This window comes from Panulirus ornatus, chromosome 52 (genome assembly GCF_036320965.1).
Source record: "Panulirus ornatus isolate Po-2019 chromosome 52, ASM3632096v1, whole genome shotgun sequence".
Taxonomy (NCBI): domain Eukaryota; kingdom Metazoa; phylum Arthropoda; class Malacostraca; order Decapoda; family Palinuridae; genus Panulirus; species Panulirus ornatus.
The window spans coordinates 21814555-21886643 of record NC_092275.1 but is presented as its reverse complement, the minus strand read 5'-3'; the positions used below and the strand labels follow the sequence as shown (position 1 = coordinate 21886643).

Below are 72089 nucleotides of genomic sequence, written 5' to 3'. Positions count from 1 at the left end.
TGAACAGGGAAATGATGGTTTCCCTTTGGAACGGAAAAATGCGAAAATTCATTCCTTATTGACCATTGACAATGATAGAGCCTCACAACGCGAGTTTAAAGTCACATTTGGTGAGGTTGTTGTCACTAAATACAATTTTTTCAAAGAATTTCTCACTCCAGAAGGAGTCCACAATTCCCTACTACTGGAAGCAGCGCGACCTTCGTTCGCAGAAACCTCTGGAAAGGTGTTCTTGGGAGACTTCGCATTTGGGGCGTAACCTCCCGCAGGCGGAGTCTAGGAATACCCATGGACGATCCTAGCGAGCGAGATCGGCGAGGTACTATACAGTAGCCAGCACCCTGCGACCGGTGGGTCGGACGCAGGTCCGGTAGCTGCCCGAGGCCCCGGACTGCGCTCCACAAATCACCAAGATTTATGACACTTATCACAACACGCGGCCTGGCAGCGCGGAGCGCCCGCACCGCCCACTGACACATTCGCTCACTCCTCCTCCTCCTCCTCTGGCCTGGCCTCCCTCACCCTCTCACATGCCAACTACTGTGCAGATATATCGCTTCATCCTTACACATGTACGACGTTTTCCTCACATCGCAAGTACTCATCCACACCGCCATAACTCCCGCATATCGCCACCACATTCTCACCTCCATACATTGCGCCTTTTGACTTCTCTATTACAGACTACCATATCTATCACAGTGCCACATCAACATATAACCACTTTCCCCATTCACCAACACTGCTCACTCGTACTGCCATGTCTCCAACACACTACTGTCTCTGTCATCCACCAGCAACTCTCCTTCCTATTACCATATCTCCAAACACTGCTATCTCTGCCATACGCCTTCAGCTCTTACTCATACTACCATAGCTCCTACATACCACTGCCTCTCCTCTACATAACCCTCGCATGTCCTTCACAGTTGCACAAGCAACCCATCATATATAGTTCTATGGAAACTTAAGCACTTGCTTGATGCTGTACACGTCCAAGCTGCTTAGCTGTGCCACCATACTAATGACTTTGAAAAGGCCAAGTGGTTTGTTGCTATTTGTGTGTCCATGAAGGACCGTCTTGAGATTTCGTCCAAAGTGTCCAAACCATCTCCTCCCCCTACTCACTGACTAGCTATATAGGTAATGTACGAGTTTATGCAGCAGTATTAACTAAATATTGTCTCGTTTTACTTGATAATCTGTAAAGTATGGGCAAACTATTTTCATCTTATTTTGTCTTAAAAAGAGCAAATAAGAGCAACGTCTCGGACATGATCCCTCGACTTAATACGGAGGATTAAAGTGTAACTTATACAAAACAATTAATGGCCAACCTTCCTATATCCTCTTTTTCACATTCAAATATGTTTTCGTATGATTTGGTTGCAGTGCTCTTATAGATATTGCACTTCTCATGTGTCTTGATGAGCAGGTCAAAGGTACGGGACATTACAGTTGAACAAAATTTCCAGTAATAGGAAACAGTCTTTTTTTTTATTTTCTTTCACATTTTTCCTGTATCAAGGTCATTTGTTGTGATGTTTCCTTCCGTTGGTCACGCAACATGTTACATTGTTGTTATTTCTACTAAAATCGCCGAAACAAACTCATATCCTGATTCAAAATCAGTGTGATAGTTCAGCCATTAAGTACAAAAGATACGAACTCTAACAGCACTTCTACAGGGAAGCATTCTACACTTACATACAGACACAAGTTAACACAGACTTGACCCACATGCAATTACTATCAAGAGGTTGAACTCAAACCAACACAAAGTAGGTTAAGGCAAGTATAGATGAAAGCTGCCTAGGCCAATTGACATACGATTATTCCATAGAACATCATGTGACAGTAAAAAGATTGTTTGGCTCGATATCATCCAGTACAAATTTCACCACGAGTAATTCTAATCACCTTATTCTCTGTAAGGATACTGCTCGTTTGCCAGATTTAAGACACGAAGGCCTTTTCGAAACAGTCCAGTTTATTTTGTGGACGCACTTTAATCACAAGGCTATTTCGTGTAAAACATGCCTGCCAGAAAAACAAGTTAGGTTGTATATTCTTTCGTATCATATCGTGGCATATGAAAATTTGATATGGTTAAACATCAATGCAGTATATTTACGTATAAGTATTTCTAAACGCAAAAGTTCATGAATGTAAGATTAATCAAATAACTGATCTTTTCTTTATTTCTGACGCCGTTAATAGATAATAGATACGTATCAGGAGAGAAATTCTGGTCCCACCTACCATGGGTTGTACTCAGAGCCACTCTCTTCGTCTGAGAACGATAAAACCGAACGTAAACTTTACCACCCAATATTAGAGTTAAGGTTACGCGGGTTAATGTGCCTGTAACATAGGGGAAGGGGAATATTTCAGCGAGCGAGGGGAGAGGGTTGGGAACCAGGCCTCTGCAGGGGTGTCGTACCGGAGTTCCATTTCGTAAACATTGTGGGAACAGAAGGCGGGACGCGTTCACACCTCCGTCGGGGAGAAGGTTTACGTTCAATGGGGGGGAAGGGGGAGTTCAAACGGCTGCATGGTGGGGAGAAGCGGTGTAAATGGGGAGACTGTAGGGGGGGGGGGATGGTATGTTAACGTATGAAAGACCTGGAGGTAGTACATACTCCAATAAAAGGAAAGCGATATAAATGTGAAAGTTTCATTTTTTGATGGTTTCCGACAAGGTACGAACTGTTGTATATCCCACTCAGCCATGTCGTGCTCGTGTGTGTGTGTGTGTGTGTGTGTGTGTGTGTGTGTGTGTATATATATGTGTGTATATATATATATATATATATATATATATATATATATATATATATATATATATATATATATATATATATATATATTTTGCTTTGTCGCTGTCTCCCGCGTTTGCGAGGTAGCGCAAGGAAACAGACGAAAGAAATGGCCCAACCCACCCCCATACACATATATATACATACGTCCACACACGCAAATATACATACCTACACAGCCTTCCATGGTTTACCCCAGACGCTTCACATGCCCTGATTCAATCCACTGACAGCACGTCAACCCCGATATACCACATCGCTCCAATTCACTCTATATATATATATATATATATATATATATATATATATATATATATATATATATATATATATACACACACACACACACACAAGAATAACAGATTGAAAAGAGAACTTTATGATTAGGAACGAAGCTGTCCATCTTAGATACTCCTCTATTATCATCCACTAATTATCCTCTAATTACCGGATGTGTATCATACGTGGTCACACATAGCTTGGTGATTTCAACGCTGATGCTCTTGGGGTAAACGAAAGAAAAAATTCTACAGCTTCGCTCTGCGGGGAAAGAAAGTAGCAGTATCATAGCGACCAATCCTCGTATAGATGATCTCCACACGGAAACTATGGGAAGCAGTTGCCAATCTCGTGCCACGGGACGAGGTCTTTGTGGGGTGGGACTTGTGCTTACAGCTTACGAGAGCAGTGGCCGATGTGATGCCTATAGAACGGACATAGGGAGAGGAGAGAGAGAGAGAGAGAGAGAGAGAGAGAGAGAGAGAGAGAGAGAGAGAGAGAGAGAGAGAGAGAGAGAGCACTGTAGTAGCAGATTCGATTTGCTCATTGAATCTCCTCCATAAAGCCAGAGATACAGCGTGAATCCATACACACACACACCCCAGTCTGCCGAGGGGATATAAATAGTGCCCCAAGGACAAGCTCCCCCCCCCCCCCCCCCACACACACACACACACACACACACACAAAAAAAAAAAATAAAAAAAAAATCACCCACATGCATAAAAGAAATAATGCACCATACACCTATACAAACTTCCTTTATTCCATTTCAAACTAGCCTTTCCCCTGTCCTACCTCTTCATCCCTTTTTCTAACCACTCTATTGAAGATAAAAAGAGCAGGCGGAGAGAGATTAACGACATGTAATGGTTGGGAGAGCCAGTCAGGTGGATCACTCTATATGTCACTTGGACGAGCGGTACACCATTGAAACTCCCGTCCATACAGTTTCAAAAGCTCTCTAACTCGGTGTGCTAAGAAATGGAAAAGTATCAAATAGCAAAGCAACTTTTGCTTCTCTTATGATAAGCAAAATCGATATAGCCGAGATGAAGACAACTACAGCAGCTAATTAAAAGACTTACGAAATTATGTAGTCTATCTCTCTCGTACAGTATAATCCAAAATCCAAACCACTGAAAGGCATTTGATTTTGATTTTTTCCACAAGAGCGGCGGGCGTATTGTGGTAAGACTCTCTTACCCACCCTCTCTAATCCGGCGCGCAAGATAGGGTGGCGCGTGCAAAAGGCCCAGCGACTGTGGCTTCAATCTGATGATCTGTAATGTGGCGAGAGCCCATCGTGACCGGGCGAGACGCTGTCGCTGAGGGCAGCTACAGCCTGGGTGTGTGTGTGGGAGGTGCAACAGTCTGTAGCCGGCCTCAACAACAAGGTCTCGCCTGGTCACGATGGACTCTCAACACATTATAAATTGTCTCGTGTCTTGCTTGGTGTGCAGTTTGCCATTCTTTTTTTAAATGCTCTCGCGCAGTCCGTTCTTAAGTGGCATTTTAAAAGTACTTGTCACGCCTCTGTTTAAGACGAAGGTTTTGGGGAAAGAAATGTCCATAGAATCGAAACGCTTGTTCTCGTAGAGTTAGAGGTTTATGAAAGTATAATCTTGGTCGAAAATTAAGAATTTTAAAAAGAAACTGTCGACGTGTATATGATTCATACTGTTGGACCCGAGTGGTAGTATCTCTATATGCACACAAGTATAATGAGAATGAGAACTATATGAACCTGTCTCTTAGAAAATATGATATAAAGCCTCTGGCAAGATATCCCGCGATAATTCATTTCCGAGAATCTAATGATAAGAGAAATATGTGGAGTCTTTAGAGTGTGGTTAAGTCTACCAGCGGGTGGTGATGGTGGTAGCGCCTCTTCCCTCACCGGTTGGTGACATGGTAGACCAAAGAGAGGGAGGAGGTTTGGACCAACCTCTCGCCAACACTGTGGAGCGTTGCAGAGCCAAGTGCTCTGTCCAGCACTCGTTGGTGATTCCATAGATCGTCCAAGTCAGTGAGCTATGCACCGAGGTATACGATATGATACTGGCCTTAAAGCTGTGAAATCCATGAATCTGAGTTGGTCTCCTCCTATGTGTCTACATTATAATACCAAAACGTTTCAGAACGTTTAAAACCGACGGTAACGTTAATTCCAACAACGTTGCATACGCATATGTTCAATAACTTTTTTGCCCCATCCTCACACGAGGATATTGCCATATTTGCCTTATTCAGCGTCTGTCGATTTGATGTAGCAACCGGCGTCTGGCGACTTCTGGTAAGTGTGTTTACATTTTGTCGACACGTCAGCTGGGGTTCCACGTAGTTTTGTGGAAGGCTTCATTTTCTTAATATTTTTCGTACTATCAAACTAACGTCGAATACGACGTTTTTGCATAATTTTCTGTTTGCGTCGTAGGCTTGAGTCGTGAACGAAGTTGCAAATCTAGAAAAATAGGGAGGGATAAGTCGTATGAACTTTGGAGGATGCGAAAATCCTGCTTTTATAGGGAATTTTTCTCATCTCGTACTAAGAACTGGACAGCAGCATCACTGTGTCCAGATCATCCTATGGCTGCGATGATCTCTTATGGAATGACTTGAAAAAAGGACGTACATAAAAGCAGCAGAGATTTGGAGAAAAGCTGCGCACATTTTCAAAATCATGTAGGTATCTAACGAATGCGATTTCAGTCTTAGGATAGAAAGGGTGGTTGTACTAATCATTCAAGTGCTCATTGATGTTTTCACATAGCAACCAATCACCAGCATATACAATGTCACGAAAAAGATGTTAGCTCGAATCCGAATGCATTTCTACATACGTGGCAACCTAAACCCTTGCGTAACATTTTTTTGACATTTACTACATTGTCCCCACATCGACTTGTTCATGTGATAGCTTCTGCTTTTTCTAAACGAGATATTATCTTTTGTACACCACAAAACATACTCTGTACCATATCTTAGTTCATATCTTAATATCCATTCGGCATTGGGCTTGTGGATTTTACGTACCATCCCTCTCCTGTATATTGACAACGCAGCTTTATGTAAGAACGGTCTATCGTCGTAATCCAAGCATTATTTTGCACGTGGACTCGCAGTACACCACAGTTTTAAGTTATCATATTGACGTCAAGATTTCTTGGTCTTGTTCCTGAGTTTGCTTCTATCAAAGGAAACTGAACAGGCAAGAAAGAAATTATCATTAGTATTACTGTCTTATTATCATTATCATTATCATTAACCTTATTGCTATCATTACTTATTGCTTAAATTCGTATGCTTTTTGTCTACATTTATACAGTTTAATAGTTTTTGATTTCACTACCCGCGAGTGCAAGAATATAAGTTCAATAAGCAAAAATTCTACGTTATTTGCAAATGGGTCAGTTTACTCAAAATATGTACGTACTTTATTCTGGAGTTAAGTGGAACAGTATTGGAATCTCAGAGGCGGTATGTATCGCAAGGTGTCGATGGCTTAAACTGCAGGAGTCCTCAAAGGTCTCCTAGGAACTGATTTTGAGCTTAACTGCGGGAGGAGGGAGATAATCGTCTGCTCCTATCTATCCTGTGGATGGTGTCGCAAAATAGGATACAGAGTGCACAAACGGTGTAGAGACCGGGCCTCAATATCATACAAGTGTACAGTGTAGAGGAAATGGTCAACAAGAAATGGTCAACAAGAAATGGTCAACAAGAAATGATCAACAAATTACGTAAAGAGCTGCACAGCGAGTGAACCCTCTACAAAGGCTGATAGGGCAAGGTACATAACTATCATGGGAAGGAGAGAGTGGAAGTGCATGGCTTCATGTGCAGCGAGTTGTTAGGTGGGTTGCGAAATTTTCTGTCGTGTAAAGGGGTCGCTGTATGCGTGCGTCTATAAGCTATCACCCAAGTGTAGTCGAAAACGTTTGAGGTTATTGCTGTAATTCCCCGTACATTTCTACCCATCCTGTGGGCTTTGGCACTAAAGATCCATCCGTTAAATACGAAATGTCCAGCTCGTAGATTTGAAAGGGTCTTAAAACGATTTCTGACTGCAAGACATTGACCACAGGCATAGAGAGACATGTATAACGTTTAAACATACGGAAGCTTTGATTACACTAACGGGTGTCGAAGGAGATGAAGAGTCTCGGAATAAAGTGTAGCATTTCACAGCCCTGTGCGGAAGAACCGAACGGAATCAAATGTCAGCACCTCTCCATGTTCACGGTTCGTCAGTATGACAATGGCCCATTTCAAACAGATACCTGGTGAATCTAATGACAAATAACCATACTGCTGCAATCATGTTTCCGGACTTCCTCATCCCATCCTTTATAATCATGCGATAAAGTGCTATACATAGCGATATGTATACAAGACGTCGTGTTGATGACTTGTAACCTCTACACACTATAGATATATTGCTTTGAAAGGTCTGTCCTTTTCACTTTAAATATGATGTTTCGGCAATTAGAAATGGCGTGCGCGTGCACACACACACACACACACACACACACACACACACACACACACATTTCAGTCTAGTGTGTGTGCGTGTGTACACAAGAGTAAACACATCGTGCACATATACAAGGTCGAGGATGGAGACGGGGCTTAAAACTGTCTTCCCGTCATCACACACATATTGGCAAATTCAATTTTTGTTGTGAAAGCGGCGATTGCATCGTTCGCACCCTCCCATCTTGTAATCAGTGGCACAGATAAAGATGCCGATTACTCGAAATGTCCAGTAAGTGACCGAATTACTTACTCCCTCCAGTGATTGAATTACATTCAAAGTTACATACGTGGGGAAATAGCACAAAGAGAGGTGAGGGAGTGGTATATAATGAGGGATGGAGTGCTGGTAGGAAATGAGGTATGGGGGTTCTGGTAGAATGCACTAGTCGAGGTGGGATACTGGTAGATGTTAGGATGTTGGTAGTAATACGATTGGTAGATATGAAACTTATGAGGCTAGCGTAACTTACGTTCACTGAAGAATGAGGCGCTGCTAGAAAGCCGTAGGTAACGTGGTGCTTTAGAAGGTGAAAGCTGCTGTGATGGCGGGTGGTGGTGGTAGGTAAGGAATGAGGTGCCACTAGGATGGTATGGGGTGAGGTGAGGTGGCGGGGAGGTGCTGACGAGGAGGAGGAGGAAACAAACAGCTTCCTGTAAGGCGACACTCACATTATACGTCGACCCTCGTCGCCTGCCAGGGGTCCCAACCCAACAACCCAGCCCAACCCAACCCAGCTAGCTGCCTCCATCCCCACGTCTGTTCCCGATCTAGCCATAGCTACAACCCTTGATAACGAGAAGCTAACGAAAGTTTGTACCTGCAGTACACGACATCGTTATCCCGGATGATATGTCTCTAGATCCCTCCTCCCAGCTGTTCTCCTTGTCATAACAGTCTCGTGAATGGCTTCCTGGAGGTCAGGTCAGGTCACAGGGCGTGGAATTCTCCCCCCGAGCTAGTTTGTCAACACCTCCATAATGCTCGCCTGAGTTCCCAGGGGTTGTGTTGCCGGTCCGGGGGAAGAAAATGGGAGAAGGAAATGTAAGGTAGTTAACAGGGTGGCATCAAGAAAATAGGGCGAAATTTCGATCCTAATTGCTATCTCAGTTGGAGCGCTTTATTTGGAATTTCTTTTTCAACCACAAAACTTATTTTTTCCAACTCCGAAAATATTTCTTATGCGTACAATATCCTACATAATACGTCAGTGACGAGAGAATTTTTTTTGAGGCATGTTTGAAAGGATTATCGAAATCAGATTCAAATTCAAAAATCAAACTTCACTTATAATTCTAAGCAATTAGTGTTACTAATGGCTGGCCTGTTAATCTTAATGCCAGAAAACTAGTATTCAATTAACTACAGTGCTATTCCAACACAGTATGGGTCTCCGTGCAGTTTACATATATCACATATGTAATATGACATATTACATATATTTCCATATGTTCCTAAAAGTGTTTGTAGGGAAAGCTTTACCTGTGATAGTGTGGGTGAAGGGCATTTACCTCGGGTTAGGTGATAGATTGATGATTAAGTGGCTCGATGATTATCGTACACCCGAAAGATCGTTAAGCCGTCCATGCAATTTCACCCGAGAGCAAAAGTTGCACATTTTACAACGTACCTTAACTACCTATGTACCGATTATTGTACGAGAATTGGTATATACAAATCTATCTTCGATGGCTATGATTATAACCTAAGTGAATCAACAGAACCCCCTCATCAGTACAGTATTTCAGAAACACAAGATACGACAGACTCCCTTCATTACAGAACCCACGTTTTCTATAAATTCATAACCATCACTTTTGAATATCCAAATAAAGGAAGATGTCCAATTTGAATATCACAAATGGAACGTCATAATAAAAAAAGAATCCATCGTCTTGTCACAGTGTTGCAATGTAAATCAATTGAAAGAAACTAACTTCACTACATTCCCTGCAAGGTAAACATCAGTAGAACTATCATTGCTCACTGAATTTTGGTAGAGTTTAGCAGAACACGAGTAAAACGGAACGGAACCACGAAAATTAACTCTTCAGCTGTACTAACCAACATTATCATTCAGTACAGTCGCCACGATACTCTCCTGTTATTGTGTTGATTATATGATCTTCATATTCATTTGGCGTTAGAATACCTGTGACCAGCGATGTTACGTTTCCAGCATCGGTAAATAACGTTTATGGCTCGAAATAGCGTCACGATAATTTGGAAACATTCTCAGACAGATGTGAATATTTTAGAATACTCTGTACAATTTGTCCTAATACCGATACATTTTTTAATCCATCTTTAGAAAACCACTCGAACATAAACAGTCTTAGTTTGTGTCACGCAAAGTTGAACAAGCTTACTCAGAATTGGCAAGTCTTTTTTTTTTTTCAAATGGTTTGTAATGTTGCTTCTTAGGCTCCCATATACCTAGAGATTTTTAGGAAATCGACAGAAGAAGCTACCCGAGTTAAAGGACCCAATGACGCCGACGTAGACCATAAAACTATAACCCTTCTTCACATCCATCGCCTTTGTCATTGACAGGTGTCGACTGCTGAAAGAAGCCAAATAGGAATGTCAACAGTGGAACTCTGGGGGTTTGAGGTCGCAATGTCGTTTTTTTTGACGGTCTTCGAGTATAGGTTCAAGACTTGTTTTACCACCAAATATGCCACGCAACACGTAGCTATCAAAGCGTCATCAAATAATGGCGCCTGTGATTACCATTGATATTCTATCACAAACGGAATCATGAAAAATACTCAAGTTTACGATAGACTGCCTGTTTTACAGGGGATCATGGTTCGAGGTACAGGTGTAAACGTAGTAATAATAAGGTTTATTCATGCCTGTTTACCTTCTCCCGTGTTGGAGTCAGAAACAGACAACTAGGTCTTGAAGGAAAATCCTCGCTTGGTTCTTTCTTCTTCTGGAAAGCAATAATACAAAAGAGGAGGATGTCTTCCCCCCTCCCTCTCCTTCGGCTCGCCCTCTATTAATCGCCTTTTACGTTACGTAAGAACTGCTCGGGTAGTAATTTTCCTCCCCTCCCCCTGGAAACATAAGAATCGATAATGATATACTATAAAACAATAGCAATTATAATCATGAAATGATAACGATGAAAATCGCCATAAAATACAGAAATTATCGTTTATTGAATAAAGTACAGCGAAGGACTAACAATACACGACTCAAGCAAATATATGAAGACTTGAAACAGGGTATTGTGCAGTAGTAACGAGGGAGGATGTTTAACAGACGATCCTTACACAAACACAGTGATGATGTTTGATGTGACGTCTACTACTTAATGAATAATGCTCACTCATCGAGTAGTGTTCATACCGACCAGGGTTGCACCTGTGCTCGCAGTGGTCACTGCGGTGTCTGTAGGTTCGATGTAATTGTGGTACCGGTATGGAACTCAAATTCGGTGGCAGGATATAACGGTGGTGGGAACGGTGGAGTAGCCGAGCTGATGGACGAGGCTTAAAGGGTGATGGTTGGAGGAAGTCGGGTGGGTCAGTGTGACGAGTTAGTTGGTGGTTCATGAGGAAAGCAAGTGCGATAGTTGTTCCTTTTCTATTGTTGCTCAGGCATGCCTAAGGATGGTAGGGCACGGAGAAGTTCGGGAAGAATGAAAGTTTGTGTCGCGTTTAGGCTGTACAGAGTCCAAGTGTTTTCACTCGACGAACCACGGTTGGAATCAATTTATATACAAACCGGAGGAAGGATGAAAGGGGGAGCGAACTGTAAGGTGTTTGTTTGCCCGCGCCGGGGATCGAACTCTGGACAGCGGATTAATATTCAGAAACCTCTACATCCCCGAGGCACCTGATATATACATAATGCACACGCGTGCACACACACACACACACACATATACATATATATTAGCTTTGTCGACACTCATTTGATGATTACACTCAATTTTAAGACCTGTTCCAGGGAATATATCAAGAAAAAAAGGCGAATCAAACACCATTTAATTTGCACACTCAATCTTATTGTATAAAAACCAAGCCAAAACAAAATCACTAAAATTACATCAAATACAACTACATTATCTATTCCTTCACAACTAATCGCTACTTGAGAATAGACAATTGTATAACTTCCTTATAGAATAACTCCACTAATTTATTCACTTAGTGACCTTAATGATAATTTTCTTCCGATGAGTTTGTCCTGGGGAAATCGATAGTGATAACCCACGTTTGACCTCCGACGCTCTTCAAGTAGTGTGAGAGAAGACAGACTTGACGTCTAATGTGTATCGCTTTAGCTACAGCCAAATATGCGTATCATCTGGACCTATATTCTCCAGTTGACTGGGATATGTTGAGGGCTTCATACTGCGCCATCGAACTGAGCTAAAACTAATTAGGACAGTGGATATTGAGATGGTCTAGTGGGATAAAATATCAGGATAAAGTGTACATCAGGATAAAGTGTTTTGGGATAGTGTATATTAGGATATATCGATGTGTGGGTAAGTTCTCAGGGTATAGACTATATCAAGGTGACTAAAATGTATCAGGATATTGTGTAATATACTATTACGCACCGTCTTATAGCATAAGATATGCTGAGGTATCATGGGATATACAAAGTGGGTGGAGGAATACGTCAAGGTTTGTAAAACGTCCGAATATTATGGAATATGAAAGGATAATCGAAAAATATTACAGTGTACCGTAGGATGTGTCAAGGGACCATAGTCGTATGGCAGTGGACTACATGATATATCAATGTATTGTGAAGTGTGTCCGGGTATTGAAGGGTGTGTTAAGTTATCGCTTAGCGAGTGAAGCAGAATTAAACTATAGATCACCAACCGTGGCTTTTTGGACGCCATTCACCGTAATTTTTGACATATCTCCAGAAAAGTGAGGAAATCTCGAAAATTTGTTAAGATTGTTAGACTATAAAACATTCGATATCAAATATGTATAATGAATTATACTCCGACTTTTTTTGTGGCAAATGGAGTGCACAAATCAGCCATATTAAACCGACTGGAGGTCATTACTGGAAATCTTATACTGTGATAATGACTTTGTAAAAAAAGAGGCAACGTTGTTGTGGAGCATGACTTACTCTACATCAGTATTCTGAGAGACTGCAGGTGTGGGAAGGGGTAGTTTGTAGAGAAGGCGATGGCACAGTAGAATAAACCATTCTATAATTTGGCGAGGGCTATGACGAATTAGGGTATATTATGTCCGAGCTATGGAGGATACGTTGGAATCACGTGTCGCTAGCGATACACATCGTCAGTACTGGTATACTAAGATAAGATAAGGTCGCCCACACGACCTTACAGGAACTCTTCTCACCTTGTCTATGTCAAGATTGTTGTTGTGTTTAAGGCACTCTTTAAGCAAAAAAAAAAAAATTATCCGTTACGAAACGTTGAGAATCATGATAGCTAATCGTAATATACCGTCTCTTAGTCTACAGTCGTATAAATAAATAGGAGATTAGTTAATTATTCTAAAAAAAATGATAGTTTTACGATAGGGAAGGAAAAAAAAATAATAGCGATGAAGCAAAGCTGGCGTGCATTACTAGCAAGTCTCGCCCTCCGTCAGATACGGGCTGGTGTCTCCTAGTTCGTGGTGGAGGCTCGAGTACGGCCCGCCGTCTTCCAGGGGACCAGGGAGAGGACTGGTTGTTAAGGTAGACGGTGTGGTGGGTGCCGCAAGGGCGTGGTGAAGTCCTGGGTAAGGGTCTTCCAACTGGCCACTTTGGAGATCGTTGGAGGAGAGGGGCGGTGGGGTGGCAGGCGTGTCTAATACCCCGTGGTGTGTGAGGACAGGGTCTCGGGGCGTCCTCTCCCTGCTGTTAGTGTTACTGCTGCTGTTACTACTACTACTGCTGCTGCTGCTGCCGTTATCACTGCAGGTGGTGCTGTTGGGCTTGTTACTGCTGTTCATCGTCTCAGGACTACTGCCGATGCCACCCGAGCCTCTTAGGCTTCTGCTAAGCTGCTGCTGCTGTTGCTGTTGAGGAACTTGGAACATAGGTTTCGTCTCTTCAGATTGAGGCTTTTGGAGATCCAGCTGAGCTTTGCCTTTCTCCTCGTGTTGCTGCTGCTGTTTCTCAAGCTGCTGCTGTTGCTCTAGCTGCTGCTGCTGCTGCTGTTGGCGTTTCATGGCCAGCTGTCCACTCTTCGTTCGCTTCCACTTCATCCGTCTGTTTTGGAACCACACCTTCACCTAAAGGTAGAAATGACATGTATGTCGCAGAGTCTATAAGCCACCATTGTTTTTTCAAAACGAGAATTTTGAATGGTGATGAATCAGATAATATGTCCAAATGGAAAGAACTGATATATTTCTAAACTATATAAGATTTGTGATAGATCTAGTCAAATTCCTCATTAATTTCAACGTTTAGTGTAGGTGTGTACTACGTCCATAATCAATATCTACTGTGAAAAATAATGTAGCAAGTCATCTCCTTCCTGAAGTAAAATAAGATTAAAAAGAATATCACTTACCCTCATTTCATGAATTCTAAATGATTATACACAGTGCTCTCGAATGTTTAAAAACAAAATCCACCCGCTTTTCATCTGTCATGACAAAGTATAAAGGAAATGACTTAGCCCTTGTAGCACCTATACAAAGGAACTCACTTGTCTCTCGGTGAGGTCGAGCGAGACGGCGATCTCGTATCGTCGAAGTCTGGTGAGGTAGTTGGAATGCTGGAACTCCGCCTCCAACTCGCGGATCTGATGTTTGGTGAAGGCGGTCCTCTCCTTCCTTGGTTTGCCCAGTAGGTCCGCCTTCAGCGCCTCTTCTGTAGAAGAGAAAACGGTTAAGACGAAGCTGAAAAATCGACTGAGGGTGGTCTTATATGCGCGCATGCTTGCACAATATATCTTAAATCTAAATCAAGTAAACCCAAAAGAAATGGAAATGTAAGACTCATCAAGCTTTCCTTTATTTCTCAAGACAGCATCATGGCAACTCCTCCATGGCACTGTTGTGGTTATTTTAGTAAAATGCGGCAAGGCTATACAATAGAAAATGAGTGACAGTAATGTCTTCCTTCCTTCTTCGGCGCTGTAAATTCAAATTCAATTACCGTATACGTAATCAGGTTAGATAACTTTTACGAATATCCTTATATTCTTTTTTGTTAGCTTAGACGGCACGGGCAACTGAGACCCTAATCATGAACGCTATACACATTACATTATATATATATATATATATATATTTTTTTTTTTCAAACTATTCGCCATTTCCCGCGTTAGCGAGGTCGCGTTAAGAACAGAGGACTGGGTCTTTGAGGGAATATCCTCACCTGGCCCCCTTCTCTGTTCCTTCTTTTGGAAAATTGAAAAAAAATAATGGGAGGGGAGGATTTCCAGCCACCCGCTCCCTCCCCTTTTAGTCGCCTTCTACGACACGCAGGGAATACGTGGGAAGTATATATATATATATATATATATATATATATATATATATATATATATATATATATATTCTTTTTTTTTTTTATACTTTGTCGCTGTCTCCCGCGTTTGCGAGGTAGCGCAAGGAAACAGACGAAAGAAATGGCCCAACCCCCCCCCCCCCATACACATGTATATACATACGTCCACACACGCAAATATACATACCTACACAGCTTTCCATGGTTTACCCCAGACGCTTCACATGCCTTGATTCAATCCACTGACAGCACGTCAACCCCGGTATACCACATCGCTCCAATTCACTCTATTCCTTGCCCTCCTTTCACCCTCCTGCATGTTCAGGCCCCGATCACACAAAATCTTTTTCACTCCATCTTTCCACCTCCAATTTGGTCTCCCTCTTCTCCTTGCTCCCTCCACCTCCGACACATATATCCTCTTGGTCAATCTTTCCTCACTCATCCTCTCCATGTGCCCAAACCACTTCAAAACACCCTCTTCTGCTCTCTCAACCACGCTCTTTTTATTTCCACACATCTCTCTTACCCTTACGTTACTCACTCGATCAAACCACCTCACACCACACATTATCCTCAAACATCTCATTTCCAGCACATCCATCCTCCTGCGCACAACTCTATCCATAGCCCACGCCTCGCAACCATACAACATTGTTGGAACCACTATTCCTTCAAACATACCCATTTTTGCTTTCCGAGATAATGTTCTCGACTTCCACACATTCTTCAAGGCTCCCAGAATTTTCGCCCCCTCCCCCACCCTATGATCCACTTCCGCTTCCATGGTTCCATCCGCTGCCAGATCCACTCCCAGATATCTAAAACACTTCACTTCCTCCAGTTTTTCTCCATTCAAACTCACCTCCCAATTGACTTGACCCTCAACCCTACTGTACCTAATAACCTTGCTCTTATTCACATTCACTCTTAACTTTCTTCTTCCACACACTTTACCAAACTCAGTCACCAGCTTCTGCAGTTTCTCACATGAATCAGCCACCAGCGCTGTATCATCAGCGAACAACAACTGACTCACTTCCCAAGCTCTCTCATCCCCAACAGACTTCATACTTGCCCCTCTTTCCAAAACTCTTGCATTTACCTCCCTAACAACCCTATCCATAAACAAATTAAACAACCATGGAGACATCACACACCCCTGCCGCAAACCTACATTCACTGAGAACCAATCACTTTCCTCTCTTCCTACACGTACACATGCCTTACATCCTCGATAAAAACTTTTCACTGCTTCTAACAACTTTCCTCCCACACCATATATATATATATATATATATATATATATATATATATATATATATATATATATATATATATATAACCTAACCGGAGCTAGGTATCCATGTTATTGATCAACCCTCAAGGGTAAATGAGCAGGTGGGTGAATTGTGGACCTTCTGCCCCAACCAAGAATCGAACCAATCCGCTAACCCTAGGCGATCCGTGAATGCGTCACGGTCAAGAACGCTAACAGCTACACAGCGGAGGTCCATAAAGATATTTTTTGTGGTTTTCATTTTCAAAGCCGTCAGTTAAACCCAGCTATATCAATCATTCTAAAGTAAAGACAGAATCCATAAACATTCAAGTTGTCCCTTCCTTATTCTTAGATCACACGCTCTCTCTCTCTCTCTCTCTCTCTCTCTCTCTCTGGGCGGTCAAGGTAGCCGAGTACATACTATAACGCGCCGGGGGCAATGTAAAGTTGCCACGCGCGAAGCTCAGGACGAGGAGCATTTTAAGTGCCGCTTTAACTCGCTTGTCTGCGACACGACGTATTGTCTCATACCCAAGGAAGATTTTTTGTGGAAACAGCTGGAAAAGTACGAATGGTACGCGAGAATGGATTCGAATGAGGGAGGAAAATGAATAAGTAGAGAGTACTTAGTATCAAGATTTTTTTTTTTTTTTTTTTTTTTGCAAGCCAAGATCAACGAATGATTGAAATAGAACGACTCAGAAATCGGGGCCAGAGAGAGGAGTAGTGGTCTCATGTGGGCAATGGCGGCGGTGTGGACGGGGTGAGGGAGGCTGGCTAGGAACTGCATCTCATTAATGCCGTGTAAGGAACACCACCGAGCCTTGGCTTAGCCGGGATTACTACGCACTTCCCACCACCACACACCCGCACGGTGATGCTCTTGTGTCGCGACGCATCAACAATAACACTACCTGTCTGCTGATTGCTCCGGCGCATTAGACGCCTCTAAGGATACAGATGTGCACTGCATCGTCCCTGATCCTCTCCAGTAACGTCCAGTTATTTTGAAGGTTTTGACTATCATAAAAGCTACAACGTCCAGTTATTTTGGAGGTTTTGTTTATCATAAAAGCTACAACGTCCAGTTATTTTGGAGGTTTTGAATATCATAAAAGCTACAGATATCTTCATTATGGAGGTTTTGATGATTACAAAGAATGTAGATATCTTCATTATCAATCTATAGTCGGTACTCCAGGTATTTTGGAGGTTTTGATTATCACAGAAGCTACAGATATCTTCATTATGGAGGTTTTGATTACATATGATATAGATATCTTTATTGTCAATTCATAGACGTCAAGACACTTTACCTGATGATTACGCTATGTTAAGGATATGGTATTCTTTGTATTATAGCCTCTAACAGGTACCCAGTTTATCGGCTGGTTTGTTGTGGAGGATGAACAGCTAGATTGACTGCCGTAACAAAGATTCGAACTCATGCCATGCCGAAAAGAGTTGCACAAATGTTTCAAAGGGAGAGTCAAATTTGTCGAATTGTGGCGGCGTCTTGCATCCGTAGTAAGTTTAACAGTTTGGGCAAGACAACAGATTTGAGTGTGATAAATGAGCAACCTATATACTTTTTGCTTCACATATATACATTATGCATGCGCCTTATCATGCCCATACACATTTTTACAAGCGCCTTAACCCCTGCCTCAAATATGCCCGTTTTCATACACGATCCATACATGTGCCCTAAACACTAGTCCAACCCACTCAAATACAATCCACGTGTACCAAACTGGCCACATATACATACATCATAAATACGAACAAAGTCCCATACTTCCTTTCTTCATGCAGACATGTATTATACACGAGATCCTCGGTCTTACATATATACATTTACAATTCATTCCCTGATGCCAGACATGTGTCTTCTCATCCCCACATATCCGCATCCCTTATGCCATATTCTCCACACACCTACATCCTGTTACACACACACACACACACACACACACACACACCCTCTCCGACCAAAGCCGACAGCTCACACGGCAGTTTGGCAATAAACCACTGAAACAAGCTCGTTACCGAAACACACCCCAGCTCCCCCAAGACGCCCCATTCCCGCGGACCGCCGTACCTCAACCACAATCGACATGCACCAATCAGAGCTCACAGAAGTATATCAAAATGGTCCTATACCATCCATTGCGACGGGCTTTAACAATCCATGAACAAGTACATAAGCAAGTAAGTAAACAGCTTAGTTATCTCAGTTAAGCTATGCAGTCTGTCAACTGTTGTATTATTTTAACTCAATCAACATTTATCTATTCATCTGTTAATGTTCAACGAATCATCACCGAGTGGATATAATGTATAAACCATAGTGTATAACCTTTAAAACTTCCTGTATATCTGCAGGGATATATTCAGCCTCACCTTGACCTTAAGCTCTTTACCTTCAATTTAAGCTCTTGTGATCAGTTAACTAGTTACTGTCATGACTTCCCAGGTCTGTAATATCTTTATTAAATGATTTATTTCAAGCCAAATGCCTGCTTAGGTTCAATACCCCGTTCATCATTATACATATGGCCTTCCCCTTGTGTGCCCAAACCAGACGTTTGCACATGCACTTGTGTGCACTCCTCCACCACACACATGCAACATCCAAGTCCTCAAAAACATTACTCATTCGCCTCCCCCTGGGCAATCACACAAACACACACACACACACACACCATCAGCGCCTTCAGCCCAACATAGACATCTCACATGTGCCTCTACCCTTTCCAACCTTCTGTCTAGCACACACACACATACATTCCCAAATGCACAAAGCCTGGACCACACACACGCAATCCCAGCGGCCGCACACACACACACACACACACACACACACACACACCACGGAACACAGAAGGCCATGTCCCCGGGGTGTGTGTGTGGGGGGGAGGGGGTGACACAGTCGTGTAGAGTGTACGAGTTTGTGAGATGGAAGATCGTGGGGCTATCATCAGTAACGAACTGAGACAATGAAAAAAAAAGAAAAGCTGCCGTCTTAAAACAGGCAGAGTGTTAGGATTCGATGCAAAGCATCAAGACAACATGTTGACCTTATACGACTCGATAGCAAGACAAATTTGAGCCTGATATACAGTTGTGGTTTCTTAGATTAGGAAGAGGGTCAAGAGAGACATAGTAGAGGCCAGAGGAGGGTAAGGAGATTAATGCCAGAACAAAGAAGTCGTGCCGTACAAGGAAAAATTTACCACACAAATTATTCTCTTCGCATCAGGCGAAGGCTTTGTGATGATTTCGTAGAGGATTTAGACACTGTAGAATAGACCCAACGAATCCTTTAAGCCACAAACAATGGGTTCAAGTTTAGGGGAAAGATTTGGGACTAATTTAGGAAAATTCATCCTAACAACTGACAATTTGTACGTGCCCCCCAAAATACCTAATTCAAGATATGAAAGTATGATTATATTTTTCTTGTAGCTTACTATTAACGTAACTGATCCTTCAATAGATAACCTTGTTACTCTTTTACGCTAAGAGCCTTACGCACTCTGTGCACACATACGCTCTATATGTCTACTCCGCTTGTACACGTACATCCTAAATGCTACACAGCATTCTACATACACACACACACTCACACACACCATATGCTACCTACATCATACATTCTACATGCTCGTCCCTCATTCAGTCATGTATGAACACTTTCAGCATTTATACATTTTACCCATTCACTCCCTCCTGTATACTTTCCACCTCCCATTTAATATTTACATCCTACTTGCTCACCCCTCGGGCCACATACATATTCTACCTCCCACATACATACATTCTACCCCTCTTGCTTCCCACCCACGCACATACACGCCACATACCATCCTCCACCATAAGACAAAAAAAATTGTGTGCGTGTGTGTGTTTGGAGCTGCAGTGATTAAAAGAACAATAGTGAGCAAGGCTTTACAAGCAGCACATCTCTTGCACCCGGATGCTGGGTGCCATGTCCGGGTAGGGGCAGCCCTGGGGTGGGTGGGGGATGGGATGCTGGGTGCCATGTGTGGCTGAGGGAGGGGAGAGGCACGCCGGGTGCCGTGTGTGGCTGAGGGAGGGGAGAGGCACGCTGGGTGCCATGTGTGGCTGAGGTAGGGAGGATGCTAGGTGCCAAATCTGACTAGGGGAAAGGGAAGGATAGGGAATGACAGGGAGGAGGGAGAGGGGAGAAAATGTAACATACGAAGTTTCAGAGGTAAAAAGGAAGATTAAATCTGGAGAGATGGAAAATACGAAGCTAAATGGATGGGCAATGTAGAAGGAAATGTTGATGGGGTAGGAAGGGAATCAAAAACAAGATAATAGCTTTAAGAAAAAAAATAAGAGGGAATGGAATGAAGAGAATGAAAATAGAAAATATTGCTAAATGAAAAGAACCTGTAAGAAGAGGGCAAATGAATTAGATACGGAGAAGATAAAGTATACAAAAAAAGGAATGGAAGAAGGAATGGAAGAAAACAAGTGGCAGAAGACTAGAAGGAAAAAGATAAAGAACAGAATGACGAAGAAAAACAAGGAGTGGAGATGGATGGAAAAATGTAGAAGACGAGAAAGATAAACAGAATATATGAAAACAAATAAGTAATAAAAGAAAACGGACAAGATTAGAAGCAAATACAAGCAAGCACGAATGCCTATATATATATATATATATATATATATATATATTCGGGAGATTACACGATTAGATGCTGTAAAGATAAGATGGTGAGTGAAGATAATTATGGGGAGGTTAGCGAATGAGGCATGAGATATGTTGGTCTGAGTAAGGACAGAGAAAGTAGTGGTTTGGGTGAAGGACAGGACGATGGAGATGGGGGGTGAAGGGGAGTAGTGGAAAGAAAGGGGGGGGGGGAGAAAGGAAGGAGTGGGAAGGAGTTGGGAAGGTTGAAGGGGGAGAAATTGACTAAGGGGAGAAGAGACGTGTCAAGTGGATGGGGTTGTGGTGTGAGGGAATGAATTAGGGGACGAGAGGGAGTTCAAGGCATAGAGGGAGACGATTGACACGTGGGATGGAAGAGGAATGGCAGTGGGATGGAGAACAGACAAGATGAAAGAGTCAAGATTCCTTCATATTAAATTGTAATTCCAAATCACAATGCTTTACTTTGCCTAATGCCATACACATGCACAGCAGATTCGAAACAGGAAAATAATTAACACACAGCCCCATTATGTAACACAGATTACATAGATAAACATCTTCAACTCGCTCTCTCTTAGACAGTGGCAATTGTGGAACACGACCACGGTCATTATGCCCCCAATGCAGGCCACACCAGGCATACTCCTTATGCATATATGCTCGTGCGTACATCCGTCTGCCCAGCTCGATTTCGTATGCAGAGTACAGCGTGGACGGCTTATTATACAAACTTTAGGTCGTAGCTCAGAGCGAAAAAGGCTATTTTTAAACCAGTACGTTACGAATACTAATTCTGAGTGCTTATGAGTGGTTTATTAGCCCCTTTTTTTTGTCCATTTATAAAACGCTACTTGTATTATTTCTTTATGGTTTACTCTCGATTTGATGATAACTCATACTTTATAATCCAGTCATAGCTGATTATGCCGGAGATCGGCAATGCTACGGGTATGTTTTTGTGAAAAAGGAAAGGAAAATAAACAATGATAATTACTTATAAGTGTTTAAAGGAATATCTAGTCCTCGTGTTGGAATCTAAAAAATGTTTTAGAACCTTTTAGCCGGGATTACCATAGGTTTAGATATTATATTTTATTTACCGAAATAGATTTTCATTGCTCTATATTAACTCATTTTTCTCTATTCTCACTTTTTCTTTTTACATACGAGCAAATTTTAGGCAAAACCTCACATGATGAAGGGCTGAAGTAATTCATGTTTTCTAAAAAGTGAAAAAAAAAATAATGGCACGCTTGTTCACTTGTGTGCTTTTGAGTTCATGGGGCAAGACTTTTTTCCCATGGCTCTTTTGCTTACATAAGCTAACCCGACTTTACGAGAAGGTTTCGTTTTTATTTACTTTTTCTTGTCATTTGAAAATAAGTTGTAGAATTTCACACGGGAGCATAAAAGTTTTATAAAAACGATAGAATTATGATTTTATATGAAAAGTTCTCCTGTATAACATTCAAATTAAACTGATGAAAGTATGATCCACATTTTTTTTTCATTACCATTCATTTTTGATGAAAATTGATTGTCTCAATACACAGTGCTGATGACACGTAAAAGATAGTCAAGATATGGCAAACAAGAAAACGGAAATAAAAGGCTTGTTTGCTGGTGGTGGCGACGCCTGTGCTTTGAAAAAAAATTTCCCCCCCTTTAGGTGTGAAGCAAGAATCAGCATCCATCTTCGACACGACTGGTAGGGTGTAAGATGAGGTACAGATGCTGAAGATGAGGGAAATAGACCAAAAGTTTTAGAGGGAGGAAAAGTGGGAGAAGAACCGAAAGTGGAGGGTAGTAAGAGAAAATGGAATATGAAGAGAAGACGAGATTAAGAAAATTGCATTAGTAAGAAGAAAGGGTTCGAAAGCAAAAGATTTGATAAAGGAGGAGAGACGAAAGAGAAAAAGGAATGTATAAAGGATCTTAAAAGGAACACAAGAAGAAAGCTATAAAAAATAAGGAGGAGAGACGAAAGAGAAAAAGGAATGTATAAAGGATCTTAAAAGGAACACAAGAAGAAAGCTATAAAAAATATATATATAATAGAAAGACTTAAGAAAACGAAGTCATTACCTGAAAGCGCTCAAGTCTCTCTACTTCAGTCTCACAAACCTTTATCTGTTCCCCTGGAGCCTCGGTGTAGGGAGGTAGTCCAAGGGTGGAACACGTTAACCCTCCATAGCCCGGGTGGTTACGGCTGGGGAATGGGAGTGGAAGAGGAGGAGGAGAGAGAGGGGTTGGGGATGGGGGGGTAGGTGGGTGGGCTTGATGTTATGGGTACGAGGACGACCGAAGGTCTCGCATTGTCTTACACCCTGAGGCGCTGTGACTCAGATATATCCTCCTCTGGTTTTTATTATCCTGTCTGTCTCTCTCTCTCTTTGCATGCCTCCTTCACTCACTCTCCTTCTCCCTCCTAGATTATAGAGTCGTGGTACTATAGTCATAATTAGCATCATTCATACGTATACATTAAACTTATACATTGTCTCTAAGCAAGCTATGGTTTGACGGTATGGTCGACGTCGACCGTAAATCTGGTAGACTTTGGTCGGGTGTCTGACGACGCATCGCGTCCCGGCTTGCCTTACACCAGGGCTCCCTGAGGGATTTATTGCCGCCGTCCCTAGATTTTATGTCCGAGGTTATAAAACTAGTTATTATCACCTAGCGTAATTAAGGTCGAGTATCAGTGTCAGCTGCGCCACTTAGGCACCCGAATCCTTTGATACGTTGAGCCTGGGACTGATGGAGTGCTGGTGCGATGAGTGTGTCTGGCGAGGGCGGCACCTGCGACACACACACACACACACACACGCACACACACACTCACAACACTCATCTGGCCTCCAAGTTATAAAAAAAAAGAAGAAGGCTGAAAAAGCCCGCACGCACATGTTTCCTTTTGTTTATGCTGCAGTGATTTCCCTTCTCCTATCCTCAAAAATGTTCCAGGGATAATGTTATTCATACCTAGCTTCTGTTTCACGCCACTGATGAATGTATAATTATTTAGTTTATTTGTAACGGGAGATTGAAAGTAGAATCTGTCGCTGTGTTGATAAATGTCGTGCTCACAATACGATATTATATAATATATGTATATGATATATATATATATATATATATATATATATATATATATATATATATATATATATATATATATATATATATATTATCCCTGGGGTTAGGGGAGAAAGAATACTTACCACGTATTCCCTGCGTGTCGAAGAAGGCGACTAAAAGGAGAGGGAGCGGGGGAGGCTGGAAATCCTCCCATCTCGATTTTAATTTTCAAAAAAGATGAACAGCGAAGAGGGAACAAGTGAGGATATTCCCTCAAAGGCTCAGTCCTCTGTTTTTAACGCTGCCTCGCTAACGCGGGAAATGGCTAATAATATATATATATATATATATATATATATATATATATATATATATATATATATATATATATATATATATAAACAGGGAGGGATGGCACTAAAAGGCAACAGCAGCAACGGCACACCATTGAGAGATAAATCATGACCCAAACATGATCCCACAATCGTACAAACTTATCTCAAGAAAACTTAGTCTTCTGTGTTTCAGCACTTTGCATCCTCGGCGGCCGCTCACTAGGCAATCCAGTTTTTACACCGAGAGCCTCTCTATAATTGGTTCTAATTAGCGCCTTGCGTGATAAACTGGAGTAGATTGCCATGTTGTTTACGGATCTGGTCTGGATTTCGAGGCTGTAATGGGAGCTTATCTCGGCAAGGCATGATAGCACCGAGCTTCGACTTGATAAAAACATTAGCGCCGTCAGCCAGCGAGATGGCAGCGTTATGTGAAAGAGGAATTTCCTCGAGTGAAAATTGAAGTTTGATATGTGTTAGTTTTTGCCCCCCTTTGTCTTCTCTTATTAGACTCATTTCCAAGACATTTTTTTGTCTTTTTTTTTTGTGAGATTCTTAACAAGCGAATTGAAGTTTGTGTGTGGAGAATAATTGCCCTAGGGACAGATTCCATGGTTGTTACATAAAAGTAAGCGTAATTACTTCATTTACTTTAAAAGGGGGACTTAATTGCAACTCTAGGAAAAACATCTACCTCTGCGATACAGTCTCGGGCATTCATCTCTGTCCTCATAGTAAAACCACTCATTCACCACTGACACACATGCCATCCTCCCTCTACCAACTCTCTTCGCACTTTGTAATTGGCTCTTCATTCGCTCAGTGTTCCAAGTCCCCTCCTACCCACACAACCATACATTAAGGCTAACTCACCACACAAATGCTGCCCACATTACAGAGTCTTCCCTCCTTCATACCCACACTACCCAAACATGCTCCCCCCCCTTCCTCCCTTCAATCATGCCACCACACAATCTTTCTGCCCACACAACCATAAACTTCCACCTATCCACATTACCCCAAACACCCCATATACACGTGCTACACACACACACCCACACACACACACACACACACCCTCGCTAATCACACACACACACACACACACTACTCGCACCACCGCCTATTCTACTCACAAACCTACACCTCCCTACAAATCACCACTCATACTTAACACGGCCTCATCACCCTCCCAGTGGCTTCCCCTCCTCCTAACCAGACGCCCCAACGCAGGGTTGTCGCATAATTTTCCCGGCTGTTGGCATGAAAGTCTCGGAGCCAGTTTTGTGTCCTGGTGCGCGCGTTGTTGACGCAGGAGGTCGGTGCTCTACATCCTGGTGGTTGCGAGAGCGTGTCGTCCGCCATAGCCCCTGCTCCTCCTCCTCCTCCACCCATCCCCTGCCTCCACGCTCTGACACTAACTATATCCTCGTAATGACACTGCTATGTGACTCCCGCGCATAAAAAAAAAAAAATGCCTAGAAAAACGTGTGCGCCTGGCCCGGGTAGTGCACAACCGTCGCTCTGACGTGCCCGTGACGTAGGCATGACGTCAGAGGGACGGAGGCTCAGGTGGGACCCAGAAAAACAAAAGAGGATCTCGGGTCATATTACCCTGCAGGCTGGTGATATCGCTGCCATGATGTTGACTCCACGCCGCCCGCCCAGCTCCTCCCTCCCATCTCGAGGAGGAATTTTATCGGGCGGTTAAATTCATGAATAGGCAAGGAGTGGCGTTACGATGGCTTGTGTTACTCGAACAGGATATTATTCAGCCTTCTGACTCCTCGAGCATTTCTTGTGCCGGCGAGGACACGAAAGGTCAGCGGGGAGAGATGGCCGACGCTCGCTCCGTGACAGCTGTTGGGTCGCTAACGATACCCACAACTACCCTTCCCTCTCTTACTACCGCTCCCTCTCCTCCTCCACACGCTTAATGACCACCCGAAAACTGACCCTTCTAGTTACCGCGGAGGTCAGCGGCTGACCAGCCAATGACCAGGTGAGGCTTCCACATCGTAGTTTTTATCTCTCTCTTTTTTTTTCGCTTCATGTTGGAGGGTGTCGTTTGAAGGGAGGTCACCCGAGTAGGTCTCACCTGTTGCAATCCTTACACCAACTTGGTGGGAGGGAGCGCAGCGGTTCGTGCTACCCTGATCTTGCTCGGGTTGCAATCTTGGGTTATATAACTGTCTCCTCGATTACGGAGCTTACCCCAGCTGCTTGACAGTGGCACCACCACCACCACAAGCACTCTCACAGGCGTTGCCACTCTCCACCCCATCCTAAGACACTGCCCTGTGCAACAGCAGTGGCCGTTTCGGTAGGCATAGCTACAGAAGCTGCTCTAGATATACTCACAAACTAGCCTTCGTAAAAGGCATTGTCGAGCGCAATAGCAGACACTGTCTGAAGCTCTATCACATGCATTGTCGAGCACCAGCGTAGACATTGTCTCACGCATCGCCACATGCACTGTCAGGCACCAATGCAAACTGCCTCAAGCAGAATCACACGCAGTGTCAGGCACAGTAGTAAACAAGCACCACCACATTCACCATCATGCACAATAGTAAACACTGTCTCAACTACCACTATATTCACTGTCAGGTACCAACGTAGGCACTGAAGCAACACCCGGTACACTGTCAAGCACAACTTTAGACAAGAAGCACCACCATCTTCACTGTCAGACTACTGTAGACACTGAGATACAACTTGCGCTGTCACACGACGCCATCTCAAACCAAAGACACTGTCACCAGTGTAGACATTGTCTAGACTAGAGGAACACCACATTCACTGTCGCACACTACTCTGGCGCTGTCCTAGAAACCAAAAGACACTGCCAGTAGACACTGCTACAGAACAGCAGGTATTATAGAACAGCCTTAGACACTATCAAATGCAATTACGGTCACTGTCAAACGTTTTCATAAACACAGTCAAAACACCACTCACACCATATGGGACACACGTCCATGTGCCACAAAAGGCACTATTTCCAACTCCACTATGACACACTCCCTGCCAGACACCACCTCAAGCACTAACATAGGCGCAGTAAGACACCTGTCATATACACTTTCACAAGCACCTCAAACACCAAGGAATTACCACCAATACTGTCGAAAGCATAGCTATAAGCACCTTTCCAGGCATTACCACATACATTGTTATTGGCATTGTTACAAAGCGTTACCACAGGTACTGTTACGTTAAACAGCCACTGTCCAGTCACCCCAGCAGGCCCAGTTTCAAGACATTACCACAGCCACTGTTACATCTAACAGGCATTACCATAGACACAAACAGCTACCCTTTGCCGCCACTGCAAGCACTTTCGTACACTACCCAAAGGAAATGTTACACCAGACATGCACAGTTCCAAGCACCATTGCAGGCAATGATACAGACACCAAAGGCACCAATACAGATTACACCACAGATCATGTTCCAGAAGATTCAGGCACAGGTGGTGAAGCAGGCATCACTACACACAGTTGCAGGCAATATTACAGATACCTCTACATACACTGCTGAAAGCATGACTTCAGAAACCACTACAGGGACTATTACAAGCACTACCACAAGCATTACAACAGACATCGAAAGCAACAAGCATGGTTTCAGTAACCACTACAGGCAGTGCTCACAGGCACTTTCTTTTTTGTTACAGTCACCACCACAGGCACCATTAGACACCATTGATGTTGACTCAGACACTCCCAGTGGCGCTGTTACGTTACCAAATGAGGACGTTACCACAAGCACTAGCACACCACACATTTCCTTTCGCTAGAAGTCATAGTGTCGCTAGCACTTGGGGCTAGTAATGGTTTGTTCATTATCCCAAAGAACAACACTGTCAATAAAACCTAGAAATAACACTAGCTCCTAACCTTACCACAGACACTAACGCTATTCTGGGTGTCTGAAGGTTACAAGCGTCAGATTTTTATATTAAGTATCACAGCAAGCACTTGGGGTTGTCAGTAACTCTTAATAAACAGGGCGTAAGTTGCGTCAGTAAAACTAGAAAAGAACACTAGTTCTAGCTATACTAACGCCATTGTTGGTGTTTATAAAGTTACCGGCGTAAGCTCTTACGCTTTGCATCAATGCAGGAACTTGGATTGTCAGCAATACTATCAATACTCTAGAGTACGAGCAGCGGCAATGAAACAAAACGAGAAAAAAACTAATTTCTTAACAGCTTTTAACACATTGTCAGCGTTTGTGGATTGCTGGCGTCAGCACTCATGTTCAGGCATCATTGCAAGCGCTTGGATCGTCAGCAATACTAAACCCTCATACTATCATTACTACTGGCACTGACATGGACCTTGGAAACCCGACCTGACACCTTGGTGTTTATCCACAGTGTAGCCGCCAACCAGTCTGTCAGGACGCTGTGCATCTTGGTAGTCATGATCTTTTACGCAACACAAGACGGCGAGCGAGAGAAACTAACCCGAGTGCAATTTACACTTCACCTGTTTCGCTTCTGGGGCTGTAAAGGACATCCTTTCCACGCCCTATGTAAGAAAACGAGTACTGAATAGGATGAAGAGTAAATCAACTATTGTGGTACATAAAAGTGGAGTGATCGCCTCGTAGTTAAAGGGGGATTAAGCGTCATGGAGATGTGAAATGTTCTGTGCCATAAGCTGGCGGACTCCTGCACCTGACAGCTACTTATGAAGACAAAGAACTTTCGCACCGACATAAATCTTGTGTGATCGACTGAGACGCCGTGTCGGGTGACTTCGCTGCCCAGCCCAGCCGACCCTCCACAACATGATCCACTTCATTAAGCCTCTCTCTCTCTCTCTCTCGCTCTCTCTCAAGCGTGTCATTGTTCACTGTGGTAATGTACACAGTACATCATGCTGTCTCTAGCGCAGGCCATGACAATGGGTATCCTAAGTGCATAGGAATATGGTAGAAATGAAATGCAAAGAACAGTATGCCTCTGGGTACTTTCCAGGCTATATGTACTTTGACAAGAAGTCCTTTCCAGGTTGTATGGGATTCAGAAAAGTCCTTTCCAGGCCATATGCGATACTGGTAGAGATCAGAAACGTAGAGACCCGTGTGGTTAAGAGTAAAAAAGCAAAGTAGACATGCTCACATGACCTATAGCTAAGTATATGGTAATTGCTTATGGTGTCGTATGCTAACGTGGGCCATAGTAATGCGCCTGGTGTTTCATAATGGCGCCATGCTCATGGCTGTAGACACTGCACTTAATTATAAGGTCTCATGGCAGAATAAACCATAGTCTTCACTCGGTGATTCATGGTAGCGTCATGCTAATGTGAATCTCACATCACGATTGTACAGAATGTGATGACACGCACACAATACCTCCGATTCAGATTAAAGATTTCGAATTTTTTACTCTCAAGAGCAAAGAGGGATCTAAATGGGGTTAAATCTTGCTTGTAACTGGATCATGTGTGGACGGTGCCTTGTGATGATGAATCATGGTTATGTGATGAGTGGTGCTTGATGGAAGCCATAGCACGAAAACGCTTAATACCTAAAGCTTGAGATATGTTAGCATACAATACCAACTCTAACGTAATCCATTAAGATAGAAATGTTGTGAATGCCAAGGGTTTAGCAATCTTCGAGGAAACGCTGAAGAAACAGTGTTGAGAAATCACGAAGGAAGCTCCCAAGATAGAATATAGCACCTTCCAAAGAAATCTTAAACATAATACTCGACAAATATATTGAAGCGTCAAGAACAATACGGAAGACAGAACGATTTTTTTTTACACCAGCTGTGTGACAGAACAGGATGAAGGATGGGGCAAGTGTCAACGAAGCTAAGGTCAGAGTTAGAAGGACTTGCCCCGAGGGAAGTGCCAGCGTGCATGTCTCTCACTCTCCCCATGATATTCTCAGTGCCTTACAATCCTTGATATCTCTTAATCTTTCTCAACGCCTCCGAGTGTGTGTGTGTGTGTGTGTGTGTGTGTCTCATCTTCTCTCAACATCTTTCCAAAGAACCCCAGCATATTTCAGACGCTCTTCGTTTGTGCCTCTTTCAGTCGATTGATGTCTCTCGCAGACACTCCATTAGAGATTCAAGTATGCCATAAAAAAAATCGAGATATTGAAATCAGGAAACAAAAGGGGAGAAAGTCATGTCATCTTCTTGCAAAAGCACATTAACAAAAGGACAATGTCCGTATTTTTTTCTCCCCCGTGATGAACGATGAAGGAACGCATTTTGGTACAAATATCTCCGGGTATTTTCTTAATAGTTTTTTACTATCAACTTCGCTTCTCTCGTACTTAGGATACACCCATGCTCAACACGAGTGAAGGGAGACTAGTGATGCATGTAAAAGAAAAGATAAAAGCAGAACATTAGCAGTTGTCTTATTTCTCTCTCTCTCTCTCTCACACAAGACGACCAATGCTTACTGCTGAAACAGGAGTCAGCCTGTCAAATATACGTTTTAGAAAAAAAAAAAAAGTTCCTGTAAACTTTATTGAAAATTATAAACTAGGGCACTGAAGTAGAGAGAGAGCGAGAGAGAGAGAGAGAGAGAGAGAGAGAGAGAGAGAGAGAGAGAGAGAGAGAGAGAGAGAGAGAGAGAGAGAGAGAGAGAATGCAAAGGACTTCAAACAATATCAGACTAGCGAGTCCTAACGAGGATGCTTGTGATAGTGTTATTGACCAGATATCCTCAGATTGGTGTGGTAGGATCAGAGAAGTAGCACAGATCAATTGGGGAAAAAAAAAAAAACAGCCTCTGATGACATGAGTGACATTATAGCAATCGCAAATGCGTTGTGCAGCAGACAAACCATACCATGAAACAACCGGATACACAGTGGAGCTCTGTACACGTCAGTGTGTAGGTGGAGGACAGAGTGTCTTGCAGCACCTCCCAAACCCACGCTCGAAGGGACACCTGTTCACTATTAGTAATATGCATAACTGGACAGGTTTACGACCAGTGCGGTGTATCGTCTTATTTCTCGAGCCACGTAGGTCGAATGTGCCGAAGACGCCACAAGAGATAATGAGTTTTGAATGCGATGCAGCCTCGTCCTTAGATGAGAGAGATAAAAGTATGACATTCGTTGAATCATGCTTGAAGTATAGAAAAGCAGGGGAGTGAAAGTCAGCGGGGTCAGTGCATGCAAAGGGGGTTTGGCGAGGCGTGTGAACGCCTTATGGGATTACAGAGAATGATAGTAATACCTTCTAAACATGCCGAATGCATTCATTCCTAAATACCCTTAGTCATCTGCTCGTATTCTTTATGCTTGGATAAAACGGATTATTCTTATGCATGTTTCGCAGTCATATGCTCGTAAGAATTCGACAGGCTTTCATAAAGCCAACCTCCCAGTAGGCGGTGATTATATATGAAATTGGAGAGCAAATACGTAATTTAACATTTTGATTCAAACATGTTCGACATACAACCAACTAATGCTTGTTAGGCATGAAATATATATGAATGTTAATATTTGCACGTGTGTAGTGGCAATGATCTCAAATCAAGTATACGTATTGATACACTATGTTCATGTTCTTCACATTGAGCAACCCTTAGGTTTTATAGATGAGAAATATTCTAATCTTACGAGAAAGTACATGTGGCTTTCCTATTCACACGCTAGACTCCTTATACACTGCATTGAGAATATACACCTTCCCTTGTGTGCAGAATTGCCTCTCGTAGTCTTTCTCTGGAACGTTCAGTCCAAGCGTAAGCCTGCGATATTCAGCCTATGGTATGGGTAAGGGTGACTGCACGAGGCAGTAGGTGTTGCTTCAAAGATCTAAACACTTAAAGTAGCCATCACAGAGGTTGCTTTGCGAACCAGTGTGCCTAACAAGAGAAAATCATATCACTCGTTTAACTAGCACGTTCTAAAATCAGTTTAAAGCTGTGAATAAGTAGGTGAATAAAGTAGGAAGAAAATATTTATAAAAGATCAAGGATCGTTGCCCTCTCAAGACGTTATTCCCTGATAATGGTCTGAAGGACGAGGATCCTTCTTCAAGGGGTTGAAGACCCAAGATACTTCACTACAGAGACCACAGATGGCCAGGAGATAAGAAAGGCATTTATCAGAATAATGCAGACGAAGAAAACGAGTAAAAAATGTAAATTTCTCGGAATTGGTAGTAAAACAGAGAGAGAGAGAGAGAGAGAGAGAGAGAGAGAGAGAGAGAGAGAGAGAGAGAGAGAGAGAGAGAGAGAGATGCCTACGTTAGTGCAAATACTTCAAAAAACCCAAAGATATGACGCTAATGCACACACAACCCACAGTCTGTCCGGGTATATAGACAACACACCAAAAAAAGCTCTTCCAGATAATCACCCAAACGCATCAATTAACTTTTACCATAAACCTGTACGCCCTGCAGTCTTCTCTTCCATTTCAAACCATCCCTTACCCTGTCGCACCTCCTCCTCATCTAACCATTTGATAAGGAAAAGGAAACTGCTCATTTTGTGTGTGTGTGTGTGTGTGTGTGTGTGTGTGAGAGAGAGAGAGAGAGAGAGAGAGAGAGAGAGAGAGAGAGAGAGAGAGAGAGAGAGAGAGAGAGAGACCCTGTCCATTACTCCGAAGAGACTCCCTCCAGCGTCCCTTTGCGTCGAAACTCGAGGCACTGGCGGGCACAGGGCGGGAGTCCCACGGGGTATACGTCTTCCCACACTGAAACGATACAGTGAGGGCATTAAGTGTCGTGCCAGTTATAATGATGATTGTCACGACACACAGGATGACTGACTTCCACAGAAGGTGGCGACTGACCGAATAATCAAAGAAAACAGCGCGTGTTGGACGAGTAAATACAGCCTGACGCCTCCACACAATACTGGCGAACGAGACGTGAGATACGTGTCATTTTGGTATGTCTATGTGTGTGTTGTTGGACTCGTTGTGCATCAACAGCTAAGAGGGTCATTAAAGTCAGATTCCGTATTGTACGTCAAAACACACGACTTCTAAAATCTATCTCTCTCTCTTTTTAGTGCAAGTCTTGCTTTACTACCACCTCTGGGGTCGAGTACATAGGTTCGAATCTCGGTCGCGGTAGTTGATCCCCAGTCAACTTAGCTGTTCCTCCTCCCATAGGGATTGGTCGATGAGTTGGGCGCCTGGCATAGGCGAAGATATATAGTGTTCATGAGAAAGACATGAGGAATTAAATTCGTTAACAACACAGTAGATAGTTATAAGTTTGAGGTAAGCCTCATTTATTATCAGTCATCCGTGCAGATGGAATTTCGTTAACCATACACGGCAGTGGTTCACATTTCGTCGATGCAAGGCCTCTTACCACGTATCATTCGTGCAGATTGTTCATCGCGGGTCTTTGAATGGTGAAAGAAATAGTTATATTAAGAGTATAACCGCATTAAACGTCGATAGCTGCAAATATCAAAATCCATGGGATAGAGCGAATTGGAGAGATTTGATATACAGGGGGCGATGTACTATCGCTGGGCTGAACTAGGGCATAGGAAGTAGTCAAGAGAAACAACAAAAAGATTACCCATTATTTTGTTTGGGTGGAAATTCTAGATCGACTTCGAAGGATATACCTTCGAAGTCAGTTTCTACTATCTGGAAATTAACCATAGGAATGTCGGTTCCAGTGGTTGATGTGATGAGCGAGGTGACAGCAAGGAAACCTTGCGGTAGGTGGTAATTACTGTATAATCTCTCTGCCTTTCTGTACACAAGGTGGTCTCAGGTTTAAGCTTGGGTTATGTTCATTTATGTCAAAGGCTTTTTGAATGCACAATCGGCTGGTATCTGCGCAGTGCTTGGCAATCTTTGTATTTCTCACTAGTAGAGATTTTGTCAGTATCGCGTTACAAGGATTTAGATTATGGATATTCCCTGCCCCGTATTGTAAATCGATTGTTTGGTGTCATGATAAACTTACAGCTAACAATATAATTCACCGTGCCACTTTACAAGCTCGATCACTTCGCCATTCATCCCTACATCCGTCATTTCCTGCTTTCCAGAAAACTGCCACAAATTTTCAAACTCGTCTTCACAACGAAATGATCAGACATTCCACCTGTTGTCACTATCAACACGTTTACATTCAGTAACTTCTCTGCACACTTGAGAATCTTAATACATAATCCAGTTCGACCCATACCAATCGCTCAAGTATGCACTCATGTTTTTGACGAAGTATACCCAGTCACAGTTCCTCTCGGCACAAATTACTTTCCCTTCCGGGAACGCCATACAACTATCATACCCTGAATTGCAACATTACTCACCTTGTATTCATTCCCTCTAACACCAAGATTCAATCCCTTGCAGCAAAGCTGTCAAAGACCTCACTCGTCACCTAAAAAACACCCCACTCTTCCCCACTTCTTTTACAGTCAGTCACCTACTAATCATAGTCTCCTTTCATTTTACCCAGCACTAATCTCGGAACACTTCTTTGCACTACTTGATACAGTCCCACAGCTATTTCTTGGGATTTGGCGCTCTTACTTGTCCTCTCACTAGCTCCGGGATACACCACCTAAACATTCTTGAATTTCACTCGGGCTCGGAATATTCAGGTTTCTATCAAACATAGAATCCTATACTGAAGTTCCATCCTCTTGTCCTGGTTACAGTCGTGTACATTCAGACACCACAGAGCCTGAGGTTTCGAGGGCAAATCTCTGCTTGGCTCCTTTTGTTCCCGATTTAGAAAGCATGATTCACAGAATGGAGGGTTTCCGACCCTCCACTCCCACCCTGTTTAAAACCTTATCCACGGGGAATAAAGTCAGTAAATTTATGAACTGCAATTAAGAGTTTTGTTGATTACGTGTTTTCGAAACCAGAATGTGATATTGCTTTCCTACCTTCTCGTGTCTTACCCAATACCTTTCCCCAAATTTCGTAAATACTTTCCCTTGTCTCTTCTTTTTCCCTTTCATAAACCTCCATATTCCCATCAGGGCCCGGCCTTGATGTGGACTTTTGCCCTCGACTGGGACCTCCAACGTAAAAAGAAGATACGTATATATATTTCTTGTTAGCAGTTTCCCATGATAGCGAAGCAGAACCATTCGCTCACATCCATTCTCTAGCTGTCATATGCAGTGCACACAAACTGCAGCCCCCCAATCCACAACCAGGCCCCACAGACCTATACATATCTATGTATACTGGGGTCTGCTTTCGGTCCATTGTACATGACAACTGGAAAAAAAATTGGATGCAAGCGAATGCGGGCTTTCTACATCTATTCTTGGCGCTACCTCGCTAATGCGGGATACGTGGATATATATATATATATATATATATATATATATATATATATATATATATATATATATTCCTATGAGCGAATGCGGGCTTTCTACATCTATTCTTGGCGCTACCTCGCTAATGCGGGATACGTGGATATATATATATATATATATATATATATATATATATATATATATATATATATATATATATTCCTATGAGTCCACGGGGAAAATGAAACACGAAAAGTCCCCGTGGACTCATAGGAATATCTTGATCACGCGCAAAATTGTGATCCTTTCCAATATATATATATATATATATATATATATATATATATATATATAGATAGATAGATAGATAGATAGATAGATAGATAGATAGTTAGATAGATGAATAGATAGATAAAAGAAGCAGACTCGTAGTTTCCTTCTATACTACAAACATCGTATATTAAGCTGGCTCAGACAGATAAACGGATATTCAAGCGTTTACGTCACACGCCCGAGGGCGAGAGAGGTCATGTCTGGTCTGAGTTAGCGTCGTCTCTCCTTTTGTCCGCCCTTCCGTCTCTCCCAGAGATTTCAACAATAATACAAAGCTTAAATCTTCACCATTATCAACCAGATTTACGACTTTGTGTGGAGTTAAGGCATATTCAACACGTCGCGAGATCATGAGAGAATATATGGGCTTCGGGTATATATATAAGGTATATTCAAACATCAGTGGTATACACAACGGCAAATACAAGCCAGCACGCGAGCAAATTTCCCATTGTCTCAGAGGCCCCCACGAACGAGTCTGCCTGCATGGGTCTCGATGCAGCTTATCTATGCATCGTTCGCTCGCATGTTCATTACATGATCGCTTTCGTCTCCTGCTGAGATGTCTCCTCCGTATATTGAATACGTACGGAGAAAATGCCATAATATATATTTCCTGTGATGCACAGGTTGTGAAAATATGTTTTTTTTGAAGTGTTTTAAGTTACGACACGACAAAGGACGAACGAAAAGCGATATATTAAGATTTCATTAAATTCGGTAAATTCCTCATTTATGAGAAATTCAAATGTCAAAGTTTTGCTCTCATTTTCTACAATCACCTTATCACACAGATATCAAAGTAGAATATTTGAAGACCAGAAAATGCAGCAAAAGTATTAAAACGTCTTACAACGGGACTAAACTATACAGACTACTGGAAAACTAATTCGGTTGGAATGCGTGTAAAGAAACCTCTCCCTTAATTTTCAATCACTTGTTTGTAATCACCCATTTGTAGAGTACGTGGAAGGAGTTTTACGCTTACGAGATCTCGTCTTAGTGTGATTAACTATTCGTGTATTATGTAGAGAATTTTATAATCCTCGCCTTCTCTGATTACACAATTCACATATCCTAGCATACGTTAAATACCCACTCATTGACCTGTCCGAAAAGGAACGCTGAATAGGAGGGTTGGCTGTGAAGCTGATGCCATGTCCGGATATCGAACAAAACCGCTTCGATCAGCGGGTTGCATCGCTGACCGACTGTTGGCTCGTCACAAGTACCTGTACTGTAGTTTCGAAAAAAAAATCTACCCAATAGCCTTTGACGTTAGGGAAATCACTCGAAGTATTGCATGACGTATGATCATTGATCAACATCACCCAAAGTTCCAGGCGAAGTGAAATGCGTAGCAAAATCTTATAATCGTATTATGCATATCAGCCACTCTTTCTTTCGTTTTCTATAAAATGACATTAATTATACGAAAACACCTGCCATGTTCTATCGCACCTTCTTACATAAATGACAACCTTATGTTACCTTACAATGTCTTCGAAGGTCGTTTGCCCTCATAGCTCAGGCAAAGTCGAAGCTGCTGAATTGGGTCGTTGGTCGACCAACCTGTTTCAGGCAGTTGTCTGCAGATCTACGCAAGCACCACAGCCTAGCTGGTCCGGTACGCGTAGTGAATACTTATCAAGAGCCTTCATGAATTTCGTTGCTGTTCATCTCCATAGTGTTTCTAATGGCTGCAGGCAGAGTGTTGCACAGCCTTGAGCTTTGGATGTCCCAGGGTGTTATATGTTGTGCTTATTGCATCTTTCAACTCCAGTGGTGCCATTTGACCAGTTATCCATGTCTGTCATGCCAGTTGGAAACGATGCGAGTACGTTGGAGACCATGCCTTCCAGGACATAAAGATTATTATATACCATTCCTGTCTACGACCCCAGTAGTCAAAACCCCTTATGGCTTTGCCCCGGGGCCATGGGACACCTCCGCACACTTGCTGCCTCTGCAGTTGTACCCGCCAGCACAAAACAGTAGGACATTCGTGATAGTAGTATTACTACCTTGAAAAGTTACGTCACTGGTTTACCCTCTCTTATCTTGAAGGTCCGCAAGATCCATTACATTCGTCTTCCTGGAGGAAGTAACAGTGCCTTCCCTGCGTCTGCTGAAGGTAAATGTCTGGCAGTTATCACTCCGAGGTCTTTCACATTATTCAGTCGTGATATGATGGCGTCTACATCTGCCCAGTATACTGTACACATCTTACCATTTCTTCATTCTCTCCATACCAGTGGAGATGGAACTAATTCCCTATTAAAAAACATATTTGCGGTAGCCCAGCAGAAGACCCTGTTTATATCTGTTTGTAGTTTGTAAATGTCTGATGTTGATAAGATCTTCATTCTTATTTTAGTACCATCAACAAAGGATATTAAATTATGATTCGTATTTACGTCAATGTCAGATAAGAGGATGAGGAACAGCAGGAGGTCGAGTACCAGTCCTTGGAGAACAGGCTCTTCTTGCCAAGGCGGCATTGGGGATAGCCCGATGGACAACGCGTTGTGATCTCGTCAAAAAGTTATATATCCATCCAATTTTTCCTATCGTTTCCATCTTATGCAGTTTTTTGTATATCACGGTCGTATTTACAGTATCAAAAAGGGCCTTTGTAAAATCTGTACGACAGGATTTTGTGTTGGTCTTCAGTGCCTCTACAGATATAATTTGGTAACCAAGCAACTGGCAGAGGCATAGCCTTGCGGTCCTGACATCATGATGTCCTGGTTGATGTAGACTATTCCACACAGTCAGTCATTCTACATCTTCGGTCCTCGAAAATTTCAGTGACGTGCGATGTCAGTGTTATCCGTATTTGTTTTCATTTTGGGGGAAGGATGGGTCTACCATGGCTACCTCCTTTGTGGAGTGGGGTACTACGACTTGGTTTCAGGCTCTAGGGGATATTGCTAGAAACTAGACTCGTCTCCAGAGGGTTCGTACTAGTGGCAATGTGGTGTGGGGCACCGTAAACTGTTTTCAGACTCTTGGGGGATAAATGCCAGAGTCGAGAGGGTTTGTACTAATTGTGTATTGCATTTACTGATAATGACGGAGTTACGGGAGTCTGGTTCGAGAGCGAAATACGTGGATACTTCGTCAATGATTTTCTCCAAGTCCGTCATGGTGATGAGATCTGTGTGTGAGAATGACGGGGTTGCTGTTTAGGAAAGGCAGTTGGATAGTTTACCGTTAAAGCATTTTTCTTTGGCTTATTGGACACCGAATTCATATAGCTTTTCCAGGATCACATACATTTCCAGGTAATCATCCGAGCAAGTGTTCTTAGTAATGGAACTTGTGGTCCTCAGTCTACGAACTGCATAGAGATCAGGAAAATTCTTTCTATATTACTGATAGTTTTTCATCTTCTTTCCTTTTTCTCGAGGTCGCGTGATTTTTTCTTTTTTGGTATTTATTGTGTCTACCCAGTTCATTTGGAAGGCTTTTATTTCTTCAAAGGCTGCCTGGCAACCACAAGCATTCACCATCTCAGCGAAATGCAAGCAACCCATCGTTAACTCACCTTAACACGCTCGGCGCACTGCTCGTTGCAGCAAAACACCAAGACATTATCCACACCCGAAACACTTCATAACCAGCTACTAACTCCATGTGGGAATGAAAATCTTCCCCCAGCTTCACACTTCAGTAACATATACTTACGATTCCTATTCTTCCATAAAAACACAACATTAAGAAAATATATACACACCGTAATGACTCGACAAGCACTAAACATACCGCCTACCCAACCGAGTCTAATCCCACAGACATGGACCAATCTAAAACCACACCCTCAGACATGCACGAGTTACACTTTCTCGTTTGCGTTTGGACACCATACATCCCACTAACATTAAAAACACAGACAACATCAAAAGCCTTAATAACCATAATGCAACTTCTATAATAAAGGCTTTGAACACTTACATTTCTAATGTTGTACACACCTCTTGACACCTCCACAAGCACAAATATACACAGACGGAATTTTGTATCTAAATTGCCTCCCAGTGGACATGGCCAGCTCCCTGCTATATATATATATATATATATATATATATATATATATATATATATATATATATATATACATATATAAATATATATCATGAAAAAAAGGTGCGTCGCCTACATGTAAAAACACTTGACAAAATTTGTATTTGTATTCTGGAAAGACTTACGAGGTTTCATTGTCTTAAAATGGTCGTTTCCTATGATATCTATACACATTACTCATATCAAACTTGAGATAATGAAAGATTTCCATACGTTTTTGTGTCTTGTGACTTTAAGATAGCGAAACGAAATCCTTTATATGAATGCATATATACTATGTAAAGAGAAATTTATAAGATGTTCGAAATTCATTTCATCAATAGTTAAAACCCACATTCAAAATATATTTCATTAACGATTAACATCTGTATTCCAGTTCCTCTTGTCTGTTATACACATAAATAATCTCGGATTTATCTTAATGCGACGAGTTAAACACGTGTGACTGTCATCTGTTATCCAAAACCCGTGTATATAGTGATAACATGATGTCATCGCGTCATAAAGCATCAAAGGCTAAATATAAACCCAGCGTCGTAAGCTCAATTTTATACATCTTTTTACCAACAGTTCCCATAGATTTCGAGTGGAAATTGAGAACGCCATTAATAAGAGTCCTACCCCTTAGGTTAGACTAAATTGGTTTCCATCCAGTGCAAAAAAACACGAAACGCATGACATTAGTTAACAGTGATCATAAGTACAATGGTTTAGTATGAATATCTTAATTCTGTAATGCTACTAAGGCAACAGCATAAAGCTAGATATTCTGATATCCCGACAGAAGATCGTCGATTCAATATTGAAGCTTTTTCGTTACGAGAAAATATTCAATTAAATACTCATAGCTGCTACATTGGAAAAATGATTAACAGGCGAGTACTCTGTGAAGATAATAGTGAACAGTAATAATTCAAGGAATTTATCCTTTCTCCATGGGTAAAATATATTTCCATATGGTTGGTTCGATTTATATCCCTTCTCCCATGACTGTGCTAACTGGGGTCCTCAGGCGTATTAATGAGTACTGAGAGTTTGAGTGGCCATTACATGTAAATACTTTTTTTTTTTTAGTAGAGAGGAAAACATATATAATGCTGGTAGAATATTATATTGCAATTCCCCAAATCAGGGGTTCGCGTACCCCGCGCGGAGGCAATGGTCGGAGATATACACAAAATGGTCTGCGCTGTATCAGGCCCTTGTTTACTTCAGTGATGGATTGGACAGGCAGGTTTTTAAGCCCAATAACCATATATCTTCCGCTTGGCTGGCGGGTTAAATGTTTTCAGTGGGGAGACTAAAGGAAAAATCCTTATCGAAGAATCACAAGGAGCGGTTTTCAGATTCTAAACTAACCGCGGGATAAAAGTGATTTTATCATTGGTTATGTAATTCATCTAATTGATAGTATTGAGGGAAGGTTTGATATGCCCTCAAAGGCATAGGTAACTTGACTAGCTTCTCGTTAAGTATATCAATAATGTCTCCAACCTGTTAAGAATGACTGGAATTATCGGATAACGGTTGAGCATTTTAATGCTGAACGTTTTTATCCACGAGTCATTAAAGACAAACACGTAATGGCTAAACATATATCCTATATTTCCCATAAGTCTCTCCAGGATGGAGACATTATTGATGCGTGGAATAAGCCCCCTAGAACATATTGTCTAGAGCAACATTCTTGATATCTTCAAAACTGCGCATGATCATTTGTTTCACTCGGGTGTTTGATAATTCATTCAATCAGTCATCATAACGTAGTGGGATATTATGCCATCTTCGCAACCACAGATCTCTCCCTCTCTCTGGCCATGCCGCGGTAGCATTGATTGACCCATTGTCGGCGGCTTGAAAAGAGCAAGAAAGGATTATTGTGTCATTCTTCTACATCGGGAATGATATGAATGAAGTCGAGAAGCTCTGGAGCTCAGGTGTATTCTTACTTTTGACTTTGTAACAAAAAACGGAGGGATGAACGTTCATGATGGGATGCGTGGCACTCATGTTTCTTCTACCTTATGACTTTCCCATAAAAACTTCTTTCAGGCATACGAGTCCTGTAAGGTAGATTTTTTTTCTACCTGTTTTCCGTCTACTGTGTTACTGAAGGGAGTGGAGGATGGGAAGAAAGCCTTTCTTTTTTCTTAAGTACTGTTAAGGCCGGACCACCTCGCTTGGACCGTGGGTCTGCGTGGTCTGTATCGTTACAACATAACTTCTCCACAACCATGTCCCACAGACTTCTCCGTGGTTTGACCCGGCCGCTTCACATGCCCTGGTTCAGCCCGCTGACAAAGTCGATTATTATAAAATATATATATATATATATATATATATATATATATATATATATATATATATATATATATATATATATATATATATATATATGATTAAGTATTGAGGACGAAATTTTCCCACGAGGCAGGGCTCAGTGTAGGAAAATCTAGGGTTACGAATAAAAGAGTCTTGTGAGTTACGTACTGTTGAACGTTATTGTGTGAGAGAGTGAGTCAGCCGGGAGGTGTGACAGCTGTGAGGTTATCATTTACTAGTTAATACCTCCCTGTAACGTGAGGTCCCTGGGCAGGGTCCTCACCACGAGACCTTCGGCGTCTGAGACTCGATACATGTAGGGTTCGGACCATTAGACCTTTGGGTGTTGAAGACGAGATCATAAGCGTTTGAGCCAAGAGATTATTGTAGGGTTCGGAACCACTAGACCTTTGGCTGTGGAGAAGAAGACCTTCAGCGTTTGAGCCACGAGACATGTACAGCTCAGACCACGAAGACAAAAACCTAATGGGATGTGACCTCCAGACCTAGTAGGAACAGGCCACGAGGTTCGAATCATGAAACCCATAAAGCTTTTTCACCAAAACCTTCATGGTGTGAACTACGAGACCTGTAGGGTCTTTAAGACCTTAACTGTAAGAAATGGATTATACCATCTGCAGTGTCTGAGCAACGATATCTACAAGGATTGATCTTCAAGACCCACAGGATCTGGGCCACGAGACCTGTAGTGAAAGAATCTATAGGGCATCAGCGTACCACGAGACATGCAGGTAAGGACCACGAGACCTGCTGAGTTCTGACCATGGGACTTACGAAGTCATCGGGTGGAGTTTATCTGGAGATTACTTAGGTCCTCTACTTCCACATCTCAGCTGCTGGCGTGGGTCGTTAGTTGACTAAGCTGTTGGAAGTCTTCGACCACTACATTTGACTGAACTAACGAGACTTTTTGGTCATGATCTCGAGAATGCGCATTCAACCCGTGCTGTTCAGACGATTATACATGTCAACCTTCAGAAGTTCATCAAACTACTCAATGGATTTAGCCTTTTTTCAACTTCAAGGTAACGAATATGGCTCGGGCAAATTGTACCTCTCCAAGTTGAAAATTAGATAGCGAATAAGAACAAAGTGATGGAAGACGACAGAAATTAATTTGAGCGCTCTGTGTTTTTGCAGACCAGACTTAAGCCTGGAAAAGTTATGGGAAGAAGTAAACACGACGGAAGGAGGATACTTCCGCGGTTTTGTTGTACAAGTAGGTAGGTACCATGAACACACTTGGCATGGATGGCCATCATGCAGAAGTTACGGTAGAAAGCAATCAGTCGCGTGCCACTGATCCACGTCACAAGGGCTGCGATACACGCAGGAAGCTCGCAGTAGCATTTGGCCCAAATGATACTCGATGCCTTGTATAAAAATAGAAGGGATGCAGCATCACTAGGAACGGAAAGGGCAGGTTAAAGAAGACAATAGTATATACGACTGGTAGAGCAGATAATTTTGACTCCACTCTGGCTGTGCGAAAGAAGAAGAGCCACTCTAGAGATATGCAGACGTTACTCCATACAGAAGCGAACGAGGTCCCTTTTGATGTGGAATAGTTGCTCTCGAGAATAATTCTGGCACCTATACATTAAAAACTAGCTTTAGGGACGCATATATTGTGATGTTCACACTATGGAGTTTGTAAAGAGTGGAGCGAGTACAGTTATGCCTAACATTTATATTATTCGAGGATGAAATGCAGCTTCTCACTGATCAATTGAAAAAAAACAAGCACGAATCAGAGCTGTAAGTGGAAAAGGATTTTTTTTTTGCACTGTCGAATTTGATTTGTTCACGACCTCCCTGCACGTTTTGCTCAGTCGAATTCAGGAGGGCAACTATTTTTTCATTCCAAAATGCTGCACAGTTCCGAGTTACGAAATATTTTCAGTGCAAGAAAAGTACTGGCATCGTAATGTGGAGGAAAAGGAAATGTAGGTGCAGTATATCAGGGATGGATTTGTCGGCGCTGGAGTTAACAGGGGTTGGAAGTTGAAGAAAAATTCGTTCATGGGTGTCCCTTTACGTCCCTATAGAATAAATCCTTTAGATACTACATTTTCTTTAGTAATATACATCAATCATTATTCCGTTTTCAGTCATTAGTAACTTGAGCATCCATGAAACGAAGACATTCCCGAGAATTATTCCCCGTCTTGAAACCACACATCCCTCTAAATAACGCAGATATTATCTATAATCCTTTGAAATACGTGATCAACCTCCAGAACCCCCGAGTTATATGTTTAGACTTGCGTCTGCCCAGGAGAAACGTGTAAGTAAACACAGAGTTTTGCCTCGTGCAGAATGTAAATCCTGACTAATGTTTTGTGGCAATTGTTAACCCTAAGTAATATCCTAATCCGGCCGAGTCCACAGTGTTGTGTTTTAAAACATGTGTCGCGTCCACGTTAGTTTGTACACAGTGCCGGAGCAGCGTCGCCCGCCTCGCTTGTGAGGGCAGGAGAGAGAAACCCAAGGGAGCTTCCACAGTTTTCTCCAACCTTCAGGAGATATGATCCGACCGCCGTCAATACTTGCACAAATTTACAATTATACCAACTGCTTGCGTATACTCCATGGCCTGGTGTTTACCCATGACTTCTTTCCTGCGGCCCATGTCTGCGCTACTCTCAGCAGGAGGGAAGTGTGGGCACCCTTGAAGTGAGGAGTCCTCTGAACAGATTTTACTCCCAATGATTAAGCCTCGCTAGAGTGACTTTTTATTTGTGGTGTAACCTCTTTTAAGCGGAGCCCGACAACACCTATTTGTGTGTGTATATATATATATATATATATATATATATATATATATATCTTTTCTTTCATACCATTCGCCATTTCCCGTGTTAGCGAGGCAGCATTAAGAACAGAGGACTGGGCCTTTGAGGGAATATCCTCACCTGGCCCCCTTCTCTGTTCCTTCTTTTGGAAAATTAAAAAAAAAAAAACCGAGAGGGGAGGATTTCCAGCCACCTGCTCCCTCCCCTTTTAGTCGCCTTCTACGGCACGCAGGGAATACGTGGGAAGTATTCTTTCTCCTCTCTCTCTCTCTCTCTCTCTCTCTCTCTCTCTCTCTCTATATATATATATATATATATATATATATATATATATATATATATATATATATATATATATATATACATATATAATCACTGCCTGCGCGCAGTTGCGCTCGGTGAAAAGTGATCTTTCGCGAGACTATATCACTTGGGTTAAACAACTTCCCATTCCGAAGGAATCCATTTCCCTGCTGCTGGAAACAGGGCAGCCATGAAGCTGCAGGAATCAGAGAAGTTCAGGGTAACACCAGGATCCCTTACTTAGAAAGGAGCCCTGTAGCAATATATATGTCTATACACACACACATGTATATATATATATATATATATATATATATATATATATATATATATATATATATATATATATATATATATTTTTTCTTTTCTTTCAAACTATTCGCCATTTCCCGCATTAGCGAGGTAGCGTTAAGAACAGAGGACTGGGCCTTTGAGGGAATACCCTCACCTGGCCCAATTCTCTGTTCCTTCTTTTGGAAAATTAAAAAAGAAACGAGAGGGGAGGATTTCCAGCCCCCCCGCTCCCTCCCCTTTTAGTCGCCTTCTACGACACGCAGGGAATACGTGGGAAGTATTCTTTCTCCCCTATCCCCAGGGAGTATATACATATATATATATATATATATATATATATATATATATACGCGTGTGTGTACTGCTTCATTGTGGTTGTGCGCACTGTACGAACACTGTATGAGCCGACTTTTCCTGTGTGTGTGTGTACCGAATTAGTGTGTGCGTGTGATTTCTACTTGTGGTAACTATTCGTGTATGACGGAGAAATTTACACTCTCGTTGCCTTCTCATTATCTCGTATTGTGCCATGCCTTAACTCCTACGTGTGTATACACACACACACTGCCCCGGCCCTCACTTTCCTCCATACAGTCAGATGAAATGGTATATCCACCGGAGGGAGAAAAAGACAAGACAGTCAAGCTCCCCATCACCCCCTCAGTGGGTTGCCTCCCCACTCCATGTGCCAGTTAGTGGGGAGGCGACCGGTCGCCGTGTGACGTCCCCTTCATATCTGTCGCCCAGCTAATAATTTCCCTGAGGTATCAAAACAGTGACTGGGGGAACACCACGGGAGGACACTGCTATCTGCCAACGAAGCTGATGCCTGCGTGGATTTTTAGCTTGTGTGTGTGTGTGTGTGTGTGTGTGTGTGTGTGTGTGGCCTACGCTGTTTGTTTACTTTGTGTGTGTACTGCCCTCCCTTATGTACGTGTGCGTCATGTACACACGCATGCGAGTTAGTATAATTTGTGTATGAACCACCCAGGCAAGTGTGTGTGTGTGTGTGTGTGTGTGTGTGTGTGTGTGTGTGTGTGTGTGTGTGGACTACGCTGTTTGTTTACTTTGTGTGTGTACTGCCCTCCCTTATGTACGTGTGCGTCATGTACACACGCATGCGAGTTAGTATAATTTGTGTATGAACCACCCAGGCAAGTGTGTGTGTGTGTGTGTGTGTGTGTGTGTGTGTGTGTGTGGACTACGCTGTTTGTTTACTTTGTGTGTGTACTGCCCTCCCTTATGTACGTGTGCGTCATGTACACACGCATGCGAGTTAGTATAATTTGTGTATGAACCACCCAGGCAAGTGTGTGTGTGTGTGTGTGTGTGTGTGTGTGTGTGTGTGTGTGTGTGTGTGGACTACGCTGTTTGTTTACTTTGTGTGTGTACTGCCCTCCCTTATGTACGTGTGCGTCATGTACACACGCATGCGAGTTAGTATAACTTGTGTATGAACCACCCAGGCAATTGTGTGTGTGTGTGTGTGTGTGTGTGTGTGTGTGTGTGTGTATGTGTGTGTGTGTGTGTGTGTGTGTGTGTGTGTGTGTGTGACTACGCTGTTTGTTTACTCTTTGTGCGTGTACTGCCCTCCCTTATGTATGTGTGCATCATGTACACGCATGAGAGTCAGTATAACTTGTGTACGTACCACACAAGCAAGTGCGTGTGTACCGTTTCACTGTGGTTGTGCACTGTTCGAATCTTCGTGTATGACCTGACTTCCTCTGTGTGTACCGGATTAGTGTGTGTGTGTGCGCGTAGACTTGTGTGTATCGTCCCGGCGTACATGTGGACCATCTGAAACCGCTTATGTATCGCTGTAGCTCTGTGTGTGTGTGTGTGTGTGTCTCCTCGTAACTTCTGGGTATGCTGCAGTCCTATCACGTGGCGTCACATCTAGTATGTACATACCAGCGTAGCCTGTGCGTACACCGCCGTCCTGACCATGGATACCCCGAGGACATAGAATGTGTCTGCTCTCACCCTGTGTCTACCGTCCAACTTGTATATACACTGTTGAACGCTATGCGTGTGTACCGTTGAAGGTTTCATTTGTGTACTGTGGGGGCTGCATGCACACCGTTTTAACCTATATGTACCATCATGGTTTTATTGTACAAATCATCATTTCTTAGACGAGATCTTTATTTGCCTCTACGTAGGGAAAAGCATGTCGGTGATATTAATTGGGTAAATGGTCCAGGGCTTAGGAACATGAGAAGTCCTGGGCAGGGAGTTAGCGTTTAAGGTGTACGTATATGGGTGTGAGGAGTAGCAGGTCTAGCCAGCGAGTTGTGCCGTCGGCCGCTTTGGTGTTGAGAATACTGGGGGTGTTGGGTTACCACTGCTGTTGGAGGAGACGGAGGGAGGGACGGACGGACGAAGCCACCTCACCCTAAGACATTCATCCCGTAATGAGAAGCTACTGCTTTAGATTCATTCCTGGACTGAACTTGAAACGTTTGTCTATGATTACGATTCTAATCATTGCGCTTTATGTGGTTTCTCCTTTTGCCTTGAGGCTTTTATCAACCCCTTTCCCTACGCTACTAGAAAGTATGATATCAATCCTATGCATCGAAACCGCTTCAAGCGTATTAAAGTCGATCATCACCTTCGCTGGAGTCTAACGAAGGTCTCGCTCGTCCCTCCACAGCCCATTTCGAAATTTCATTTCTCCTCTACGTTATTAATCTTTCGTCCGCCGAGAATATGAGTTTTTGCAGAGCCATAATCGTACCCAGCGACACACGAGACCCTCCCACAGTAACTAGGGAGGTGGAGAAGGTTATTGGTTCCTTTTTGCAACTCGTCCATAAGAAAAATACTCCATCCTGATTCGATGACGTTATATGATTTACAGTTTTCTATGCTGAACAGCCACGCTCCTGTCACTCCCAATTGCCGAAAGGGTTTTCACATTTAGGTAATCAAAACTTTCAGGGTCAAGAGAAAGATTTGTGTGATGGTAAGATAAAAAACACAACATCAAGCTTGAGTCTTTCTTAGACATGTGCAAATGTAATGATACCCGACATTAGCACGTACGCTCATATCTATTTTTTGAACACTTGACTTTTACGTTCCTCCCCAGCTTGCAGTTGAGCTGCACGTTCCCGTCCTATGCAAATACTGCAACATACGTTCGTACGCTTCTTAAACACAGTGGAATATGTTCATCTTAACAGTGTTTTGTATTGGACCCCAACGTAATTATGGACCGATACATTCTTAAAGTCTACAGACTAAGCGTTACTCTCGTTTTCGAATCCTCAATTTCTACGGTGAACGTTTCGTTCATCATCTTCCAATCCTCAGAATTTCAGAGAGTATCAGTGTCAACCGCTCACTTTAACACAGGCGCTATCCATTTATTTTTTGTGACAGTACAAACGTTCTTCCCTCCCTGCCTCAGCGTCCATAAGCACGTTCTCCCCCTAGCGTCAGCACGTAGTTTCATCCCAAACGTTCGCAGCCACAATGCGCGACGCACAGAACCGAGCGAGACGAGGAACTCGGCGAGACGAAACCAAATGCTGCATAGCGCGAATAGCTTAGTATTGGGGTGGTGTTGCATGTCCTTCATGCTTGAGTTGTGAGGCCCTCACCAAACACCTCATATCTCCTCCTCTTTACTAAGCCGTTACAAAACCCACTCAACCCTTTCCCCTTCGAACCCTAATTATAACCGGAGAACAAGTCAAAACTAGTATTAATGAGGGTCGTTAGAGGGGAGAGATCTTTGGTAAACACTAGCCCACGGGGGAAAGTCCACCATGTGTCTTCTCCATTTCAAGACGAGAGATCGTGTGACTTTTAAAAATCTCCCAGCAGCTGTCTGGGCTAATTTGCATTTGCCTTAGTCACTTTAAAAGCATTTCACTCCGTCGCTGGCTCTTCTGGAAGCTTGACAAAGCATGGGTGCTTTGTTTATGCTGCTGGTAGTGGACGACCGGCCGTCATATAGGCGAACAGATGTGTTTGTTCTCAGTCTGTATCGTGAACCCGATACCCGATATCTCAACCCCGATCGTGACTGATTTCCTTTCAGAGTGCGATACGATTCATTCTTTTTCCCAGGCAGAAAATGAGATTCAATCTCCAAGGCGCTACTTAGGTCACATAGTTTGCGAATCGATGTGAGAGGCAAGAGTTCACAGTGCATGGCAAGTTACGAGCGGGTCTACAGCGCGAAGCGAGAGGATTCGGCCGGTGGCCTACAAAAACCAGTTATTTTATTCAAGGATCTTTTACTCTGACATTCTACGCTTCTGATATCTAGCTAAACAAGCAGACTCGTCCTATTAACTTGGTCGAGGCCATAGTCCTATCATATACCATCAGTCTGGAGACAAAACATGCTAGATTCTGCATATTCTATCAGCGTGAATTTCATTCGTACAAGATGTATAAAACAATATTTATTTCTATCATGAAACCGAGTATGTACTGTTACAAACACGAGTACCCCGTCAGGTTAGGCATTACAGGCATCATAACCGCGGTGTTCTCACTCGTAAGCACCCGCCTTCGTCTTGAATATCAAAATACTCAGAATTCTGCGGCCTTTGGCTCGGGAGTAGTAAACGTAATATCTTACTAACAGAGATATTGAAGTTTCTTTCGCGCATCGCACGCGTTTTTGGAGAGACGATCATCGGACGGGAGGTGGGTACAACGTCCGTGATACGACTCGAACTAGTCAGGCGCAGCCCCTTACCCAGCCCCTCCCGTCAAGATCACACAATTACCAATACCATGTCAACTGTGCCGCGACAGACTTCGCCACAGTGGCTATGGACAGAGATTGCTTCTCGATTGCTTTGAATTGGGATGGATTGCCCCACGATGGCTGGGCACCGATGTGAAATTTAGTTCCCGTTTGATTGCCATTTTACCGATCAGGACTATGGAGGAGAGAGTACTCGTCTCCAAGTGATGCGGGAATGGAATCTATTCCACAAGTTGCTCTTGTCGATTTCTATCCGTAAGGATGATAGACCATGGTAATATACAAGTCTTGACAGTCAAGTAGCTCTGTGACGTATCAGTGGGTGCTGGTAGCTGTGTGTGTTACTCACCTGCAGCGTCAGCAGGTTCGTGACCCAGGTCAGGGCGGTGGTCGGTCACTAGGGAACCCAGAGAGGTGAGGACGTCGCCGCTCAGACCGCCGAAGCCCATCTCCCCTACACTAGGAGTGGTCAGCGGCAGCAGCGGACCGAGAGATGCCGCTTGATGCTGTTCTGAACCGGCTGTCGAACAGGGCAGGACGGAGGTCAGAGTGGCTAGGTCATCGGTAGGCGGAGACAAGCTGCTGACGGTGTGGTTTGGCAGGTAAGTGGAGGCGTACTGTGAGGTGGGCGTGTAGTGTGAGGGAGGCGTGAAAGCGTGAGCGGAGGGTAGCAGGTGCGGCGCAGCGGGCGGTGAGGAGGTCGGGGAACCGCTGCCATCGGATGGCGGGTCACTCTCGGGCGTGAGGGGCGCCGGGTAATCCGCTGGGGCGGCGTAGTGCGTAGCGTAGGCTAGGTCGTGGATAGGGTGGAGGGCATCGTGAGGCGTGGGTGTGCGCGGCAGGATAGGCGGGAGACCGTATTCCACTAGGGAGGAGGAGAAGAGGCCGCCGTAATCCCGTGTGATGTCTGTGGTTTCCAGCATCCCCCACTCGGCCCCTGGCAGTAGGCCTGGGTATGGTGAGGACCTAGGAGGCTCTAGAGGCGCCAGGGTGGCCAGGGATGACCCTAGGGCTGCCATGCCTCCAGTGCTGGGCACGGGCAGGGACACGCCGCCACCGCCGCTCACAGATGTCTGGTCCATTGCTGGGAATGTGCCTTATACCTTCAGTCTATTTTGGACCGTGATTACGACCGATCCACACAGTTCCTTTAACACCGAATGATCTGCTTCACTTGACACGATATGAGATGAGTACCACAAGGATACTGGATGTCACATTCAGCGTATCACTCACCTCTTCGGCGAACTATCACAATACAGACAGGTCAGCGGTTTCTAGTTAGCTACAAGCTCTTTCAGTGCCCAAGATTCACCTGTCACCCCCGAGCACTGTTAAGATGCTCAGTGCTTAACCATGACAGTGACCACTTAAGTGGGCAGTTAGCATTTCACGTCAGCAGTCCACGCTTTGATATGTCGGCTTAGCACTTAACCTTGGAAGTCAACACTTAACTATGGCACTTTTACAACTGCAGTCAACGCTTAACTTTTGCAAGCAGCACTTAAACTATGATTGTTAGCACTTTACAAAGGCAGTCAACACTTCACTTGAAGGGGAGCAGTTGGGTCTGCAGCCCGTAACGTACCAGGATCAACCAATAAGGTTCCTCAACCAGCAGCAACAGTTATCACCTCACAGTGTCAACACCTCACAGCCACCGAGCGTAAGCAACTAGCGAATTGGGATGGGGGGGTCTTCGCGGAATCGTGTGGTGTGTGGGGAACCACCTGTCAGTCGAGGGGTATTGTGGCAGAGCGTGTCCCCTCACCCGAGGACACCCTGGCACCAGAGGGCGGAGCCATCCTGACGTAGGACTCGCCCCAGCCAACCACACGCCTCGATCACCACCCTGCTACACCAACCACACCGCGGATTTTAGTTTTGATATGAATCCCGGGATGGGATTGGCCGCACAGGAACTAAGATCAACAAGTGTTCCCCTCTTCCTGACAGAAGTGAACCTGAATGTCCCGGGCGTCGGGTCGTCGTTAAGCAAACAACGTCCTGCCCTACACACAATATCTTTCTAAATTTGGCACAGGCAGCCAACGTGTGCTATAGAACGCCGTAGAAATCCCTTACCCACATCCATAGGGAGCAGAAATGTCTTAACATTAACTTGAATGCATCTTGAACTCATGGCTTACATGTCCAGGTGCGTCGGTATATGAAGATTGTCAAACGAACCACCGTCGCAGATCATCAACCATTTCATAGGCAAATTGGATAATTAAACCTATTTCCCAATGCAGTCGACTCCTAGCTTTCCTCTAAACTGTTTTTACTTTGACCTGAATGATCGTTAACACTTGACGTGTTCTTTCAATGTATAAATATTCTCATGGCACTTTTATGATACGCGAGGCACAAACTGCATCACCTCAAAGAACATGTAGCGATAACTTTCTGTCTGCTTTCACTTCGAATGTTTAATGTTACAGATCGAAAAGATAATTTGAACTGCGACCAAAATCAGTTACTATCTGTATGGACCACCGTCTCATCACCTTTGATCATATAAGAATTAGGTGGAACATGTCCTCCTTCCAGATCGAGAATAGACGAGTCTCGATGAAAAACTTTTCCATAGGATTTCGTACCATTCGTAGCAAGGGCAGCAGAGGGTGCTCTCTGGTCTTCTAAGGAACGGGTGCGCAACGTGGCACTCCAGATGCAGTCATAAACGTGCCAATATCATTCGTATACTGATCACACCCAGAGAAGATTACGGCCAATGGTTTTTATGTCCCGTCATAATCTAATAATTCTGACTTTTGCGTCTAAAAATGTATTGTGTATAATTCACAAAGGTCAAACCGATCTGCCGATTAGCATCATATGTTATACCCTCTCTACTCATACAGTGATCGCATGTACGTACAGAGGTGTAGGGTATTCGATTCCATCATATACACCCTCATCTAGTCGTTTTCAACTATAGTTTTCAACAAATATGCAATGAAGATTCTGTGTCAAGCCATGGTGACGCAGTTTCAAATCCCTCTTAGCAAATTCACTTAGTCATAATGTGACTTTCTCTGAAGCTTCTTGGCGGTAGTGTGGCTAGTCATGTTCTTTTGTATGTCCTAATCTGTGTGTGAGTGTGTGTGTTGGTGTGTGTGTGTGTGTGTGTGTGTGTGTTGGTGTGTGTTGGTGTGTGTGCGCGTGTGTGTGTTCATCAGCATATCTGACTCCCTGTATGTTTATCTGCTTAAGTGTGGTTGTGTATGTATGTCTGTTTGGTGTGTATCTGTTTGTTAGTATGTGGCAGTATCCATTTGTATGCACGTAGGAACATCCTAGGCAAGAGCGTGTCCCCGCCACCGTAAGCTTTTCTTCCCAACTGCATTGGTTTATAAACGTGCATTTAGATCCATTGTTGGCTGCACTTTATACATGCTCGTGACTGCATCATTATTCTATCTGACGTTCCAAATGAATCCGAGATGTATACTAAAGATGTTATAAAATGTACAGAAATTATGGCATTTTGCGATGAGATTATGGATGATAACCTGTATTTTTTTTTTTCTTTTTTTTCATACTATTCGCCATTTCCCGCGATAGCGAGGTAGCGTTAAGAACAGAGGACTGGGCCTTTGAGGGAATACCCTCACCTGGCCCCCTTCTCTGTTCCTTCTTTTGGAAAAAAAAAAAAAAAAAAAAAAAAAACGAGAGGGTAGGATTTCCAGCCCCCCGCTCCCTTCCCTTTTAGTCGCCTTCTACGACACGCAGGGAATACGTGGGAAGTATTCTTTCTCCCCTATCCCCAGGGATAACCTGTATTTAAAAACAAATATAAGTAAAGCATCGTATTAACACGATAACATTCGGTGCCGAAAGACATGATCAGTTTAAATCCTCCGTCAATCCCATTTCAGCTCTAAGACGCATAGATCCTATTTTTAAGCTACGAGGGGGTCGAGATAAGAGTATAAATTCTATTTGAGCATATTAGATTATGGTGGATTTTCTTCGTAAAATAACAGATTACTTGTATAATTTTCAGTTCTGGTATACAATCAAAGGAGGAAGCGTCATGTACACGGCTTGGGGGACCTTCATGTAAGCAGCATATAGTCGAGGAAAGGGGGCGTTGCTGGAGGGGAGAATATGTAGCTGGGATAGAACAGGAACAGTGGGGATCTGAACTGTTGGTAGAACATGAGCTGAGGGGAGTATACTCAAGTTTGTGAGAAGCAATGAACTATGTTCTTGAAGTGTAAGAGGGAGGGAAAGAACGTGCGTTTTGGGGAGAAGAGACGGAGCGCCTGGGTATAGTCGAAAATCCAAAATTATGGGGAGATTATGGAAAACTGGGATATGGGTACAAGAAACGCAGGACTTTGGAAATCTTTAGAGTTAAAGAAGGAACGTGTGCAATGGGGGGTGGCCTTACTACGAGGTTAGGTTAGGATCACAGCTGCTGTAGGTGGTAGGGATGGGGTCACAGTGGGGAGAAGCCACGTCACTCCTCACCGCCGACGGTTTTGTCAACAACAAGGAGTCATTTCTCTTCCTGTCCTGCTATCCTTTAGAACACTTCTTTAGGTAGGAAGATCTTTCTCAGTCTTTGCCATTTCTTTCCTCTTTTTAACCGAGGAGCAGATTTCTAGCATCTTTCGAAGAACTGCATCCTGTCTACGTCATCTGACTGGACTAAAAACTTAAAAAAAGCTTATGGAGCATGTCACCTTTGACCCTCCTCTCTCGCGTGGTGGGTAAGTTCAAGGACGAGTTCCTACATGAAGGGGATTGATAATTGCTCTCATGATAGAGTCCAAAGAAGAAATCTTAAACTAAAATGGGTAAAAGAAAAGAGAAAAAGCACGATTTGAGCACTATTTGAACAGCACATTTGCCCGTTTTCTCCAGGAGTTTAATGTGTGTTTTAGACTTGTTTGAACTTTCCCAGAGCCTGGTAATATCAAAGATGGATCACAGCTGCCCCTTAGAGACCATGTGTGTATGTGTTTGCTATGTTGACAAGCGCCTTACAAGCGTCTCTTGCAATACTGTACCTTTTGTTCGAGTTGCTTATTCGCAGGCACATTGAAATTGGTAGTTACACACACACACACACACACACACACTTCATAGTAGATGGCAGGCAACCACTGACCACTATTAGGAAGGTTCGTGGCAGTGAACTAGCACCGTGATGGTTTTCATGTTACCTTCCCTAACCCCAAGTTGCATTCTCCTCTTCCTACCTCCTACGCATATGGATTGCTGACACTCTGTCCACAAACATACTCCCGTAATATTACAAGACTCGACAACATACAATTCACGTGGCCCATTGATACTTAAATTTGAATTATTTTCCTGTCGTAGGCGCTACGCGCTGGCTTTACCGAATGACATTCTCGTCTTAGGTTTAGAGGGTCAGCGAGGTAGGACCCACCACTGCTCAACTCTCCCAATATTCTACTGAAAGGTAATTGCACGTAGGTAATTACATTTCAGGTCATTCGTCCGCTAGTTTGAGAATTCCCCAGTGACAAAAACGAAAAACGAGATGGAAAAAATCCTAAAAAATTTCAATTTACTAGTTTCATATCTGCCCTGAGTGTCATATATAGAAATTTTTTAACTTTATAGACGGTATTAACTTGCCTGGGGCTCGTAATGAAAGACCAGAGCTAGATATTTTAACAGGGTAGTCTAAAAGATCATAGTTCAATATTCTGACAGGGTAATCTATTCTTGCTTCAAACTATGGTTTGAAAACATACCTTCACTTGCAATAGACATTATCAAAGCTTTCTCTAAAATACTACATACAAGAGAGCTATGCAAAATTAAATAACATGGCATAAGAAAAAATTATACGCATACGAATCGAAAACTATTTTAGAAAACGTGGAATAGATACAAAGCAATAAGTCCTCATATTCTGCGTAACTAATCATTCTATTCCTCACTTTCCTTCACTCCCGTAATCCCCTGCCTTCTCTTGCATCTATCCCACTCTCGACTCTCTCCTATCCCAGCTCCATACTTTTGGCCTGTGTTCTCAACTGCCTCGTCTAGACTTTTCCAATCAACCGTATCCTCACTTGCCCTCGTATACTTTACTCAGACTTCCGTCGAAACCCATGTTTGCTCAAACGCATCAATTTCGTTTAACCCGCGCTTCCCTCCGTCTCGGCCTGAGTTTGATTCCCGTGAATCATCGATGGGTGAGGAATTCTTTGCCTTTCTCTGTCCTCACAGGCCTGATCAGTCAACCACAGACGGACGATCACCGCGTTGATGTCACTCGCAGGATTAACACAGTGCAAAATGATCTTGTAGGCGACATCGGTACAAATCATGCGAAAGATGATGGCTACTCTATCCCACTCCAGAAGAACATGGCAGAACTGCAATCCGCTCGCAACCGATAATATGTACCTCTCCAACACCGGCAGCAGGCCATTATAATCTAATGTATTTGTAGTGGTGTTTGCGTGTATATTTGTGATTACTATTCGAGTGTTACGGGGAGAGAGGTTTACACTGTTGTCCCGTCTCTTAACCTTATTCATGTGTACCATATCTACTCCTGTGTATGTGTGAGTGTCCAATCACTTATTCTTACTTATACGAAGGGGTGATTACATTCACCTCATTTCTAACAAGTTTCTATTATAGTTTTCATGGTAAAAATCTTTCAACATATGGTATAATCACTGAGAAACTATGATGATCCACGCGTACAGGCTGCAGATAATGTAATTCATGAAGTTCAGCCATACCCTGCTGAGGTAGGATGGGTATTGTGGTACCTGATGGGTATGCGGTGTGTTCAGGGTGATTCCACTCGTTTTCATATTGTACAGCATTTCATTTGGCCTCAGCGGTGTAGTAGTTAGTGTTAATGACAGTTACCTGGGGCCTGCTAAGGCTTAGGTCCGTATTGGGTTCGAATCCTAGGCAACGCAATCGGCCTACACCTAACCCAGGTGTTTCGGTCTTTTCTAGCCAAATACTCTCAAGAGCTGATTTCATGGTTGCTATACCCTTGCAATTTCTAGTACGGCATCTATCGAGGTAGGCCACACCTAGGATAATGAGATGTGCATGTGTACGAATATAGGATTCTTTAATGAATTCAGCCAAGCCTTTCCTCTGAAAATACACCAATGAGGAATTATGTGATCGGGTGTCATAACTAGTTATTCACAAACGAGCTTATTGATAGAACTGCAACAGTATTACGGTCACGTACATAATGTATTTATTGGTGATCAAGTGATATTAACACATTGGCTAAATTGCACTAGTATTCAGTTGACATACAACCGTGTGTGTGTGTGTGTGTGTGTGTGTGTGTGTGTGTTGGTGACCACAAGCTTCAAAAAGACATCACATTTCGATAGGCGAAGGCAGAGGAATACCAGATATAAAACCCTAACACGATTATCTTTGAACCAGAGGGGAAAGTGCAAGCTAAAGTCCACGAAAACTCATGTAATACAGTATCAGTTCGCCACAGGAGAAGGGTCCGAGTGGAAGCGGCATCCATTACAGATCTGTGGGGCCGCTTGTGTACTGTTGCGCTCCATTAGACCTGGATTAAAATTCTTGAAACACATCGGGCGTATCAGGTCACACGTCTGGGCTCTTGGGCGTTGATCGTGGGAAAGGGTTTTTGCACTGCAAGTAATATCCCGGCGATGACTATCTCAGGAAATACATATATTGTTATCATTTGACTAGGAGTGAGCGAGCGAGTGTGTGTGTGTGTGTGTGTGTGTGTGTGTGTGTGTGTGTGCTCTCGTATCTCTTTCCCGTGTTTTTACTCTCGCGTTAGATAAGACGCAACCACCCCACTCTCCATTTGTCCATTCATGTCTCCTGCCCGTGTACGGCGCGTCTGTTTTGGCACATGTTACACGCACTTTTCCTGTGTTCAATTGTGATGGTGTGGGAAGTCTTGTGATCTGTGTTTTTGCGATTCTGCTTGATTGCCAATCATAAGTTTTGATTAATTACGACTCGATTGGACTAGGGATTATCTTAATGTTGAAGGTAAAATGGCACGAAAAAAAAAAAAAAAGCCCCATAAGTGAATAAAAAATGAGTAAAGAAAACTGACAAGACATTGGTACGAATTCCACAGGTGTTGGTAGTCCTGATATCCAAAGATGGAGATGTTATAGGAAGAGAATAACGAAAGGAGGAGAAATCCACAACGCTGGTAGAGGAAAGAAGGTTCGAGCAACGATCGTGTGGCGGCCAGTCATGTGTCGTGGAACAAGGCCTAAGTGGAACACGGGAGGAAATGTTAAACTATGGAATTTACCAGGGACTCTTTCGTTTGATTTAAAGATTGCCGAACGAGGATGCTGCCTATTTTTGTAATGGCGCGCCGGACGCTACGAAAAAAGAAAAAAAGTCCAATGCTTGAGTAGAAATAGAAGAGAGATTTATAAAGAGTTATGTGGCCTGATATGAGTGGCGTCAGAACACGAGCAATCGAGCCATAACTGGGTGGAAACGAAGCTTCATGGCATGTGTCAAATTTGCCAAGGGCTGTACATAATCTGAGGAATTGATGGGTAAACTACACTAAACAGTGAAGCAAAAAAATTACTGTGAGGAAAGATATTTTTGAGCCATCTGGTTTCAGAGCTGGGAGACTCAAGATCCACGAGACGAGCAACAGGTGTTCTTGCGCTGCATACAGCTTAAGCACGTCCATTGGCGCGAAAAAAAAGGTCAAAATAAGTAGAATGATCAGGCTTCTTAACTTGTATTCGTAATGTTAAATATACATGTTCCTTAACTTTTCATAGCCACAAATAATCTATTAACTAATAGAGTTTCTTCAACAATTCACATTTAAGCATGTAAAAGTTTAATGTAATAGTGGATAAGTTTGAGAGATTGCAAAGGAGAAAAACAATTAAAATTAATGTTAAAAAGACCCAAAATCGAGACATTTGTTTCCCGTATGTCAAAAGTAATGTTAACGACAGTGGATCATATTGCATGACGGATGTATGAATAATCCAATGAATTCTGTGATAGAATACGTATCCGGAGAACGAAGTTATTATATCTTGTAAACCTGTTTGACGTAAAACATTGAAAGTGTTACGTACATGACCGAATGAATACGATGTCATTATCCCCAGCTCTTTCGTATTTCAGTAGCACGATTCTGAATACATCTTTAAACATCTAAATACAGAAATATAAAGTTAGTTTCGAAGATGCCATGATCAGGACTTATTAAAAGTATATATAGCGTCAATCGTATATTAGAATGAAACCATTCAGTAATTTACCACTAAAAATTACCCTCAAATTGTTGCAGTCAGGTTGGCTTGTTACGAGTTTATATGAACACAGTACGCATTATATGTCGTTATAATTCTATAAAGTAATGCACTATGTCATGATGATAATATAAGCCGTGTAAACACTAAATGATATTAACAAATATTCACATACATATATTCTGCCAGTTTCTCAACGTGTATACAATGCTGTTGAAGTACTCAAAATCTTTATAGATCTTTAATTATTCATCTACTCACCAATCAGTAATCCTTATCTTCTCCAAGACATTTATGTATAGTCTTAAAACATCTATTATCTAGATAGACAAAGCATTTCAGTTAAGAGTATGGGTTAAGGGAACATATCTAAGGGTAGGAGGAGGAGGCAATCACAGAGCGCTCAGCGAGTACCTCATATATCATTTGTCGTAGTCTAACGCTTCTTCGAGCATGAAAGGCAAAAAAACACCAATTGACAGTCCGTGTGCTCGAAATGAATTCTTTCCTCCTACGAAACTACTCATTTATAAAGACGGGATCAAGCGCATGCAAAAAAAAAAAAAAAACTCCTCCTCAAGAGTTGATTTTGCACAAACAGGGTGTCAGGCTTCACTCATTAAAAGATCGGCTGTGATAAACAGCGAGGAATGAGACCACAAAGTCATTCATCCTGATCCTCTGCGTCATCAAGCAGCTCGAGGAACAGTTATTCAGACGAGGACGACCAACGAAGAGTAAGCAAATTGTCAGACAGTCTACCACCTCACAATGATGTTATTGATACACACACACACACGTGTGCTACCTGCAATATCTGACCTAGTTTTCTACCTACAGACTGAGCAGTTTTAGTTGTCTTAGAGAAGAACTTGCTCCTGTGCTTGCTAGTATAAGAGAAAGTGACATATAGTAACTGGTATACCATAAATGAAGTAAATGTGAAGGGAAACAAAAACAATGGAAGGGAATAAGGTAATAACAGCCTTACTTAACGACACAGTCACCTGAACAATTGTACGATGCCAGCACAAACCCAGTTTATAACGAGAAAAAGAGGCTGCTATAGTACAGATTTCAGCCTTACAACATCACTCGTTACGAGGCATCATTCAGTTGTCACTGGTTTAGAACTGATGAGGCTTGTAGAGACTAGAGACCCCGACAGTTGATTCTCCGATTGGTCTGTTTAGAGGTTGTGGTTCACCTACGAGTTCTCCTCCTCGTATATGTTTTGATTTAACCACACTCGCCACCTTGACCCGAGCCACGTTAACCTTGGCCACCTTGAATCCTTTGACAGATGATGCTAGACAGTGCTGGAGTAGATAACTAGTCGTTATGTCACACTGTACATGAAACAATGTAACTTTTGCTTAATCTATACAGTTCATCAGTTTGCATGAAGCTTAATATATAACGATAGAACGTCTATCTCCCTCGATTTTTCTTTTGCGGTATTTTATCTCCTTAAGCAAACTCCCTGAACGACCTTGTGCAAATACAATCACTCATATAGTTGTGAAAGACCACGGCTTATCGTCATCGCTGTGAAAACAAGAGACCCTCAGTAGACATCCTCTTACAAGTGATGCAGTTACGAAGAACAGCCACATGAATAATGGATCACGCATTTGATACTTAGGATGGTAACGTTATCTTGGCTCAGAGGGATAGCATATGGAGCTGCTTTAACTTGGTTGTCAATGTAGAGCAAGTGCTTAAATCGCTTTGAGTACTGTAGCAGACTTCACTGTCCAGTATACGAGGCACACGTTCGAATGGTATGGTATATATTCTTTGCGTAGATTCGCTCCGATTCATTGTTGCACTACTAATTGCTCTGATGCTTCATAAAACTTAAAAAAAAATGGAAATTGAATCCTTAGATGTTTTAGAACAACCAAGGCTCCTAATATTGTTAAAGAACTTTGTAACAATATCACTCAAGTAACTAGTCCCCTTCCATACTAATATTCGGATGTTCGTATTACACATCACATTCTGTATACAAAATCCCTCCCGAATCATTACTCCAGAGACATTCCTTTGAAGGGATTACTACACGTGCCAATAAGGTCAGAATGTATGGTATTCATAAGCTTTGTCATGCGAGACAGTAGCTGCACGACTCTTCCTTATGGGATATACTCAAACTTATCAGTCCGTTTACCTCAAATCTTGTGCTTGGTTTACAGTATTATTACTTGCTATTACACAGTGTCTAAAAATAGGCCTATGAAAATATTCATCCTCCAATATTCATTCATTATTGATGCGTTTACGCTTGATAAATGTTCTTATCTGTCTCAGATTAATAACGGACGTTTATTTCATTCATATCACTAGCATTTTTTGTTAGCATATCTGCAGTTTCGTTTGGATAAATCCCAACATGAGAAGGGGTTCAGTAGAACTTTAATTTCCTTTATATTCTTACAACGTAATCTCCCCATAAATAGGATTCTTGCCATTAAGTGATTCTTATGTTCCTTTACTATAAACAAAAATATATACATCCTTTCCTTTATCCTGGACTTGATCAAGAGCAACCAATTCCCTGTAACCCTGCCTGTTTAAGGGAATGACCACTAGATAACCTAATGCTCAGTAGTCTCATTTTTCCTCATGTATCAAACTTCCACAATATCATTCCACACCTTACTCCTCCATCTACCGAACCATCGCAGGAAATGCGTCAATATGAAACATATATTCACATTAGCAAAAGAAGCCACGGGTTTCATGGGTTATAAACCATTGTCGTTATCCAGTCAACTGGTTCATTATCTACGGGAAACTATGACTGTTCTAAACGAAAATTCTAAACGATTTTTTTTTTGCATCTGTATTTACGATCGAAAAAATTCAGTGTCCCGAATCCAGTTTCATTGATAAGATAGAAATTTCTTCAATAAATTGACAAAATCTGAATACCTATCAAATATACGATATTAAAATGAATAAAGCAGTTTCGCCATCCTCGCCATACGAACCTCTTCAGCTGCACCCAAGTAACCCCACCTGGCCATTATGTTTCTCCCAACATTTCCATACCCTCCCTAAGCTTCGTCTTCCTCCTCCAACTTAGCGACCTCGACTTAACAAAACACTAAGAGTAACCTCACATCCTGTGGCTGCTTATGTAGCTTTTGACGTCAGGTTTCGGTACAACCAACGGTTTACCGAGCCTACTCGGTGTGTGAGACAAAGCGTTAGGTTCCAGTAGTGCTGTTGTTGGCTCACGGCCACTACTACGCCGCCTGGGAGAACCCCAAGTCTGGTTCCGACAGCCCCTACCTACAGGCGGTTCATCTCGACAGCTGAGGAAACGAAGCGTTTTACACCGGCGGTTCCGCATCAAGTCTGGTATGTTGTCACCACCTAATCCTTTACCTAAGCAGAACATTTTAGGCCTTTTATCATACTTGACTGACCCTGCATTACGAGACTGACAGTTGCAACACAACGTGGAATTTTCCCTCCCCCTCTATAGTCTCATCACACTCCTTACTTGCCACAGTAATAACTGTAATATCATTGACTCCACCAATTGAAAGTAGCTGAAGCAAAGATACAGAAGTTACACACACTTTCGTTACCTTCCTCCAGCCATCTGCAGGAACCCAGATTCTGTCTGGGATCATTCCTTCCGTAAGTGCCTTCCCTTGTCCATTCATTACATTTCGCCCACACCGTCACCATTATGTACCAGAGGCAAAGCCGAATCCAGAGCCTTTCAGAGGGTTTTACGAACACTGTTTCTTTATTTTCACGGGGTGTATTGCAATCCACAGCCCACAGCTTTCTGACCCTCCATTGTTAAGAATGGTCGATTCACTCCATAGAGCGGTCGAGACTGCTTCACCGTCATTCGTGAAGCCCACACCCGCCTCTAGGCCTGTATCAGCGAATCTGTTCTGAAGGTACAATTGCCTCCCTGCCGGTGTTCACTTCCTCTTGCACACCAGCTGTCGCCTCCTGTCAGATCTGCTTGTCTTTCCCCCTGGAGCCTCCCTACGATCGTTTGCTCTTGATCGTACGAATTTCCCCACATGGGAGAAGAATCGGTCACTAAACCGTTGGCCTTCCCTGAGCACCTCTCGTGTTTACCGTAGGAAAATCTATACATAGATACAAACACCTTGAAGGTTGTGGCTTAACTCTAGCTAAGCTATGTTTTCGTCCCCTGAAATACTACGTATTTGGCTACTGCTCAGTCGATGAATCCAGGGGTATAACTCGTCATGCATTTCAAGATGTGTAGAGCAGGTCATCCATAATATATTATTCTGGATACCTGAGGATTCTAACTTTACCTGCTGTAAACAGTTCACTCGTCATATCATTTTGGGTCAAGTTCCTGAACTGTTTGTGCACTGTATGCTCCCCTGAGCTACCTCCCACAGGATGAGCGAGAGTGCACAACAAACTCGCCGCCTTTTGCCGTAACTATCATACCGATTGTTGGGCAATCAGTCTCAGACTAACCCAGCGTGGTTTTCTAGTGTTACTGTGCACGAATCTTTAGTTGGCATTTGTTACATCATACACGATTATTTGCATAATTGAAAATGTATATTCACTTCTATACACACAGAGGTTATGGGGCCGTTCAGATAACTATCTCGTATACAGTTGTTTCGAATGTTTCTCATTCGAGATATTGTTCATTATTGCAATAATGTTTACTTTGTACCTCGTTTAAGCTTGGGTATGCATGCATGTTTATTCATACACGCTCAAGACATGGTACATATATGCAAGGTTAACAGACAGGTCAACAAGAGTGCAAAACAACCCGTAACAATCACGAATCTCTTGCTAGGTGCAACCCGTTAGGATAGGCACCCGTTAAACTGAGTTTCGTCGGCGTTTTCTATCAAGGCTAAACCAGTTTACCTTAGAAAGAACACGAATTTACAGGGGAACCAAAGTATATTGAGTAGATGAAACTTACTTCCCTAATTGATTTGTCCACGTTTGTGGGTCATTAGATACTCAAGGTGATTTTGGATATTTCAGGACCCAATAAAAAGGAAGAAGGTGCCAAAGAATTGTGATCCAAGTGTGGAAATTACATGCAGTTCAGAATGAGATGTCAATTTAGTCGCTTTGGCCTTCGTATTTCGTTTGTATTATGCCTAAATACCTAAGTACGTGTCACCCGATCTAACAGCTCTCGAGCAGAAGATAGTCTTAATACACGACGAGTACGGAAAGGACGTCAGTCGACCTAGAACTGGTAAAGGGAGGCTACAAGGGTCAAAGAGATCAACCCGTAATTGATCAAGGGACACTGGGAATTCAAGAATACGTCAAGTAGGTTAATCATACAGTATTGGCTATCTGAGAGGAAGTCAAAGCTTCACGGGTCTTAGTGAGAACTTAACGTACGACATATTCGGTGTTGATTATTTTCCACACATGGTGGATCACCTCATATATATACAAGGCTTATATTGCCTAGAAATTAAATGTTTATAGATCGAAAAGATACGATACTTGTAAACGGCGCATATCTTAAACGGTGCATATATACGATACGGCAAATCAGATACTCCATAACTTATCGTATATAACATTCTACATATCTGAGGGTATACTTAGACATTATCAAAGGGTATACTTAAACATTAACTCAACATGACTCGTGTTCTTGGGTCATTCAGTAGTGTGTATGAAGGTCTTTCCATCGTTGTAGGGTGCTTGTCCACCTTGTCAAACCTGCTCACCCTTACTTCACACAACCATGATCCCAAATACGCATCAATCTGTCAACTTAGTGCCTAACCTGGAAAAAAAAAAAATGTAACAGCACCGCCCTAGTCCCAGGAAACTAGCGTCACAGTCTAGGAAGAAAGGTTGAGAAATGTCAACATTCCTGAGTACTGATGGTAGCACCAACTTGTCCTTGATGGCTTGGATTGCCTCCGCTTGAGCTTCACTCAGTCAGAGCGCGATGTGTTGGGAAAGCATGATACAGATTATCAGCGATAAGGAAGCTACGAGTTTGGCAAACCCTGGTACAAATCTACAGGAAAAGGCGAGACCCGCGAACAACCATAATACCTTATTTGTAGTCTCGGGACTTCACAGCCCTTAACCACCGCTATCTAAGCAGGATCCGATCCTATCCCCTTCCTTAACACTACTTACCTGGGCTTCCAATATCTGATTCCTCAACGTCCACCCGCGCCAAGACTTCGTCTCCCCGGCAGCAGATGATCCCATGACATAATCAGAAACGTACTGGAATGGACTCGCCGGGAGTGTGGTATGTCCTTCTCGTCGGGAGGTTTCCAGGCGAAGACGATTACTGCCGCGTTCAGCCGGTCGTCACTTCACCGTCCAACAGCGTTGTTCGTTCTCCCTCACTTTCGTTCGGTAGTTGGCAACTCCGGGTGATTTTTGGTGGCGCACCACATGCTGTACCTCATGACGAGAGAGGGCATTTTGGCACCCGTGCTTTAGGTGTTTATCAAAGCTGGGTTGGTAATGCCTTAAGCCGTGATTGCTCCGCATCGCCACCATATTGTGCGACAAGAGGGTTGAAGGGTCAGTGGACCCAAGGCAACTTCCGGGTAACAATAACTACAGCACCTCTACTACGAAATACAATATTACCTGAGTTGCACCTTAAAAATCACCCGGAGTCTTACAGCGGTGGAGGTAGACCTGAAACAAACGGCCCAGTTAGTCATTAGCCTCGACTTCGATTTCATAGAAACCCCTATTTCGTACCAAGGTATGATGTCCCTTAATATGGGGTATTTGCATACAACTTCAGTGTCGTATTGATCACCTCATTACCACTCGGTGTGCCCCTGTTCTCCTCCTAACTAGACTTGCATCAAACAAAATACTTTCTTCAGTAGGTGAACAATACCTTTTTCCTTGTAATAAATCTCACGTTTCATCTCTCAAACTAAAGTATACAATCTCAAGTCATTTCACTGAAGTCTAACAGGACTCAAATATTCTCGAACATACCTGCAAAGGCAGCGTGAAGCGACTGTTCGTTCCTCGTTGGTCCTGCAAAGGCAGCGTGAAGCGACTGTTCGTTCCTCGTTGGTCTGGCCAGCACCGGTACACGTCAGGCATTTCGAATGGCTAAGAGAACATCAACTTCCGTCACTCCGCTATCATTCTCCCTCTCTCTCTTTCTTGGGGTTTTTAGACGATTATTCATATTATAATTTTGCTTTTCTTTACATATATATCTATTGGTGGTCACATACCTAGCCATAGTATTTTTTTCATTACGTTCTTAGAACATGATGGAAAGAGTAGCAAGCCAACCAGGGTTCAGAGAGTTTCGGAAATACGGTTCTGATTCAATATATTTTTCGAAGCGAATTTCCTTATATAAATGTTGCGTGTTGATGAAAGAGAAAATGCACTGTTTCTCTACAGACTCAAATTTGTTGATTGACTGAATGAAGTGATCGGGCATTTGGTTATAAGCAGACGTGTCAAAAGAACTTTACAATGGAATGATTAACATGTAAATCTTCTGAAACTGATCAAATTTCTCGTCATACCGTTGTTTTTTTTGTAAACACTGACTAAATACTATTTTGCTTCCACAGTGTAAGTACGAATCTAAAGGCTTTGTGGCCTGTAATTATATTCTATCTGACATCCCGTGAAAAGCGTAAATGCCTTCCTTTACCTTCCAGCCAGAATTTACGAAATGGGTAATTCTTTTTTTTTACAAACCCTTCCACTTGATCAAGATCTTTGAAGGCCTCAGTATGATCTATCATTCTACAAACATTTCACATCACATGATGACAAGTGAATGTAGGTCGATACTGCATATTTCTTCTGCTAAGCTAAACAAATCCTAATCTGTGTATTGGGTGTGTGAGGGCGAGAGGATAAGAAGGTTAATATCAAAGGAACCAGCAATGATTCCGAGAAGCTGTAATGGAAGGTTTAGTTATAAAATGCGGGTGAAGGGGCGCCGACCTCCCTCCTTACCTATTGCCCTCCGAAAGTCAATATATCACATCTGGCTTTATTCCAGACATTAACAAGTTTGAATATGAGTCTTCATTAATCAAGTTGCTTCTCCTATGTCTCAGTTTCAGGATACTGACTATGTTCATGATTAATGATAAAGATAATCTTTCTAATGCTTTCAGATTTTTTCTAAGGTTGATATTACTGTTCAGTCTCCTTGGGGCGACATGCCCAACAGACAAGGTGACATTCATGATAAGGGTGGACAAGAAAACACCCCCTCAAAAAATTGTTGGGAATAAGATCAAAGCTATTTATTTCTACCTGAAGACTTGTAGTTAGATTTGTGTACATGGTAGGGTTATAATGCCTTTGCAAAGAATTGAGTGCCGACCATATTGAAGTAGGATTCTTTATGACATTCTTTTGTGTCTCGTTGTTTACGTGTTGATTGTTTGTGGTTGTACTTAGTCCTCTGCTATGTTTTTGTGGATTATAACTATGATTTTTTTTACAGGATGGTTGTGACCAGGGCATGTGAAGCGTGTACGTTAATTCGGATAGGATGAACAACGTGCAAGAGGAAATACCAAGGGATCATTTTCCTTCATCCAAATTTGGCGTCTGTAAGTAATCTGAGGACATTTAGTTTGCTGTTTTTTTGTGTTGCTATTCGGTTAATATTTTCGGTACTGGGGTGGATGATCGTCATGTGCATGTCCTACACAATGTCTGGAATTAATGGGTTTTTGCTCATTGGGACCAGTCAAGGTGACAGAACGGTGCAGGTCTGGATTTGTGTCAGATTGTGTGGTGTTGAACAAGGTGACCGGAGACTTCTGAGGCGATGCAGACATTCTTGTCTGGGTGAACCACTGTTCTAATTGTGCCATGTGTTGGCGCTTTGATCTTGTTCGTCAGGGTGCCGTGGTGTGATTGCTTACGAGAGGCACTTCCACCCCGTGGTCTACAGGGGATGATGGAAGGTCATATGCTTTTCCCTATTTCAGTGAAGGAAAGATTCTTAAATCGTTCAAAAGTAGTTGAGGAACACCGGTGATATATGGTGGGTCGATCGTGTCTGTAAATGTTGTGCTGTGGTTAGCTATGATATCTAGATAAAAGTCTTGTAGCTAAGATGTCATTTAAATGTTATTTTCTTTTAATATTTACTTTAAAGGTGAAGAATATATCCGAAGTCTAAGATCAGGAGAAAAGCTGCGAGAAATAACGATAAAGAATTAGTATCATTCGTGGCGTAGAGAGAAACGATCATTATGTTGTATGAGAGGGACACAAAGGGACTTGTGCGATGAAGGAAGACTGTAGGCGCCACAAAGCGACAGGAGCAGGAGTTAGAGACCTGAAGGAGTGATAAGCGAGGAAGGACGACAGTGATGTGTTGTTGATGAGTCTAAAGCAAACCACTGGTAGATCATTGCTGCGAGACGCGCTGATCTCTCTCTCTCTCTCTCTCTCTCTCTCTCTCTCTCTCTCTCTCTCTCTCTCTCTCTCTCTCTCTCCTGATGCGTTCCTCTGCATCAGAGCTCCAGTAAGTCGACAGAGACTCTCTAGATGAAATATATTCCTTAAGTCTGACAAACGTGTCATGTAATCTCCCTCCTTTTGATGTTATATCTAAAGATATTTACACGGGAATTCCTTTCAGTTCTTTCTCTGTACAGCTCGAGAAACGAGTCGAGGCAGACTATTCTATTTTACCAACATATCACACTGCCTCAGTCAATGCTATCCTTTCTGTAGTAGGTTGAAGACTTTGAAATCAATACTGGAAGTAGTTCATTCAACACTTTGAGAGGCTTTTATGTTTGATTCACGTTATTGATTCGAGGCTTTTTTTTTTCCAGTTCTAATCGAGGGAAGTAGATGACAGGGGTAACCCAATAACGTCGCAGTGGTTAGGTGATTGACAATTTCGTCGACGTTGAAGGCAATTTCTCCCTCACCGTTTGGCGTGAGAGAGAGGAAGAAGGGACAATAGAAAGTTCAAAGAACAATCCTTTTTTTACCTTATCATTGTGATCTGAGTTTGGTCTCGTAATGGGTTAAAGAAACGCGTTTCTATCACACACTTCATCAAGATATCGAAAATCAATCCGTCGAGACCCCAAAGGCGAGAAAACGTATTAGGAGTGAATGAGAATGGCCTCTCCCTTCTGAGGAAGTCGATACAAGTACAGACCTGGGGTGGGATCCATTTAAAGTATAGGGTATTGGAGGACGGAGGACCTGGTAGAGGAATAGAGGAGAGGAGAAGACTTGGGGGGCGGGAAACGGATCAGGGAGGAGATGAGGGCTATTAACTGAGGCGAATGGGTGAGATATTACGGTCAGCTGAGACAGTAAATAGATGGTAGTAGGGTTGATGGAGCTGAGTTAGAGATAATAGGGCGAAATAGGGAGGAGTTTGTGTGTGTGTGTTTTAAGGTGCAAAAGAACAAGAGGAATACCGTTTTCTTTTGATGAATACATATGGTCATCGACTTCACAACACGGGTAGCGTTTAAACTAATTAGATACCTATTGATAATTTATGTAGTCTTAATATTTAGATTTGTCTGCAGTTCTATGGATGTTTTCGAGGTCTGGCTCTTTATTTTCAATTGCACTGGGCTTTTATTTTCATTTAGTTCTCTTCTGCCAACAACCATGGATTGTATGTTGTCAGCGAGCGAAGGTGGTATGTTGTGGGCAGGAGGTATAATAGCTACGGCAGCTTCTAGTTAGGCCCAATTCAGTGGGCGGCTGATGTGATTCTGTATCTAGTGTTCTCGGAAGACCAGTGGAACTTGAGTTCAATCTGTTGTCTTGCCCGTGATGTTTAGTTGAAAGGCTGCAGCTGGGATGGATGAAAGCACGAGGTGTAAATAGGTACAAAGAATGAAAGAAATGGTAAGGAGGCTGGCTTGTGCGTTACATTTTCTGAAATAAAAAAAGGGGGGGTACTTTTAGAACAGAAAATCGTAGGAAAACTTTCGCACTGGCGTCGGAGCTGTTTATTCAGCACTATTGCCCACTTGCCTCATTGTCTGCTGCCGTGGTTGGAGGACTTGGCTTTGGCTGAACTCTGAGAGAAAAAAAGCAAAAAAAAAAAAGCTCAAGGACCACTTGGTCTTCCTGGCTTCATTGGAGATACTGAACTTCTGTTGCATCAATTGCGTTTTATTAACTTATCTCTTTTGCCTTTTCATCGCTGAGCAAATCATAGTTTTATAGATATGATGATGAGGATTGTATAGACGCAAGTGTCATACTTTTATAACATCTTGTAAAGTGTTGTAAAACTGAAAAGATATTGTTCTTGTTCACAACAGTAAGGAGTCTTTTTATTGGGTTAGCTTCACACAAGAGTTGCATTCCTCTCTGTCCCTGACACACACCATACTCTGGGGTTTGATATTTCTCGCTTCGACTTTTATAATCCTACTTCTCCATTTCCCCCTCTCCCTTGAAATCTATTGGCGAAGCTACTCGCAGAGGCAGCTCTTCCTCTGGTGCCATTTGTACGAGAGAGCTTCACCAGTACGAAGAATTTCTTCGACAGCTTCTGGTGTCGAAGTACCTGAAGGAATAGAGTAGCCATAATGCTTGGGCAGGGCACTGCAATGCCGGTATCCTTTTAGAGTTGATAGAGATCTAAGTATACGTAATGTAGGTTAAAGTTGGGGAAAAATATATAGCTTTGAGGTCTGCATATTCGTATGTCGCTTTCTCACCTTTACTGTTGTATTGATGCGCTGAATCCTATCCGCTGGCATCATTCTGTTCTGCATCGTCTCCACTTTTTCATAATCTTCTTTGAGAGAGAATAAAATCTATTTCCAACGCTATGTCATCACTAATTTATATTTCACTGTGTAACCTCCTGATTCCCTTGTAACTTGTTTGATTCTCGGTTCCGCTTTATGCCATTACTGTCAGGAGAAAGTCTTCCACAATAAACGACTGTAATGCAGTTGAAAAAAAAAAAATAAAAACTGTCAATAACCAGTGAGGATATATCGATCGGTCGTGCCAGTATATTACTCCCATGAGAAGTATAACACACACTTGCACAGCATACATCTTGATAACATCCATAGGTAACCTAGACAATGGATTAAAAGATATAAATGAATCACTGCGTGGATGGCAGTGCTCAGCTGAGTGAGTCATTGTTTGTGAAGGTTTCAGCCAGCCACCGCGTGGGGGCAG

At 42.7% G+C, this 72089-nt stretch overlaps 1 protein-coding gene across 1 annotated transcript; it reads right to left on the bottom strand.

Moving 5' to 3' along the window:
- Positions 1-11631: 11631 nt before the first annotated feature.
- On the bottom strand, positions 11632-52370 carry LOC139765132 (uncharacterized). The gene is made up of 3 exons (XM_071692327.1): positions 50981-52370; positions 14291-14454; positions 11632-13868 (listed from the first exon to the last, which is right to left on the bottom strand). Exons 1-3 carry the CDS (start codon positions 51711-51713, stop codon positions 13218-13220), a joined length of 1548 nt encoding a protein of 515 aa, XP_071548428.1. The 5' UTR covers positions 51714-52370; the 3' UTR covers positions 11632-13217.
- Positions 52371-72089: the final 19719 nt, after the last annotated feature.

What these genes read in the sequence shown, in the direction of transcription:
- LOC139765132 (XM_071692327.1), bottom strand. Translation starts at nt 51,713, where the DNA reads ATGGACCAGACATCTGTGAGCGGCGGTGGCGGCGTGTCCCTGCCCGTG. An exon ending in CGAACCTGCTGACGCTGCAG is followed by an intron (nt 14,455 to 50,980) that starts GTGAGTAACACA and finishes TCTCTTCTACAG; the next exon opens with AAGAGGCGCTGAAGGCGGAC. An exon ending in TCGACCTCACCGAGAGACAA is followed by an intron (nt 13,869 to 14,290) that starts GTGAGTTCCTTT and finishes TTCTACCTTTAG; the next exon opens with GTGAAGGTGTGGTTCCAAAA.